The following is a 72,089-nucleotide window of genomic DNA, read 5'->3' on the forward strand; positions in this document are numbered from 1 at the left end:
TCTATAAACCTCCTCCCCCATCTTCAAATCCAGATATTACAAGTTCATTTTCTCTTTAACGCAAAAAAGTCCATAAGTTTCCAATCCTTAATAAATATCAGTAATGATTTTTCTCTAATTAAAGATGTTAACTTTGCCATCTCAGCTAAGTCCAATAATTTTATCAACCATTCTTTCATAGTAGGTTGGGCTGTATCTTTCCATCTTTGTGCATGTAACAGTCTCACCACTGTAGTCATATATTTGAACTCTAAGCAGAATATTCAATGGGTTTTGATTTTCCTTTCATAAAGAGGGATAAAGGACTAGTTTGAAAATTCCAAAAACAGTGTGGCCATAGCTTCAAGCCATAAAGTTTCAAGAGTTCCTTAGGAATAGAGCAATCATCTTTTTAAATTCACAAATATAGTGAAAACTTAGTGGCATCCATAACTCTGCAGTCCTGCTGTGTGCCAAAATATATCAATATGATGAAAAGTAAATAAGAAAGATTATTCTGAATCTTACGTTTTTAAAATACAGACAGTTTAAGAGGGATGAAATATTTGGATTTAGAATGGGTGATTCTGTTGATATCCAGTTTTGTTCCTTGCACATGTATTCACTTGTAAGTTCATTCCATTCCATTCCATTCCCATATTTAAAGTCTGCACTGAAATCCACAAATAAGTTAAATACATAATTTTAATGGATTGTCTCTCAACATGCACAACCCTCACCTGCTTTGCCCCAGCAATCATTTTAAAAACATATTTCAGTTTTGTGTTTTTAGCCAAGAACTGCATCAGAACATTCAGGAAGTGTGAAAGCCGGTTGAAAACTCCATTTCAATCTGTACATTAGGCCAGGAGGTGCAGCAGATCAAAATCATTCAGGGAGATCAAATCCCTCTAGGTTCCCTAGTTGGGTTTAAACTGATTTCATCACACAATTAAATGCTGGAGGGAAGAGTGGAGTCGGTTGTTTTGTTTTTCATTGTACAGAAGTCTCGTTAAAAAAGGGGGGAAGCTTTGTAAAGGACACCCTTTGTTGTTGTTTTGCCTCAAAGCTTAGACAAAGGTGGCTGCATAGCAGCACCTCATCAAAACTGGCTGGAATTTCCCGCTAGTGTGCTGTGCTTTCTATAGCTATTAATCTCTGTGGCAAGCCAAATACATTTGGCCTTGTAGGCTGAGCCTTAATCCACATGTGCTCATTTAAATGGGAGGGGAACCCAGCAAGAAACGAAGAAGCCAGCCTGGCTGAATTCTTTTTTTCCTCCAGTTTGACATAGTAAATCACTTTGGTAGCACAGTAGCTGGAAACAGTGAAGTGAGGACTACTCAAGTAAAGGTCAGTCCTGCTAAGCCAAGCAAAAGGCCTCTGGTACCCTACCACCACGTAAATAAAGGGAGCAGCATGTCTTGAAGTCACTTAAAGGTTAAATGAGGACTTGGCAGAGATATAAATAAACTGAAAAACAAGTAAACAGAAAGAAGACTTGTTCTGAAAGAAAATTAAGCTTGCAGCAGATAGAGAATGGATTCTAGTAAATGACTGCAGGGAGTTCTGCCAGTAAGGCCAGGAGGCATAAGATTATTTTATAATGTTGCTGCATAGGAGTAAGAAGGTCACCAAATTGCTGGGACATGTGTGGAAATTTGTCCATAAAAATCCATGGCATTTGACTGGGCGAAGAAGGGCCAGCTCAGCTTGCCTTCCCAGATGGCTTTACCATAATGATTTCCTTTAGCTCCTGCTGCTCCCTTTTTCTGGTGTGGGGTGGGGTGGCGGGAACACATCCCCCACCCCCAATGTAGTTGGCCTCTCGTGAGCCTCAATCAGCATGGCCAAAATTAAAGAATCAAAACCACATAGAATAATAGAGTCATAGAGTTGGAAGACACCCTGAGGAACATCTAGTCTCAACCCCCTGCAATGCAGGAATCTCTTCCAAAGCATCCATAACAGAAGACCATCTAACCTCTGCTTAAAATCTCCAATGAAGGAGATTCCACCACCCTCCAAGGGAGTCCATTCCACTGCTTCTCACACAGGCTTCCTCAACTTTGGCTCTCCTGATGTTTTTGGCCTACAACTCCCATGATCCCTAGCTAGCAGGACCAGTGGTCAGGGATGATGGGAATTGTAGTCTCAGAACATCTGGAGGGCTGAGGTTGAGGAAGCCTGATCTAACAAGTCTTACTATCATCTAGGTCTTCCTAATGCTTTGTTGGAATCTCCTTTTCTGTAACTTTTATTCTGTAACTGTAATTAGTTTGAGTCCTACCCTCCGTAGTAGAAGATAACAAGCTTGCTCCATTTTCCAACTTAGATGTTTGAAGATGCCTATCATATCTCATCTCAGGCTCTTCTTTTCCAGGCTAAACATACCCAGCTCCTTCAACCATTCCTCATAAGGCTTGGGTTTCATTCCCTTTATGATATTGGTTGCCGTCCTCCGTACATGTTCCAGCTTGCCATTGTCCTTTTTTAAATCATGGTCCCCAGAACTAGACATAGTACTACAGTTGTGGTATGAACAAGGCAGATAGAGTGGTCCTACTTCCCTTGATCTGGACACTATACTTCTGTTGATGCAGCCTCGTTTTTTTGCTTCTGCATCACACTGTCTACTCATGTTAAGCCAGTGGTCTACTAAGACCCCTGGATTCTTTTCACATGTACTACTAGCAAGCCAGGTGTTGCCCTTCTTATATTTGTAAAGCTGGTTATTCCTGACTGAGTGTAGAAGCTGACATTTGTCCCTACTGAAATTCCTTTTTGTTAGTTTAGGCTCAGTTCTCCAATCTGTTAAGGTCATCATGAATCCCAATTCTGTCTTCTGTGGCATTAGCTACCCGCCCCAGTTTGGTATCATTTGAAAATTTGATCGCCATCCCCTCAATGCCTTCATCTAAGTTGTTTATAAAGATGTTGAACAGCAACGGGCCCAGGACAGAACCCTGCAGCACCCCACTTGTCACTTTTTTCCAGGATGGTGAGGAACCATTAGTGAGAGTTCTTTGGGTTCAATCAATCAACCAGGTGAAAATCTACCTCACACTAACCTCATCCATTTTACATCTGAAGGACTTCAGGTTCCTCATGGCTGTTTTGCACCTATTCAGGGAGAGACAAATCATTCCAAAACACTTCTACATGTGTTCACATATAAGTTCCTCCTGTTTCCATATTAATCTGCAGAACAAAACAAAAAAGGTGGAATAATGTATGAAATCCAGGACGTAACTACATTCCAATCTGTACATCGGTGCAGGAAGTGAGAATAAAGTCAGTTTGTACTGGAATTCATAAAGATCAAATTTCTTCAGCATAGCTAGATCATTGTCTCTATCTACTATTGCATCTTCATCCTCATTTCAGCCTGCTGCCTCTTAACACCTCTCCATTTCAGTCCCATTGAGTTATTTGTAGGAAGGAACAAAATGGACTTCCAAATCATTATCCTTTGGAGACAGCAGGTATGACTTGGATGCATAAATTGCACTGCAATCCTATGTCCATTGACTTGGGACATAGCCCCATCGAAAATATGACTAATGCCTGAGAAAACAAGCATGAATTTTTGCTGTTATGCACTTAAATAAATTTGGGGGAAATGCCTAAACAGCAGGTTTTCAACTTCGTTTCAAAGCTGATGAAATACTGGTATTTCATGGCAAATCAGGAGCTGAGCTCAGGAAGGCATGTTCCGTCTCCCTTTAATGCGCCCTGTAAATCTAAAGAATTTGAGTGTGGCTTTTTAAATCATAGGTATTGAGGGAAGAATGGCTAGCATTAGCCATAGTTTGCACCAGCGCATCAGTTCAGCAGTACATGGTTAAATCATAGCTAGAAAATGGAAGATGTCATCCTGTCAAAACAACATGTCAAAACAACAAGAGTCTTCAACATTTCAGCTAGATAGCGCCATTTTTAAAAATTAGTTTTGGGAGTACATGCATGCATACTTAACTGATGGCAGCATTCCCTTTACCCTAAACTCACTGAGAAACAAGGAGGAGGAGATGGAGGAGCATCACAACTACTGTTGGAAAACCAAAGCTCTCTCCCCTTGAGCCCACCAGTCCAATTAATGGAAGGTTTAGGGGCCAGAACATGGGCCCATCATTGATACTGTGGATTCCACGCGATACTGAAGTTGGCCCAATACAATTTGTTTCAGAAAGTGGAGGAGGGAAGAAAAGGCAATGTGTTCCCCTGAGGCTGGCTCCTAATTTGCAAACCAGGGTTTGGAGCTAATGTAAGATCTGGAATTACATTTCCTTTCTCCCCTCTCCTCTCCTCTCCCCATCCCCCTTCCCTTTTGTTTCTCAATTCAATTTGTGACAAATTAATAGCTTTGCTATGACTGGTCAGGTAATAAAGTGTTTTGCAGACCTTTAAAGTGCCTTTTCACATTTCATTTTCAGACACGCTATCCAGACAGAAAGCTGGGAAGGGCATATTAAGTGCAGCATAAAAGGTGAATGGGGAGAGGGTCACTTGAACATGACAGTTTTAAAATGTAGCACTCCTATCCACAGTCAGACTGGTTATTTACTGCGTGCTCATAGCTGTGTGTGCTGACTGTTGTTTGGAAAGCATAAATTTCAGAAGCTCAGAAACATCAGAAGGGTAACGTAAAAGTCTACCTACTTCTGGCCATGAAGACAGAGCAAAGGCAGTGCCAGAAATGTTTGTCTTTCGTCTTAGAACAAATTTTGTGGCTGATGTCAGGTCAACTTTTATTTCTCTCTTGTATGTATGTTTGCTTTATAGTCCCATTTTCAAAGGTGTGTATTAAAAGGGCAATCGGAGGTCATGGACTTGGATGAATGTTATGGAATGCAATGTCTTGTGGTGGGGAGGTATATTTTTATACAGGGTTGGCACAGCTCAGTAGACAGGGCAAGTATGTGCTTGGGACAACAGAATTCAAGAGGTACTAAGCTAAAATCCTAGAGAGAGGGGCGTAGTTGTTTACTTCCCACAAACTCCAATGAATGAGAAGATATCAGGATCTAGAAGCCTGAGGGGCAGGAAGTGTGAAACACTTTTCATGCTTCCTCTGACTTTATTTGTTCATTTATTCCTTAGCGCGAGTTTACTCTGCCCTTCAAAAGTGTTCCCAGAATGGTGCATAAAGTAGAGAGGTGGAGGAACAAAAATGCAGCAAATCAATTAAATACGAAGCATATGGGAGAAAATAGGCACAGCAAAATCTAAAGATTGCATCAAAGCCTTCAGCAGAAGTACCGGTAAAAGAAGCAGAGATCTAAAGGTCTGGGAAAAATAAAAAAGGATCTGTCCAAGGTACTGAAAGATCCAACAAGAATATTCAACCAAATTGCCTATAAATTAGGTGAAATTTGCATTAAAACCCTGATGACTTTTCCTGAGAATTTTACAAATATATATTTTTTAAAAGTTTGTTTTTTTAAAAAAAGAATTCCTGTAAAATATAGAGAAATGAATTTAAGATTGGGAAAATGAAAAACTGAGAGAATTGAAACTGATAGACCCTTCCACCCCTTCCTGGAAATTAGCATGTGTGTGGGTTTTTTTGTTTCATTGGTTGGTTCTTATGTTCTGGTTATACCCTATTGAGTTAATTGAATACCTGTTTAGAAAAATAAGAGAAAATACAATAAAATAACCCCCCCATCAGAAGGTGCCAGGTGGATTTTTCTTAGGAGACCATTTCATAATTAGAAACTTCAGCTAGCACAGATGATAATAGAAGAGGGAGCTGTTTAATATTGTAGTATATAGGCAGGCACACGTCCAGATAGGATGGGGGTAAATTTATTTGGTTTGCAGTTTAATGCAGTTCAAATTAGCACTTCCCAAACTAATACTCAAACTGAAACACAGCTGTTGTTTGAAATTTGTATTTCTCTAAATGGGATGCAGTTCTCTAAACAAAACTGGTATATAAAATGCATTTATTAGGAAAAATAAATCACATATAGATTAGAGCACACATTAGTGAAAATAATCTACAAAAGGGGCAAAATATTATTATATTCGTGTAATTTGCCAGGAAAATGACATACAAGGTAAAATGAGACAATGCCCTCAGCAGAGCTGTACGGCAAATTCACGCGGGTACCAATGCATGCGCGTCTCTGCCCCTGTATGTCTAATAAGGTAGAATCTGTCACACACATCCTTCTATTTTGTGAATTTTATAGTGAAGAACATTATTTGGAATCCTCCCCCGAAATTCTACGAAAATACCTTCTGGAAGACTCCTCAAGCTCAATATCATATGAGGTGGCCAAATTTTGCACTTTAGTAATCAGGAAGCGTAAATCTCTTCTGTTGAATGGCACACTGCGAAGTTCCCTTGTGTAATCTTTTTTTCCTGATGTTGTTGTTGATTTCTTTTTGTTTGATCTTGTGGTGTTTAGTGTCACTGGCTTTTGCCACAATAAAACTTGGTTCCTTGGTTGGTAAAATTGCATAGGAAAAATGTTTATATCAGGAGAAATGTGTGTGAAAATGTGTGAGAACCTTCGTATGAAAATATGACCAATGCGGAAATTAGGCAAACTGAACTTAAAAGTGGGAAAAATGAGGAATGTTGAGAAACCAGAATATGTAGGAATAGGCAGGCTGTCAAGGACACTGGTCCCACATTATGAAGAGTTTTATTTAAAGGGCAACACAGAGGTCATGGTCCCTTGCAAATGGTATTGAATGTGATGCCTTTAGAAAGTTTTGGCAAATATTCTTATGCACTGTTCACTCATCTGAGTAACCAGTGCAGGCAATTCTCAGTTAGTACTTTGGGATTTGGCCCTGCAATGAACCAAGACCCTGTACAATTGACAAAACAGTGTAGTAATGAGGTGAAAATATGATGGAGCCAAAACAGCAGGTCCTTATCCTCATTCTAATCATTTAGGAGCAGGGGAAAGAGGCTGCAAATGGAGAAAACTGCAATGGAGAACACTCTTAGATCTAGATCTAGTATAACTAAATCCTTTCTTGCTGTCTTCTTTATGTGTTTCATATAGTTGTCGATAATGCAACCAACTCTGAAAGTGGTCTTTGATCTCATCATAATCTCTTAATCCTCACTTTCCATCATGTTCCTTTAATAAATCAACATATGTGAGCCATTTTCCTTTCGAATTGGTTCAATGTTCTCAATTGCACACATGCACACTGGGTCTGTCATCGCCTGCCCTCCTTCCCAAGGGGAGTTAATGTACTTTCAACAGCTTCTCAATGAACACAGATTCTAGATCTGAAACTTTTCTTCAACATAGGAATACAAAGAAAATGCTTACAACCATCTCCTGAATTTTGTACCGCTGCTCTAGGATCCCTGTCATACACAAAAAGATGGCAACACCGATACACATTTACATGTAGAAATTGTCAGAAATCTGGGGTTGTCCCATGAGAGCATCTCTAGCATATGAGCTAACAGGAAAGTAAGATATTATATAAAAAAATAATTATCTCAAGGTCTGCTGCCAGCTGAAATGCATCAATCTTCCCTGGGCATAAATTGGAGCAGAAATACAGCTCTACAAAGATGTCTTTAAAGGTCGCTAATCAGGTAAATCTCTTGAATGGTGTTAGACTTCATTGGGAAAGTGCAAATTCCATAATTACCTGCCTTTTCTAAAACTGATCTAGTTTTAGGGGAGATCACGCACCAAATTCTGTTTCAGCAGTGCATGAGCTAATGGATTTGATACGGCTGTAGCAGCCCTTAGAGATTATATGCAAGTGAGCATGTACGCACAGACATTCTTGTTTTTGAGAACATTTTCCAATCATTTGAGTAGTCAGGAATGGCAGTCAATAATGACTTTACAATTTCCTTGTCCATGGAAAGGGAACAGTGCCTTGAATTCTTGCCATGAGAGGATCCTTTGTTGCTAGCTACCGCCCCCACTCCCCCAGTGCATATCATTAGAGGCACTCAAAACTCATTATTCTATCAACTCAGTTGATCTTCCCACCTACACCATTAACATTTCCACCCTCTAGAATTGTATGCCTTTCAGTTCTCTTTGTTTGTTTGTTCATTTATTTGAATGAGATGCTCTTGGTGGCTGGCTAGCCGTCTAGTACTGAAGATAGAGGTAAAAACTTAACTATAGAAAATACATTTTGGAGTTTACATCAATAATCAAATAATAGATCTTATTTTAATGGCCCCCGCTAAAAACCCTGCAGTTTTTGCTGATCATCTTGATCTGCTAAAACAGCGGTTCTCAACCTGTGGGTCCCCAGATGTTGTTGGACTACCACTCCCATCATCCCTGAGCTCTGGCCTTGCTAGCTAGGGGTGATGGGAGTTGTAGTTCAACAACATCTAGGGACTCACAGGTTGAGAAAGGCTGTGCTAAAAGAAAGCACACAGTAGCAATGGTTGAGCGACCTGGCATGGACAATGACAGAGGGGCAATAATCTCACTCCTCAAATCTTTATAAAGAGTGCAAGCCAGAAGCACATGAGCCAGTGCCGGATTTACATATAAGCTAAACAAGCTGTAGCTTAGGGCCCCACTCTTGGGGCCCCCCAAAAAAATTAAAGGAAAAAACCTGGATGTACATTTCCAAAATATAAGATAAAAAACAAATCCAACTCTTCCTCTTCTTCTTCTTCTTGCTACTGCGGGGGTGGGGGGGGGACTCATAAGAAATTGTAACTGAATCAGCTTCCTAAGGAAGCTGAGGCTCTTTCATTCTCCTCCAGTGCCAGGTGAGAACAGAAGCCTTGTAATAACAGCACAGATTTATGGCAGCCGTCGGAAGTCAGGCAAGAAATGAGGTACTTGCCTTGTTATTGGGCCTTACTACTCATGATAGAAGAGTCATCAGAGCAAAGGAAGGTGTGAAGACATTTCTGTTGATCCAGAGGCAATTCTGTTTAGGATAGCTGTTCACGTTTGAGAATCCTGGAGCATCTATATCACCCATCTACTCATTCTTCTTCCTTATCTCACAATAGAATAAGACACGCTTCCTCAAAAATATAGAACCTTGTATACAACAGGTAACTTCTCCTTTGTTCCGTACTTGTTGGTTTTTATATTCTTAAGCTTGTTCTTAGCTCACTCTTCAACCCTGCTGTCATCAGCATGCATTGTAAGGGCTTGCATGGGATTTATTCTTTTTGTTTCCATGGCAGCAGGAAGTATCAGATTCTTCAGATATGGAAATCTCCATTTATTTGGGCACACGGGAGGGAGCGACGGCTGCTGAAAGAAAGTGTCTTTAGATTTGCAAATCAGAGCTTTTAACACAAACACACATATAACCTGAGCCGGTTGAATATTTCATTTATTTGCATTTGATCTGGAGCTCCTTTTGTGTTTGTCTGTCTCTATGTGTAACAAATTTGCCTCGAGTTTCAAGGCAGCTATCACTCCTACCCTAATATATACATTGTCTTTGGGGAAACAACAGGTAGACAGCAGTGATGCCACCATATTTCAGATAAACTTGACATCAGATCATCAGTGGATAGCAAAAAATAATGGACACTGGTCCCCAGCCAGGATAGCTGATTGCTTACTTGTTAAAATGACATATAGCCCAATATGAATTCATACCATTTTTTCTTCGGGGTGGTGGGGAGCAGCGGTAAGTTCCACTTGAGTTTCACTTTGACCACCATCACATGGCTGCCCCCATGCCACATCTGATAACAAAGTCAATTTCTATACATGTGGCTAAAACTAAAGCTGAGCCAAAATTTCTCAGAAGTCTCTTTTTTTTTTCATGAGCAAACGTCTAAGATTTTTGCTCTCTTTTTCTCACTCTCCAAGAAAAAGAAAACAATTTTGCATAGTTTCTACAAATCTTGCCCAGATGTAGGTGGGTGGGTGGTGTTCTGCCTTCCCAATTTCCTCCACTCCCATTCCATAGGATGATTCTAGATCGGGGGCAGTATATGGTTGGAGATGCAAAATGGCAGCCTGACTGCCAATGAAAGTGCTACTGTTATCACTCACAGTGGCAACAATAAACATTGGGGAACAAATTAAGAATCTGTGCTAATGGCACCCTCCCCCCCCCCCACATCCAAGAAGAAGTTAGAGAATGTTTCTGCCCCTGGAATAAATTCAGTAAAATCTTCCATCCCACTTTCTCTGCCTATTAATAGAGTGGATAAATTTTTGAAAGGCCATTTGCTAACAGCTCTAGCTAGGGCAGATTGCACAGCTATACACCATGCTAATGATGCTGACCCCACTAGGGGGATGTGTCCTTAGAATGACATGTAATCACACAATCTGCCTGAGCTTTCATCCTAAGGGGAAGCTGCATATGTTTCCAGGGACACCACAAGAACAGCCAAGGAACAGCCGGAATCGCAACATTCCTCAGCTTCACAGGGGTGTGGCAGGCACCTACAGTGTTAGTGCTGTAAATTTATTCAGAGATTTTTATGCTTTCCATGAAGCTCTGAATTTTTTTGGATATTTTAATTTATTGTCACTGGCTTTTTATTGCATGCTCTCTCTCTCTCTCTCTCTCTCTCAACTGCCTTTCTCATGAAAAGCAGTACAGTGGTACCTCGGGTTACAGACGTTTCAGGTTACAGACTCCGCTAACCCAGAAATAGTACCTCAGGTTAAGAACTTTGCTTCAGGGTGAGAACAGAAATTGCACAGCAGCAGCGCGGCGGTAGCGGGAGACCCCATTAGTTAAAGTGGTACCTTAGGTTAAGAACAGTTTCAGGTTAAGAACGAAACTCCAGAATGAATTAAGTTCTTAACCTGAGGTACCACTGTACATTAACGTCACAGCTTAACTGGGGGTTATGTTCCGGGGATCGTGCCTAAAAGCAAAATTGTGTATTGTCAAAACACATTGGATGCAATGATGGGTGGGCTTGCCAAACCTTCCCTCCCCTTTAATCTTTTTTTAAAAAAGTTTGCCAAGCACATAAAGCTGAATGTGCACAAGTTAAATGTGTGTAAGTTGCAGGCTTGGGATGCCAGTGGCAGTTCGAATCCCTACGACGGTGTAAAGCTCCCTTAACTCAGTCCCAGCTCCTGCCAACCTAGCAGTTTGAAAGCACACCAAAAAGTGCAAGTAGATGAATAGGTACCGCTCTGGTGGGAAGGTAAACAGCGTTTCCTTGCACTTCTCTGGTTTTGCCAGAAACAGCTTAGTCATGTTGGCCACATGACCCAGAAAAACTGTCTGCGGACAAACATTGGATCCCTCAGCCAGTAAAGTGAGATGAGCGCCACAACCCCAAAGTCGTCTGCGACTGGACTTAACTGTCAGGGGTCCTTTATATTTACCTTTTTAAAATTACAGGGTTACTATATGTAAGTCACAGCCCATCATTCCTTGGAATTCTCCAAAGCAAAAAAACCTCACTGCAATTTTGAAATCGCTGGTTAAAATCAGAGCAGTCTTGGAAGGTTCAGTTTGCCCCTAGATTCAAAATGGAAACCAGTTGTATCTAAACAAAAACAAAAATACTGTTCTTTGGTGTCAGAGACCCTGTGAGGAATATGCCGATGAAGAAGATCCCTACACTCAACTGGGCTGCATCCTCGATAGGTGGCTTATTCAGTTGGGTTACACAGGTATGAAAAGAGGGTAGGCCTTTCTTGATCAGACCAAAGGCCTTGCCTCATAACCCTGTGTAATTTTTGTTTCCATTGTAAAATCATTGCTTTCCTTCCTATGTGCACAATTCACAAAATTCACTTAACTGCATATCAAAATCTTCACTCAAAACACAGACAACAATCCGTGTAACTCTGACTGAAGTTGGTAAGATTTATTTCCATGTAAGCATGCTAGTTAGACTCATTGTAACACACTGCATGCTCAATTGGCTTGTAGATCCAGCTGCCATTTTCTTTTTCTGTGGACCAAGAAATAATATGACATCTATTTGAGGTATGCCTAGTGTCTGGTTTGTTCTTCTTCTTGTTGTTACTTCACATGGTGAGGTGGTGTTGAAATTCCACAGCACATAATCCTTTCAACAGGTAATATTTCTGGCATGTCTGATTTAGCAACAAAGTATCAAACCAGCAATATGGGAAACTCCCATACAGAAATATCTTAAGGTCTGAATCTGGATCATCTACATTGTAATCTTTCATATTTTCTGGACTCCCTGTATCAGTCCCTAAGCTCATTCACAAATTCTGGAATGAAGCTAATTAAGTACAGGAGAAAAATATTTTTGCTAAAATATTGGAAAATGCTATATTAAACAATCTCAAGATGGAAAATGCCGATATAATATAAAATAAATCTTACTAATGAAGCTCACCGTGCATCAACTCATTCTTCTGCACTTTTATGTGCAGTAGTGGTTAAATAAATGCTCTGATTAGCATCTATGTTATATTGATTTGAGAGACTGGTTTGGTAGGTGCTATTAATCACTATCTTGGCTGTATCAAACTCTGAGCTCTGAGTACCAATCTACTGTGTTCCAAGTTCTAAATATGGAAGATGTGCTTCTTATCTCTTCATATTGGAAAAAAGCAAGTTCACAGCAACAACAGATACTGGGAGTCCATCACTTTCCTGCATAAAACAGCTTTCTATCTTAAGGGGGAGAAATGTGAATTAATATTATTTTGCAGCAGTAGAATATACCTCTTTTTACAAATTTACAGATAAGGAGCTTGTGTGGACCAATAGTTCTCAAGCTATGTTCCAGGAAAGAATGGAATCCCTTGGAAGCTTATCGGTGATTTCTCAATGAGAAGCTGAGTTTATGGTAGACCCACTGCCCCGAACGGCACTTTGCCCACAATTACTCACCATCCAATGAAACTTGAAGTCTAAGAGGCAAATTAGGAGTGTTCTGCAGTGCACTTTTAAAGTAGGATGGTAGACTATAGCATTAAAACCTTTGACTGTAGCACTGCAGACTGCAGGTGGAGGAAACATCTTTGTACAAGTGCTCTAAAGTCCTCCATGCATGTGGTGACATGAACATTGGTGCAATCCCCACTGCAGGAGAGGCAAACCATAACAATAACACCCTTCTGGACCATCTAGAGGGGCTGGGAGCTGGGGGCACTGTTATACAGTGGTTCCGCTCCTTTCTCCTGGGCTGTGTTCAGAAAGTGGTGGTGGGGGGATGAGTGTTCAGACCCCTGGGCTCTCACTTGTAGGGTGACTCAAGGTTCTGTCCTCTCCCCCATGCTTTTCAACATCTACATGCAGCCGCTGGGAGAGATCATCAAGGGGTGTGGGCTGGGTGTTCATCAGTATGCGGATGATACTCAGCTCTACCTCTCTTTCAAATCAGAACCAGTGAAGGTGGTGAAGGTCCTGTGTGAGTGTCTGGAGGTGGTTGGAGGATGGATGGTGGCTAACAGATTGAGGTTGAATCCTGACAAGACTGAAGTACTGTTTTTTGGGGACAGGAGGTGGGCAGTTGTGGAGGACTCCCTGGTCCTGAATAGGGTAACTGTGCCCCTGAAGGACCAGGTGCGCAGCCTGGGAATCATTTTGGACTCGCAGCTGTCTATGGAGGCACAGGTCAATTCTGTGTCCAGGGCAGCTGTTTACCAGCTCCACCTGGTACACAGGCTAAGACCCTATCTGCCCGCGGACTGTCTCGCCAGAGTGGTGCATGCTCTAGTTATTTCTCGCTTGGACTATTGCAATGTGCTCTGCGTGGGGAGACCTTTGAAGGTGACCCGGAAACTACAACTAATCCAGAATGTGGCAGTTGGACTGGTGACTGGGAGCGGCCACCGAGACCGCATAACACCAGTCTTGAAAGACCTACATTGGCTCCCAGTACATTTCTGAACACAATTCAAAGTGTTGGTGCTGACCTTTGAAGTCCTAAATGGCCTCGGTCCAGTATACCTGAAGGAGCATCTCCACCCCCATCATTCTGCCAGGACACTGAGGCCCAGTGCCAAAGGCCTTCTGGTGGTTCCCTCACTACGAGAAGCCAAGTTACAGGGAACCAGGCAGAGGGCCTTCTCGGTAGTGGCACCCACCCTGTGGAACCCTCTCCTACCAGATGTCAAAGAGAAAAACAACTACCAGACTTTTAGAAGGCATCTGAAGACAGCCCTGTTAAGGGAAGCTTTTAATGTTGGACTATTGTTTTTTAATGTTTTGTTGGAAGCTGCCCAGAGTGGCTGGGGAAACCTAGCCAGATGGGTGGGGTATAAATAATAAGTTGTTGTTGTTATAAGCTTCACAGTGGCTTGTCTCTTCAGCAGTGCATAAAATCAGTGCCACAGATTCAGTGTTCTTGGACCACCTGTGCAAGGGCTTTTGTTCCAGCACAAAGATGCAAAAAGAGGTTGTGCAAAGAGAAATTCAGTGCGGAAGAGGCAAACTTCTTTTTTTAAGCTTGTCTCTTCAGCAGTACGTAAATTCAGTGTTCTTAGACCACCTGTGCAAAGGCTTTTGTTCTAGCACAAAGATGCAAAAAGAGGTTGGGCAAAGTGAAATTCAGTGCAACAGTTTTGCTAGCAGATTTAATTGTGCAACAGCTTGCACAACCAGAAGCATTGTTTATTGTGGCTCATCAAGGTATTCCATGTGTTTGTGTATGCATGATGTTTCTTTCCTTTCCAAACTGATGTGCTATTTTTTAAAAAACAAAACAAACCCTTGTGTCTAGTTGCACAATTAGTTGCACAACAGATACTGCTAGGGTAACTAGCTCATCACTAAGCAACATTTAATTTAGCATGCTGTTGAATTCCATCCCCAAATTTTCAAAGCAAATATGCAAATGTACCTCAAGAAAGTTGAGTTTTCAAACAGGTAGGCAGTATTCATCATGGCAGTAAAATGCTAGTTTTATAGCAGACTTTTTTCACTCCGTTCCATTTCCATAAAACAGCATACTTACAAGATGTTGCCTCACTCAATATAAGCACTCATCAAATAAAATGCCGGGCAAATGTCCATATTTGCAGGGCCTGTGGGATGAGTTTATTAGAAACCATTTTAACACACAGGCAAAGATGCTTTTCAAATCCCCTAAATCTATATGACAATGTTTCATCCACCATGTTCATTCCTGACATTCCTAAATCTCTCATATACAAATATCTTGCACTTTTTTTATACTATTTTTTCTCTTTCCCATGCTCTCTTTATGATTGCCATTTTTTAATTTGCATTAGTTACATTAGAGAAATCAGAGACAGGAGTGGAAATTAGGGTGATGTGGGGCGGGGGGAGACAGAAAAGTAGGGGTAGGGAATGTAACAGAGTACAGTGGTACCTCGGGTTACATACGCTTCAGGTTACATATGCTTCAGGTTACAGACTCCGCTAACCCAGAAATTGTACCTCGGGTTAAGAACTTTGCTTCAGGATGAGAACAGAAATCATTCTTTGGCTGTGCAGCAGCAACAGGAGGCCCCATTAGCTAAAGTGGTGCTTCAGGTTAAGAACAGTTTCAAGTTAAGAACGGACCTCCAGAACGAATTAAGTACTTAACCCGAGGTACCACTGTACTGTCGATATGTATCACTCCATATTGCTATATGTGTCTTTATTTATGATCATAAATATAGTGTCAGGAGTAATTGCCCCCCCCCAAAAAATCTCCTCCCTACCAAAGTAAGACTTCAATATCTTTTTGGAGTAAACCTAGACAGCCATGAAAATGGTCAGGGATTATATGAGACACAGTCCAACAACACGGGGAAGATCACAAGTTCCTCATCCCTGTCATATATTCAATTTCCCTGATGCTTGAGCAGCAACTGATTTTATGGCATGTGAAGCTTCCAAAAGAATGAGTACTTTTATAGAACTGGTCCAGAGAAATTCCATATACGGGGAGAGGGAATATTCCTGGATATGTATACTGGGACGTATTTAGAAAGTGTTAGTATATGTCCCTATGGACTGTCGCCTCTTTAACTTAGGTAGTAGGATAATGGATCCTTGTTTTCCCACTTCTGGAATGATGTTTTGCCTCAAAAAGAACATATGCTACACAGCCCAAGAAACAACATATTTTGCTTCTGCAACTGCTGCCAGCCAACTGCTCTATTTAAATCTAGTAGGATGGCAAGAAGATTATCTCCCCCCCCCTTCCTTCCCCTTTGGGTATCCACCATCTGCTTTTTGTTGTTGTTTTTAAATTAAAACTCTTCCTGATTAAGAAAGGAAACATGCCAGCTTTATTCTGGCTTATTTTTAAGGTCTAGCATGCTCATTCAAAAAACATTAAGTAAACCACAACAGGCTAGCTTTGGATTTACCTATAGGCACTATGCATAGTTAAATTGTGTCCTCCCTAAAGGACACGATTGCAGTGAGACCTGGAGACTGACCACCTGTGTTGTGGGTGGGTAAGATTGGTCAGCCACAACACCCGATTGGTAGGTCCCTCAATGTTGGGTTCAATCTGGCCAATGGGGCACAGTCTAAATGGGTCGAGGGACCTATATATACACATGCACGTGACCCAGAGCTTCTCTTTTGGCTCGTGCATTCGGAACACCCACCTACCTCTCCCTACTTTTAGGGCATTGTGCGCTTGACCTTGCTATGCCGTCGTATGTCGTCTTTCATTGGGACAGAGGCACGTCAGGAATTTCCCCACTTGGCTGATTGGCAGTTGCCATTTGGGTTTCGCCTGCCGCATAGAAAATCGTCACAACTTGTAAGGTTGTGGATAGGCACTGATTCAGGTGATAGGGATGGGAGAACGGTCTCGCCATCCCCATGTGAAGGATATTCCCTTAAATAAATCCAGGGACTCACCTGGTTTGGTTAACCCCCAAGAGGGGGTTGTGCCTGTGCCTGAGTCCAGGGGGTCATCTGGGAGATGAACATAGTCTTTTCCTGGCTTTTTGCCTACCCAGGTGTTCACCCTTGGCTGACCTATGATAGAGCTCTGGGTCAGCGCTGCCTGCAAGGGTGTAGGGAGCTAGTCGAACCAGAGCCTATGCAACCACTCACCTACTGTAATCAATAAAGTTGTAGCCTAAATTCTGCCAAAAGCCAATACTAAAATTTGAGTCAAGTGTGACTTTATTTAGGGGGGAAGATCTCTGGGTCTGAACACGCAAAAGCTATGCAGAAACTGAACAATACCCCTCCCCCCCAACCCCTCTAGCTGATCTTTTGCAATCTCTCCAACCCCCTTCACTGCCCTACTTGGTCATAAATCTTATTAGTCTCAATGCCTAATATGTAGAGCTGCATTCACATAGCCAGGTGTTCCAATTCCATAACATTTCCATAACTGTGAATTCCCACATTGTACCTGAGTTTTCACATGATGTAAAAGCCACTTCTGGAAACATAGCAAAATGTAGTGCAGGTTTAGTGGTCATTTTGGCATTATTTGCTTCTGGAGGGGGGCGGGGAGTTTACAAATAACATGAAAATGAGTGCTAAACCTGTGCTATTCATGTTGGCTTTTGCACTGTTTGAAAGTGCATATATACCGGTAATGCTGAAGTTAACAGTTAAGGGAATGCCAGAATAGTGGAATAAACTACTGTGCACATTGAAATGAGTTCAGTGTTTTATGAGACTTACAGACCCTCCAAGTATCCCTATTTTCCAGGGATGCCCTGGATTTTGAGAAGCCGTCCCACTTTCTGATTTGAACCCAGAATGTCCCACTTTTCCTTAGGATGTCCCTATTTTCATTGGAGAGATGTTGGAGGGTATGAGGTTTTTCGACCCCTGAGCCACCTGAAGACAATTCTGTATAAGGAAGTTTTTTAATGTTTAAGGTTTCATTATGTTTTTATATGTGTTGGAAGCTGCACCAAATGGCTGGGGCAGCCCAGTAAGATGTTGGGGGGGGGGTATAAATAGTAAAATTATCATTATGGAATGGGACGTCCCTATTTTCATCGGAGAAATGTTGGAGGGTATAGACTTGCATGTGGCTGTGCTTTGAAATACTCTTGAGATTTTATGAAATGTAAGCTTCGACTATAAGTGTCGTGACTCACAATATAAGGTGAAGGAACTTTTGTAAATTATGCTACGTTTGATTTCGACAGAGCATTCATTCTCTTACGTTTTACTCCGCTGAGAAGAGAGTGATGAATTAAACAGAATATATGCATACTCTTTAACTCTCTTTTTAATGCATACCTGAAACAGTTCATCATCCCCAATCTGAAAGAGAGATGGAAGAAGTTGGTCGGCCTAAAAGCAAAAGTTATTTCTGAAGAGTGCCGAGACGAGAAAGTAGTTGTCTTTTTGTCTTTGAATAAATGTGCCATGGATAAACTAAATTAAAAATGGAATGTGTGAGAAATCTGACTGCACCATATATTTTGACTGACCTTTTTTTGTCACCAGAGAGAGATGCTTGAAATTATATTATATCTTATAATTATAAATATAATTAGGGCATGACCAAGTATTGTTGTTGACTGATGAGTCAGTATATACCAACTGCAAAGTCACTTCGTTATCTAAAAAGCAACAAATGCATTGCATGCAAATGTAACTAAGGAAGCTCTGATGGATTTTTTAAAAGAAATAAAATGAGTTTAGAATGGAGAGGCGGTGAGGGAGGGGTGCTAAAACTGTTCTCTGCCTGATGGTTTTACATTCCAAATTGCCGTGCCAGTTTATTTTACTTTTCTAGGTAGCAACAACTGTGTTATCCAAGGAACCACTTACCTGCAAGGGGGTGGGGGATAAGGCAAGCTATAAAGTAAATTGTTGGCTGTATTTTATCCTGCCTTGTGCTAAATATCTCACAGAAGAGGCCTGCACACAATTAATGTATTTTATCCTCTCAACCACCATTGGGCCGAGAGACTGTAACTTCCCCAAAGCAAAGACATGCATGTGCATTTGATAGGAATACAACGCATCTCATCATTGTAGGGAAAACTCTGACTGGGTGACTTGTGTGCCTGTTTAATCTGATGTTCCTGGTTCTAACTGTTGATGGGCAGTGTCAGGACCTCTGCTCTCCTTCTTATAAGTCTTCTTTGTTTTTAAAACAGATTTGGATGGGTAGTTCTTCAAACTGAGGACTCATTCAAATACAGTGGTACCTCTAGTTATGAACTTAATTCGTTCTGGAGGTCCGTTCTTAACCTGAAACTGTTCTTAGCTAGAGGCGTGCTTTCACTAATGGGGCCTCTTGCTGCCGCTGTGCCGCCGGCTCACAATTTTCATTCTCATCCTCGGGCAAAGTTCTCAACTCTTCCAGGTTAGCAGAGTTTGTAACCGGAAGCATTTGTAATCTGAGGTGTTTGTAACTTGAGGTACCACTGTATGGGATTGTTCCCTGTAATGTAGGATACCTGGTCACCCTATTCTTTAGAGCAGGGGTCAGCAACCTAAGGCCCATGGGCCACAAGCAGCCCATAGGGGTCATTTAACCGGCCCACGAGCCACCGCTGAACCGAGCCGCCTGCTCAGCGAGTCCCCTCCATGCTGTACTAAACCAGCACAGCGCGGTGCAGGGACTGGCTTTCACGGCGCTGGAAATCGCAACTGCGCAGACAGAGATGGAAATCAAAAACACTAACGCGCACGTGCAATATGGCCCACAGAGGGATCTCCATTGGAATGAACTGGCCCAGGCGAGGTCAGCCTTGCCGACTCCTGCTTTAGAGACACTTGCCATGCTTTTCCTCTGGAATTTCAAAGGCAGACCCATCTAAAGTGTGTTCCAGTAGTCTAGCCTATAGATTCCTGGCACAATGAAAATGGGAAAAGGGTATTTGAATTGGCCCTTTGTTTGGATTTATGGCAGGGTTTTGTGTTTGTTTGTTTGTTTGTCAATGATGGATCTTAAAACTAATCAAACTTTAATGGTCATTTGGATGTTCAGATGATTGTTGTCATGTACTGAGTTGAATAGGATCCAAACTGCAGCAATCTGATTGGTCCTAGAACAATAGGCTCCAAAAGGCAGCAGTCTGATTGGTCCTAGAACAATAGGATTCAGAATGCAGCAGTCTGATTGGTCCTAGAACAATGCAGCAGTATGATTGGTTAGCAGGAACCACCTAATCATGCTCCAGATAGCAGGGAATCCACAACCTGATTGGCTTACAGTAGAATTCTGGAATTAGCCAATCATGTGCAGCCTATTGTGTAAATAATGTATATAAAGCAGATACTTTGAGGGGACTTCCATTCATTCCTCCTCACCACTATGAGCTGAATAAAGAGCATGAAATCACTTTGCGACTCTGAGTATATTTCAATTGTATTGTGAGTCACCCTCTGGATTTAATTTGCCATGGGGCAGGATATATATTTATTACATAAAGCGTGTTCTCCTTCATGGAGAGCATGTGTTGTGGTGGGGGCCGCCAGGACACTCCAAAGTTGGGGGCCGGGCTAATTGACCATTGGCCACTGATGCGATTGGGCTTCCCTTGTCGTTGGGAAGAAGTTAATGTTGCCATTTTTTGACTGACAGCCAGAAATGCTAAAACTCTTTGCACGAGGCTAGGGCTTCCTCTTTTCACCCGTGTATCAGTTTGCCCGTCCCCCCCCTCCCTAGAATTAGGGTTGTTTGGTTGACCTTGCTATGCCTGTCATGGGGTCATCCGCTCTTGGGGCAGGGGCCTGGTAGGAATTTTGTCCACCTGCCAGATTGGCTGGGGCCATTTGGTTTTTGCCTACTGCGTAGCAAATTGTCACAACTTGTAAGGTTGCGGTTAGGCATTGGTTTATGGTTTGGTTGGTTGAGGGGCATGGATTGGCTGTGCCTGCCCCTCTAATGCTGCTGCTGCAAGGGATTCCATTAAAGGAATCGGGGGCTAACTGTTGCTTGTCTACCCTGTCAAGGGGGCTCAGGCCACTGCAAGAGCTCCTGGCTGCATTTGGGGTGGGCTGGGGGCAGGTTCCTTGCTCCGTAGCTAGCCCCAAGTGTATTCCCCTTTTCTGACTTTTGCATGTGTGTGGAATGTCAGAATGTCCCCCACGGTGGGGGCAGCTAGTCGCAACCAATGCCTAAGCAACCACTCACATGTTTGTATTTTAATAAAGTTGTGGCCAAAATTATGCCAAAAACCTTAAACTAAAATTTTGGTGTGGTGTGTGAGTTATTTGGGGTGGCCCTGGGGACCTCGACACGCAACAACAACAGTGACAAAAACCAGCCCAAAGTCCTTTCCATTTAGAACGATCCACTCTGTTGAAGTTCTTCTGTCATCCAAATGTTAAAGTGGGCTGCATAATTCAGAATATCCAAGGAGGAAATGTAATATAAATTTCATCTGCTTTCAGCATCCCAGAAGCCTAAACAGAGCAGGAAAAAGGTATGCCGGATAGAACACCTACCAAGTATTCATTTCACATTCACGGCATCCCAGTAAATGAGAGAAAGGTGTGATAAACTGATGCATGAATATAAATTGGATGATGCTTCCACTGCAGGACATGAACAAAGTGAATTGGAAAGCAAGACGGCAATCATAGATTACATTTGGTGATTTCGCCCAGAAGGCTTTAGTTGTTCCAACCAGCAATAGGCTTAGAGAATTCAAAAGACAGAATGAGGAATTCCAAGCTTATAAGAAACGAGTCAAAGAGCAGAATGTTACTCCTGGGTACCGTACTGTATTTTAAAATGCTTTTCTCCATCATCCCCTTGTAAATATATTTAATATATTTGGATAGACTTGACCAATTTGTGAAAAATCAAGCCTGGCGGGGGGTGGAGGTGGAGTTGATTTGCAGTGGGGAAAGGGAATCAAACTTGAAAACAGAAAAGCTAAGTAAGACGGTGAAAGGTTTATAATAAGGAATCCGATGCTGTTCTCTAGACTGGATGTTTTAAAGTGGAAAATGCTCATCCTCTTTTAAGCCAGAATTGCTTGTGCAGCTAACAGAAAACCACTTAGACCTATGTAGAAAACTGCTCAGACCCATACTGTCCAGGCAAGAGACAAATGGAATTGTGGACAAGCCCTCAGTAATCTTCATGGCTGAGTCCACATTTAAAGCTGCTTCTCTCCAGTCTGAGTCATAGAATCACAGAGGTGAAATCAAGTCCAACCCCTGCATTGCAGGAATCTCAGCTAAGGTCTCCAAGTCAGATGGCCACCCATCTTCTGCTTAAAAATCTCAAAGGAAGGAGAATCCACCACCCTCTGAGGGAGTCTGTCCCACTGTTGAACAGCTCTTACCTCTTGTTGTTCTTGGGTGTTTTTTCAAAAAAAAAAAAAAATGATTTTCCAGATTTATTTTTTTAAAAAACAAACAAATGAACTAACAGACAAACATACATCTCCACCGTAATTAAATCAAACTTCATAACATTGTTAAGTGGCTTCCTCCTATCCCCCTGGTTGAATTTCAGTATATATCATTTTAACGGTTTTCCAAAACCTAAATTCTTAAAAGTTTAACTTAATGACTTAACATCTTTCTTTCTTAATAATTCAACTTTAAACATATTAATTCATCACACTATAAATTTAAATCCTAAGCCTATCTGGTATTTGCAAGCTTTCCAGTTAGGTTAATTTGGCATATTTAACTAAATAGTCTTTAAATTTCATCCATTCTTCCTGGTAGTCCTCCTCCTCCTGGTTGCGGACTCTTCCGGTCAGGTCGGCTTGCTCCGAAAAGTCCATCATCTTCATCTACCAATCTTCCACAGTTGGTACTTCTTGTGTTTTCTAATTCTTAGCTAATAAAATTTGAGCATCAAATGTAGCATACAAAAATAATTTAATATCTTTCTTGGGCAGTTCCAAACCTGTTATTCCAAGGATAAAGGCCTCTGGTTTCTTAATACATGTGTATTTCAACATTTTTTTCAGTTCATTATAAATCTTCTCCCAGAAGTCTTTCACCTTGGGCAGGTCCACCACATATGGAAAAAGGTACCTTCTTTTTCTTTTCATTTCCAGCAGAAATTATCACTATTGTGATAAATCTTTGCTAATTTTACAGGAGTTAAGTACCAACTATACATCAATCTTCTTCTTGTTGATATTTATACCCCTCCTCTTTCCCAGAGAAGAACCCAAGGTGACTTGCAGATTAAACTGAAACAACTAAAAACATTGGGGGAAAAAATCATTAAAAAGCAATTAAACATTTGTTTGTTTGTCCCATATCTGGGACAGAAATCAATCCAGCAAATGCAATTTTGTTGTTGTTGTTGTTGCTGCTGCTGCTGCTGCTATCAGTACTCAAATGATATGCAACTGACTACACCCCATTTTCATTGTCTTTGATTTGAAATGAATGGGGTGGAACGACATAATGACAACATAACTTATATAACTTTGCCCCAATAGACAGTGAGATGAATAATATAGCTTTTGGTGGAAGACAAGCTGCAACAGAATGGCAACAGTGCAAGGAATACAGGATGGAATAAGGAACAATGCCTTCTTGCATCCCTATCTGCTGCAGATAGATGACCAAAAAGGAGTCACACACAGCAGTGACTGGCCCTTGAGGGGCTTATGTTTTGATAGCTGTTGAAAGAGGCATTCAGACATTTCATCCTAAACAAGCACCACAGTTGATGAAAATACAGATATGACCATCTCAACAGCACACACATAAGGCTGTAGTTGTTTCTCTTGGGTCTAATATTATTATTATTATTATTATTATTATTATTATTATTATTATTATTATTACTATTTGTTTCAGTGGTACCTCGGGTTAAGAACTTAATTCATTCTGGAGGTCCGTTTTTAACCTGAAACTGTTCTTAACCTGAGGTACCACTTTAACTAATGGGGCCTCCCGCTGCTGCCACGCCGCCAGAGCACGATTTCTGTTCTCATCCTGAAGCAAAGTTCTTAACCTGAGGTACTATTTCTGGGTTAGCGGAGTCTGTAACTTGAAGCATCTGTAACCTGAAGCGTCTGTAACCCGAGGTACCACTATATTATTATTATTATTATTATTATTATTATTATTATTATTAAATGTATTTTTATTAAAGATTTTCTTGGTCTACAAAAGTATGTGCAATGTCTCTCTCTCTCTCTCTCTTTTCAAGCAACATTTTTACGGATCAGTTTTCTTTGTTGAGACATTAGGAAGAAAAGGAGGAGAGAGGTGGGGGGGGAGAGGTGGGGGGGTCGGGTGGTGATGTTTCCATTTTACTTAATATATGTGGGGTTTTGTGTCAGCGTCCCTTGTACAGGTTCTTTGCTATTCACTTGTGTTCCTTTGGTGGTGAGAGAGGTTGGGATTGGCCTAGGGTGTGAGTCCAATATTATTTTAAACTTTTATTTATCATCTGCTTGTAAATCCGCAGTACTCTGTTGCAGTCATCTTCGTTGTCGTCCCATTCCCCCCCCCCCCCCCGCCGTTAAGATCAAGGGCAAGAACACATGTGTTTGTTTGCAGAATATGCTTCAAAAAATTCTGACTGGTTTCAAGATGAAAAGACAGGGAAGTAACTCAGCATGTACTGTGGAATGGAATGCCTGGAGCAGTTTGACAGACCCTTTAAGATGTCATTTTTAAATAAGGAGGTGCTTCGGGTTTTTAAGCTTGCTAGAAATCACTTGGGCACCTAAGATCCTTCAATCACAGCATCCTGGTCCAGAGCAACTGAGTAGAGGTATTGTTTTGTCTTCACACACAGAATATGCTCCTGTTTTGCATTGACAATGCTTTACAAAAAAAGGAAACACACACACTACTGAAATCATCCATCATGATAACAGAAAGAAAGCAGGATAATATTCAAACATGCTATAAGTCAGCTAAACACCCATTTGTGACATGTCATAAACTTCCAAAAGTGAGTAAAACAAAACAACAACAACAAAAACAGAATAGCTCTACCCTCACAAATAGGTGTAGTAATATACCTGTTTTCTGGAATTTCATTTGAGGGCAATTTGGATGGGAAAAGCAGAAAGATGCTTTGGAAATAGGATAATAAAGGTTAGCCAAAAAGTCTGACTTAATAGGGGACTTTATAAATAGTGATATCATAAAAACTGCTCTTATTTTGGAGACATTTCTATTGTGCATTCATCAGGAAGCAGCAAGTACTCATTTGCCTTTCATTTACTTTTTAGCTACCTGCCTATTATTCTTTCTTATTTCCTCCCCATCTTCTCATTTTCTTGCATCCAACTACATAACCATCCACCCCATTCTTCTCCTCCTTTTTCAAGCTGGTTTATGATACTTACCTCTCCTTTTGTAAAGCCTCCTGTCATATCAATTGAGATGTACCTTTCCCAGAACCACCTGAAGCTTCTCAGAGAGATGGAAATGCAACATGAAGTAGGGGCTCTTTTTGAAGATCTACAAAGGAATCTAAGAAGTATGAATGATACTAATTAGAGGTAGCAACTTTAATACAGACTGAAGACTCAGGAGTTTCTAGCAGCAAGATAATTGTCCTTCTTCCTACTGTCTCTTTCTTCTTCTCCTGATTACTCTTCATTATGGAAGCAGATAAATAAATGCCAGTGAAGAGATAAAGGCCTCATGTGTAACCATTTGTTGCAGTCTTGTTGCAACGTGAGAAGATCTCCCCTATGATATAATAATAATAATAATAATAATAATAATAATAATAATAATAATAATAATATACCCCGCCCATCATGCTGGGTTTCCCCAGCCACTCCGGGTGGCTTCCAACAAAATATTAAAAATACATTAAAACATCAGTCATTAAAAACTTCCCTAAACAGGGCTGCCTTCAGATGTTTTCTAAATGTCAGATAATTGTTCATTTCTTTGACATCTGATGGGAGGGCATTACACAGGACGGGCGCCACTACCAAGAAGGCGCTCTGCCTGGTTCGCTGTAATTTCACTTCTCGCAATGAAAGAACCACCAGAAGGCCCTCGGTGCTGGACTTTAGTGTCCGGGCTGGAACAATGGGGGTGGAGATGCTCCTTCAGGTGTATTGGGCTGAGGCCATTTAGGGCTTTAAAGGTCAGCACCAACACTCTGAATTGTGCTCGGAAGCGAGATTGTTGTGGGTTGCTGGATTTGACAGCGTGGCTCTGAATACCAGTGTTGGGAGTTTCAGGTAGGCAGAGTGCTATTGGGTTAATTTCCAGCTTGCAGACATCTCACAGACATCTGGCTGGCCACTGTGAGAGCAAGATGCTAGACTGAATATGCCATTTGCCTGATCCTGCAGGATCATTTTTTGTCCTTATGTTGCTGGTGCTGAGCAATGGGTAAAGTGGATGGCCCCATGACAATGCTGACTGAAATGCATCTTGGGTTTTGAATGGACTTTCCCCCTGAGCCAATATATTTTGCTACGTATGAGGTCCAATTCATAGAGAGGTCCATGCTCTTAACCTATGTGCTGGATCATGGCAAAAGCAACCAGAGCATGTTTAACACCAGCCAGTCAAAAGGCATTTGGAGAGTATCACAATGTAGAGAAAAGGTGTCTTTCACCTTTCACTGAAAATTCACTGAAAATGACCTTATTCAGTCACCCTAACATTGCATGTCTTCAGAGTGCTCCAGGTTATCATCATGAGCACATGATAATTAGAAATCTGACACAAGGGTATGTGGACTGTCTGGCTAAAGTAATGAAATGTAAAGCAAAGGGTGCTGTAATAGGTAGAAGGCTATGCATTCATGATGCGTAAGGGATGTCAGAAAATTCTGACAGAAACAAGAGTGGAAATTGCCATGTCTGGAACAAAAACCAATCCAACAGGTACATTTCCTTTGCACTGAAATGAATGGAGTGGAATAACAATAATAATGTATTTTACGCAATGAATTACATGTTACATAATTTGGCACAGCAGAGAGCAAGTTTAGTATCTAGTTGATGGGGTTTTTTTATAGAAGATGAACTGCAGCAGAAAAGAAACGGCTTCATGCCACAATTGCAAGGTGGAATGGAAGATGTTGCCTTCTTACATCCTTAAATGTAGCTCTAACTTCTTCCACATTGACTTCAAATAGTTACTGAGATCAAAGAAAGATCTTGCTATTTGTTCAGCCTCTTGCATGAGGAAATACTGTTTCTTTGCTCTTTCTGTGGGCAAACATCTAGTTAACTATCATAATATACCTGAGATAAGGAGAAAGGTTTGGATGGACTTAGATCTTTACTTAGGTTCTATACCACGGGGAGAAAATACTGTGCTCAGCTTACATGTTCACATCAGAAGCATCTACAAACATAGATAAAAATAACTGCAAAGGGATCTAGGTAGGCTGAAATATTTCCGAACATCATTTTGATGGTCCAGAATCTGTAAACCTGTGACATGCTTCACTGTTCTTTTTCATTTGTCTCTATAGTTTAAACTAGATGTCAAGTTGCTCGTACTCCCAAAGAGAAAGCTGGGCCAATTCAAATTATTCCTTTGGAGATAGTCTAAGAAATTCACTTGACAAGCTAGCCCATTCCCTCCAAATAATCTCAATGTTGCAATGGTTCCCAACCCCATTGTGTGGGGAATGTTATTTATATAGTTTAATTTTTGAAAGTAACTGTGGCGATCACACAGGGCCCCCAGACGTTTCACGGTCTATTGTCCCTGTGCCACCACTGTGATAGCTTTCTTCGCTGCCACCACCCCGCTTCTCACAGGGACACACGGAGTCCAGACAGCTGTTAACATTAACAAATAATCAGTTTATTTTTAAATGCAGGAACAAACATATGGTTACAGTTTGTTTTTCTCTTATCAGTTTCTTAATCTTAGTTCCTAACAACTCCAAACTGATTATTCCAACTATCTATCTGACTCAACCTAACAATTCCTCTCACTCTCTCACAATACGACTCGACCAACCCACTGCCTATTCCACCCTCTTCCTTCTCTAACACCCAAGCCTCAACTCCCAACTGACAAACCTCAACTTCCAACTCTCAAACCTCAACTGACTTTCAAAACCTCCCACTCTATCTTTTACTCCCCCTTTGCATTCTCACTGGCCAATCACATCACACCCATTTTAACCCTTTCCTTGACCCATCCTAGGAGGCAAGCGCCACATTAACTAATGGTGGGCACAATAATTTCACAAATAAGGAGCCCACATGGGTAATTACCATGGGCAATGCTCATGAAAGGAGATCTCCATACAACTCTATATTTTATTCCTTCTCCTCTCCTAGGCACAAACTCCTTCCTTCCTTCCTTCCTTCCTTCCTTCCTTCCTTCCTTCCTTCCTTCCTTCTTCTTAATTTTGTATACTGCCCTTCATCTGAAAATCACTGAGCAGTTCACAACATAAAAATACAAAACACAAAATACATAACGAAAAACAAAGATAAATCAATAACCCCTCTCCCTCAAACACATTTAATAGGCCATAGATTATTTAATCAACCCAAAGGCCTGGTTATAAACTAATGTTTCTGCCTGACACTTAAAGATAATGTTATGAGTTTGGGATGTTAAGCTAGGTACCAGACCCATCTGATCCCTCTATCCAACAAGTTTTAGAAGGCTTTTAATTATTGGTATAGTCAGGCTAGCCTTCTGGTGAGATGGTAGCCTGGGTGACAACGCTTTAAAGAGGATTAATGGGCTCCGTGAGAGACAGTAAATATGTGGGTCCCTTTCCCTCCATGGAAAAGGCCAGAGTTTGGAGCAGAGTTTGTGATATGACCTAAAGGTAAAGCTACAAACTGGAGAGAGAGCCAGGGCAATGTTTGAGAGCATTGTTTGAGTTGAGGCTGTGGCTATGGAAGAAACTTTAGAATACCCAGCCTATTGTCAGAATTCTCCCCCTCCCCTCCCGATGGTTTCAAGGAGCCGGGAGGAAACAAGAAAGCTTTAACTTATGATTTATTCAGTCACTGTGGTAACAGACAAAGAATCCCAGTCTTTCCTCCATAATGAAGTTGCTCACTCTGGCTCCTCCTCCTTTCCCCTTCCCTAACAGCATCGGCCCCTATGGAAGCCTCCTGTCGACAAACCCCTCTGCGTACGTTGCTCTTGTACCCTTTAAGACGGTCGTGTTTTAGGGGATGGGGATCCTCTATGCTGTCTAATGAAGTGTTCCATGGCTAATCTGTCTCCCCCTTCACTTCTCCTAACTCTGCATAGCTTGGCTGTTTGCCCATCTCTGCCTCATTATCTCCCTCTTGGCTTGGCTGCAATTCAATGCTGTTTCTCTCTCCCTGTCAGATACAGGAGAATGGGGAGGTATTCTCCACCATTAAGCCTGCCTCTTCATTCCAGTCCTTGACACTTATTGGCATCAAGCAGGCACCTGCTAATTTTTCCTTTTGTTTATGGAAGCCTATCCAGACATACAGAAGTTGATGTGTGCTTTAATCTGTTCTTATCTTAACTGTTGATTTTAATTAAATTGCAACTTTGACTTTCATGGACAATTTGAACATTGGTTTGTTGACTTTGCAACCCACTTAGCAGTTGTATTTAACAATCAGGGGCTATATAAAATTTGCTAAATAAATAATCTATTAGAACTCACCCAGTGAGACAGTGCCACCATGCAATGACTTTTGAATTTTTATTTATTTACCGTATTGGCCCGAATATAAGCCACGCCCGAATATAAGCCATAACTTTAAAAAATCAAGGGGGGGGAAAGGAGGGGAGACAATACCCGAATATAAGCCGCTCCCTTAAAATTCCCCAGGCACTCACGCTCCCGGGCTGCTTCCTAGGGGGGAGCCACACTGCTTTGCTGGCAGCCTCCCCCCCTTCTTCTCACGGCTCTGGGGAGGCTTGGGAGCAACAGGCAAGATGGGCACTGTTGTCCCGCCCCCCCTACAGCCCTGTGGTGGCATCCTGGGCAGGAGGGATGGCACTCTCCATTCTGGCCTTGGAAGGCAAGGCAGGGCCACAGACCTAGAGCAGCTGTTTCAGCAGTGATGTCGTAAGATCGTGAATATAAGCCACACTTTAACTTTTCACGGTCGGAATTTGAAAAAAAAGTGTGGCTTATATTCAGGCCTATACGGTATTTATTTATTAAGTTTGTATACAACCCTTCAACCAAAGTTCTCAGGGCAGTTCACAGCATAAAAATACAAAACTAAAAACACAAAATACATAACAAAAGCAACAAGGAGAAAGCAGTAGTACCAGTAGTTTCTGCTGGCAGAGGCAGGGAAACTGTTCCAATAGACCATGGGTCAGTAAACTAAGGTCCATGGGCCAGATCAGGCCCAATTGCCTTCTAGATCCGGCCTGTGGAGGGTCAAGGAATCGCCATGTGGATCAACAGCGCATGGATCACCAGTGCACACATTCTTTTCCTCTCTCTCCCTCTCCCTCACACGGTGGCACTTTTCTCCTCAGGGACGGAGCAATCTTGTCTCATGCCGGGCGCCGTCAACGGCAGGAGTCGGCTTACCCGCCTGCTCACCTCAGCAGGGTGTGATGCTGGCTGCAGGCTGCTGCGTTTTCCTCCTGCTCCTCCTCCTCTCCCTCAGTCCTTCTTTCTCCACACCCCTTTTCCACGCCGCTTCCTCGCACGCTTCCTTCATTACCACCTGCCTGCCTGCCTGCCTCTCTCCTTCATTCCACCCATGACGTTCAGGTGGGTTGTTGCGGTGGCCGTGGCTGCCACTTGTGGGTTGGCAGATGGCTCTGTCTTCTTCGTGGTGCCTCTCGGGAAGCAGCAGCAGCAGGTGGTGGGTAAAAGTTCTGTCGACGCCCCGGTTCCCCTACCTCTGTCCGTGGCTCCTTCACTAGGGCTGCTGCTTCTTTCTTCACTGGTCAACACAGCCTCCTATCCCGCCAGGGTACCTGGCTAGCTGGAGCAACCCAACTGTGGCTATTGGGATGACAACTAGGACAGGTAAAGCGAAGAATCTTCAGGCCTCTTTGGGGTAGGTGAAAATCGTTACTCCCCCCCAAAATATATATATATATATATATGCAGGTTTTGGTGTCCTCGGGTGTCTTCCCGTGTAAAAGTTGGGGTGTCTAGGCGACGTTTCGACGAGGTCTCACTCGTCATCTTCAGGCTGGTGCTTTCGGCTTCTTGTTACTGGAACAGAGCGGGATCTCAATGTTTGAGTTCCTATAAATACTGTAGAGGGGGTGTGGTGTCTAGCCTCCAATGTTCTGGGCAGAGAGGAAGTTCCCAGGCTAGTGTGCCTTTTCTTCTTTTGTTCCTTAATTACTTGAGAGATACCTTGAGTGATTTCTTGAGTGATATCCTGAGTACCACTTAGGTGGGTCATTAGGTGTGGATTAGTTGCTAAAGTCTTTGTGTCTTGACCTCTTGAACTTTGTGAAGAGTTTTCCTGAGAAGATGGCTGTATTGCACTTAGTTGTGCTTTGGCTTGGCTTCGTGTATAGGGGCGAGCTGTGGTTTTGTGGCTTGTGTCAGCCAGATCTGTGTAGGGATTGCAGGGGGGTGCAGCATCCGGAGGTGCCACCATGGATTGGCTACTGGATGGTGTCAGTAATTCATCTGTGGAGAGGGTCTGGGTTTGGGTCTGGTATATATATATATTCCGGCGCCCTGCAAGGTCTGAGGGACAGTGGCCCGGCCCCTGCTGAAAAAGGTTGCTGACCCCTGCAATTGACAGTGGTGGCGGTGAACTTTTTTTTCAGGATGCTGAAAATGGTACCTTCTATGGGGAAATCAAAGGATGATAGGAGATTTTGGAAAGTCAAAAGAAAGTTCTTTTCCATACAGCACATGTCAGTATATGGAAACATCACCGCTGCAGACAGACAGTTTGTTGACATCACATGATGCGCCTATCTGTGGGAAAGAAGAATTTCCCAGGACTATCACAGGCTGGATAAGTCTTTGTGAAGAGTGTAACTTGAAACCTTCTGTGTGCACATGCTCAGGAAGTTTGTCAGATGTGCTGGAAGAACTGAACTGAAAGGACATGTTTTTCTCTAGTGCTGTAATGTCAGAAATAAACATCATGTAAATAGATTTCTGACTTATTTTCTTTCCCCTGCGGAAGCAGGAGGGAGGGGTTGTGCATTTTACCCACGCTTGGGAAAATGTCGCCTATCAAAATCTCCCTGGTCTGTCTGGATATCAGCCAGAGGAGGTTACCGGTAAGCAAGCTCCGAGGACAGTGAGAGGGGCCAGCCGCTATGGAGGGGGGGGGGTTATAAACCAACAGCACATAGTTAAAATGTGGAATTTACTATCTCAAGACAAGATGATAGACACCAACCCAGATGTTTTTAAAAGGGGGTTAGACAGATTTGTGGAGGATAAGGTTATTTTTTTAAAAAATGAATGGTGCTTTTAAAAGCAAAATATGGACCGCAGGTTTCCGTGTATGTTGTTTACAATGTTTTTTCACATCTTCATAGCTCGCAACCATTCTCCAGAAATCAGAAAATAAGCCTACCAAGAGCTGACCAGAGAAGAAAGAGATGTGTGTTTTTTTAAGTGTGGTGACACAAACTTATTTGTCAGAGATCAAATCTCCTGTGTGCAGACTGATGCAGCTTTTATTTTGAGACTTTGATAATAACATCAGATTGGTGCACTGGGGTGCACCAAAACAGCAAAGACACTTTTAAAAGTACAGCACAAGAGGAGGGATAAAGGCCTTGAGAAACTTGCTGCTTTCACAGTTAGCTTAAAGAGAAAATGTGGAACATTTTTTTCCAAGACATATTGCTGAGTCTGGACTCTATCCAACATAATGCAGTAAGAGAGGTAAATTGTAGTAGGAGCAATACTGCTGACATTCTCTTTCTCTCTCTCTCTCTTCTATTTCCCCTGCAAACTTCTAAAGCTATTTTGTTCTTCTGTGTACTTCTCACAGTGCTTGGAGGATTAATATTATCCTGTAAACTCATCACATACCTTGTATAAATAAAGGAAATGCCTTAGTCTAGTTAAAGCTAAGAAAGGTAAAGGACCCCTGGACAGTTAAGTCCAGTCAAAGGTGACTATGGGGTGCAGAATTCATCTTGCTTCAGGGCGAGGGAGTCAGCATTTGTCCACAGCTTTCCAGGTCATGTGGCCAGCAGGACTAATCTGCTTCTGGTGCAATGGGACACCGTGATGAGTGTCAGAGTGCATGGAAACTCTGTTTACCTTCCCACTGCAGAGATACCTGTTTATCTACTTGCACTGGTATGCTTTTGAACTGCTAGGTTGGCAGGAGCTGGGACAGAGCAATGGTAGCTTACCCCAGCATGGGGATTTCAACTGCCAACCTTCCAATTGGCAAGCCCAAGAGGCTCAGTGGTTTACACCACAGTGCCACCTGCTCCCACCTTAGCCTAAGGCCCCATCAGCACTATACTTCGAAAGCAATGTCATACCATGTTAAACAGCCATGGTTTCCTCCAGATCATCTTGGGAACTGTGGTTTGTTGAGAGTACTGCAAGTTGTTAGGAAACCTCTATTGCCCTCACAGACTTACAACTGCCAGAATTCCATGGGGAGAATGATTTATTCTTAAACTAAACTGGAAACGGTAGCTCTGTAGGCATCTCAGCCACATAATGATGGGAATCAACGCTCCTATCTTCTGCATATAACTAAAAAAATGTGCAGGGTAGGGTCACTGTCCTATTTCTTGATCCAAGGACGTATGTCTGAAGGATAGAATCATTTGAAACAAACAGATCCCATATATATTATTCTGTGAAGTGCCACAAAAATCAATGGAATCATCATCAACAAAAAAGGGAACTTTCTCAAATATGTGTAAACCAGTGGAATTGAACTCTGATTAATCAATCTGTGAGCTAAATGTTCCTTAAATCTTTTAGGGATTTTGAGATTTTTTTCTCTCTCTAATATATTTCAGAGAAGTCTCAATCACCAAGAAGACAGTCTGAAGGACATAATTATACTAGGTTGGAGTTGTAGTTAATCACTTTTTAAAGAGTGAAGAGGGCTTGATGGATTTCTTTTAATTAAGCTTTGCAAATGACTTGGAGGAAAATATAAATAGCTCTTGCAACTTTCTTTATATTTTGCTGTAGTTTTCTACAGGGGGCTGAACATTCCTGAAATACAGCATTACGATTACAGAAATGGCATACTATATACAAGTTTTTAATGTCAGAGTCTTTCAAAAACTCAAAGTGCACATTGCACCATCCCTACCAAGATGATCTCTGTATCAACCACTTTCTCATAAATATGTTCAATGGAAAAATATACCATGCTGAACAAAATATCACAAGCAATAGTGCACATCCACTTGCAGCTCATCTTATCTAGTATTTGGTGCCCTACAATCATCATCATCATCATTATCTAGAGATGACCCAGCAAATGTCCATGTTTGTCTCTCACAACTAAGTAGATAGCTGTAAACAGATTGGTTATTAGGTAAGATCAGAAATGCACACAACTGATTTGTTGTTGTTGTTGTTTAGTCGATTAGTCGTGTCCGACTCTTCATGTGGTTGTATGAATCCGTCCCAAAGCTACACATAAAGTTGATTGTTTGATGTGTACAGAGTTGTGAATGCATATTTATTGGCCTCAACTTGATGGGTTACAAACTGGCAAACCAATCTAAAACTTTTTCCCAATAGTAAAAGTTAATATATCCCCCAAATAAAACTATTCATCACCTGCTATGGAGATCCATCTTGACAGGGCTGAGATGCAGTCTGACTGTTAACTGTTTCTGGCTTTACCAAGACTTAAAGCATATCCTAACTGTGACATCACACATAACATCAGAATGGCATGTTTGCATTCAACCTAAACTTATCTCCATGCCAACAGCAATGGCCAGTAAACTTCTGCAGCCAAGTAACCATCAGCCTGACTACCCAGATGTTTCTATCTAGACTATTGGATGTTTACTTTTTGCTCACATAATGAAAGCCTGGAGAAGAGCTGTGTATATTCTGAAAACCTGCTTCCACTGTTAAAGAAAACTAATTGTCAGGGACCGGGCAGAGGAGGAATGGTGGAGACCTCCTCCCCATCCTGACACTTCCAGGGAGGAAGAGGAAGATAGTATAGATTTACAATAGGGGGTTGAGGGAGGTAGCAGCTCAGAGGCAGATGAGGGGGAAAGTTGGGAAATCATGGAAGAGCCAGAACAACACCCAGCTGACACGTTGTCATTAGAAAGCATTCCAGACCCTCCATCTCTCAGAACCTGGCCTTAAAAGTAGGAGAGCAAAGAGCTCAAAGACAGAGAGCTCCCGTAGAAGAGACGAATGAAGAAGTGGGAGAGATAGGGGGTGAAGATTCACTTGGGACACCACCATTATCCAAGAGGCTGGGTTCTATAGCCTCTCTCTGTAAAGATTGAAATAAAAAAAGAAACTTTTCCTTGCCTTTATACTTTCCTGGGCAACCAGCCGGGAGCTGCTGACAGCATCCTGACATGGAGTTCAGTAGCATCTGAAAGGCCAAAGACTTCCTCATCCTTGGTGTAGGGAGAGAATGATTGAACTGGACTCTAGATGGTTTGAGGTATATAACATCAAAGGGGTTTGGGTTCAATGGGGCAATTAAAATGGGCACAAGCCCCCAATCTAAAGTGTTTTGTGTATCTCCAAACACTTTAGTGAAACATTTACACACATCCCGCGCAAATAAAACTCACACAGAGTGGAATACTATGGGGGGGGGGGGAATTAATACATTTTTTTAAATGACCTCTTGGTATTAATGGTATTTCCATGCTCTCCCATAAGCAACAATTATCTACTAGAATGTGAAATGGACTATTTTGCACTATTGGTTTTGTTGTTGTTTAGTCGTTTAGTCGTGTCCAACTCTTCGTGGCCCCATGGACCAGAGCATGGCAGGCACTCCTGTCTTCCATTGCCTCCCACAGCTTGGTCAAACTCATGCTGGTAGCTTCGAGAACACTGTCCAACCATCTCATCCTCTGTCGTCCCCTTCTCCTTGTGCCCTCCATCTTTCCCAACATCAGGGTCTTTTCCAGGGAGTCTTCTCTTCTTATGAGATGGCCAAAGTATTGGATCCTCAGCTTCAGGATCTGTCCTTCCAATGAGCACTCAGGGCTGATTTCCTTCTGAATGGAGAGGTTTGATCTTCTTGCAGTCCATGGGACTCTCAAGAGTCTCCTCCAGCACCATAATTCAAAAGCATCAATTCTTTGGTGATTAGCCTTCTTTATGGTCCAGCTCTCATTTCCATACATCACTACTGGGAAAAACATAGCATTAACTATACGGACCTTTGTCAGCAAGGTGATGTCTCTGCTTTTTAAGATGCTGTCTAACTGATTAAAATCACTCAAATTTGATTTACAAAAATATTGGCTATCTTAGATTATTAAATAATCTCCTAACCATGATGGCTATGATGATGGCCTCCCACAGGCATTTGGTTGGCCACTGTAAGAACATGATGCTGGACTATATGGGCCATTGGGTTGATCCAGCAGGTTCATATTTATGTAGGCTTTTGTACTTAATACTTTTGCTTCACGTGCACTGAAAAATATATTACATGGTGAAATGTTGGTCCTCATGAATGCCGTCAAGAGGTACCACAGCTCAGTGGTATGCAAGAATTCCCAGGTTCTGTCCCTGGCATCTGCATTTACATGAGACCCAGAGAGTAGGTGATATAAAAAGCTCCTATCTGAAGCGCCAAAGAGGTCCTGCCACTCAGAGTGGACAGGGCTAAATGAAAAATATAGCTTGAGCTATGACTGCTTCCTATAACCAGACTGACCTAACAGATACCCTCCAACATTCCTCTGATGAAAATAGGGACGTCCTATTCTATGCTAGTAGTAATAATAATAATAATAATAATAATAATAATAATAATTTTATTCATACCCCACCCATCTAACTGGGTTGCCCCAGCCACTCTGGGCAGCTTCCAACATATATAAAAACATAATAAAGCATTAAACATTTTTTTAAAAAAACTTCTTATTCAGGGCTGCCTTCAGATGTCTTCTAAAGGTTGCATAGTTACGTATCTCATTGGCTCAGGAGTCACATAACTATATACCCTCAGATGAAAATAGAGATATCCAAAACAAAAGCAGGACATTCTGGGATCAAATCAGAAACCAATATGGCTTCTGTAATTATTGGACTGTCCCTGAAAAATGGGACACTTGTAGGATCTGCTAACAAGTCCCTTTAACAGTAGCAATGCAAGGCCTTCCACTTGTGTGACGGGTTATCCTTCCCTCTTCTTCCCACACTCCTTTCCCTCCAAATTGGCTTGATAGGAGACTCCCCACCCCACCCCAGAACAGTGCAGTAGGGAGAGGCAGGATTGATTGTTCACCATTTTATTCCTATTTTGCTCTCCATTTGTCTTCATGGCATGCACTGCAAATGTGATTTAATTTGAAGATAATTTTACTGGACCAAGAGAGAAAGTCATCGTTCTATTTTGCCAGCGTATTATACCGCTGATCCATTTTGGCATGAAGTGGGAATCCTCCCAGGGTGGCAGCAAGCAGGGACTCAAGTGTTCCTGGGAGTGACCTGTAAAGTAGGAAAGGGGATCCAAAAATAGTGATTTACATTGGAATGGGAAGGACTTGGAGTAAGCTAATGGCAATAATTTGAAGAGCTAATGGAAGCTAACAGCTCATTATCAGCTAATGATAGCCATTATAAAATATGCAAATGGAGATAAAGGTCTTAACATGGTCTTAACCTTTGGACTATGGATAGACTTGGCATTGTAAATTCATCCAGGCATGTTAGCTGTACAATAAGTGAGAATTTGCACTCTTCTGGCATTTCAAAGTCGCTTCTTACCAGGAAACAAGTGTAAGAACGTAAGAAGTGAGCCCTATTGGATCATATCTAAGCCTCATCTTATCCAACATCCTGTTCTCACAGTGGCCAACCCAGTGCTCATGGGAAACCCACAAGCAACAGAATCATCTCCATTTGTGATTCCCAGCAGCAGGTGTTCAGAGGCAAAGGTTAAGGCAAAGGACCTGTGGATGGTTAAGTCCAGTCAAAGGTGACTATGGGGTTGCGACGCTCATCTTGTTTTCAGGCCGAGGGAGCTGGCGTTTCTCCACTGACAGCTTTCTGGGTCATGTGGCCAGCAGGACTAAACCGCTTCTGGCACAATGGAACACAGTGACGGAAGTCAGAGCGCAAGCAAACACCGTTTACCTTCCTGCCGCAGCAGTGCCTATTTATCTACTTGCACTGGCGTGCTTTCGAACTACTAGGTTGGCAGGAGCTGGGACAGAGCATCGGGAGCTCACCCCGTCATGGGGATTTGAACTACCCCGTCATGGGGATTTGAACTGCTGATCTTCCGATTGGCAATCCCGAGAGGCTCAGTAGTTTAGACCACAGCGCCACCTGCAGCCCCTATTCAGAGGCATACTGCCTCCAACAGTAGATAGAGTTATAACATGGCTGTCTTGGCTAGCAGCCATTGATAAGATTGTCCTCCATCAGAGGTGGATTTAGAGAAGTGTGATTGGTTCAATCTCACTGGGCACAGGCGGATCCCTAGGGGCTCCACAGGGGATGCCACAGCTATGATTTAGAATGGAGAGTGAGAGTCCGGGGTGCCAAATTCTGGCACTGCACAGGGTGCCACTGGAAACTGAGGCCCTGCCTCCATGAATTTGTATAATCCTCTTTCAAGCCAAGCTGTTGGTCATCACAACCTCTTGGGGGAGCAGATTCTAAAGTTTTAACTATGCACTACATGGAGTACTTTGTCTGTCCTGAATCTTCCATTATATAGTTTCAGTGGATGGTGCCAAGTTCCAGTATTATGATAAAGCCTCCTGTGGATGTAAAAGATAATGATTCTGGCATCTACATATTGCTCCCACTTTCCTTATAATGCCCTTAAATGGGATTTCCTTATAAAATGTAGTATAAACACTGACAACTGGGAAACACTGGCCTGCGAGAGCTCCAGTTGGAGAACAGCCTTTACCAAAGGTGTCATGGGCTTTGAAGTCATTCGCACTCAGGATGCAAGGGAGAAACGTGCTATGAGGAAGGCATGCTTGGCAAATCCACACCAAGATCAACTCCTGCCCAGGAACCAATGTCCCCACTGTGGAAGGATGTGTGGGTCCAGAATTGGCCTCCACAGTCTCTTATGGAATCATTGTTAAAACCGTGTTTTATGGAAGGCAATCTTACTTGGCTACGAGTGATCGCCAAAGAAGAAGAAGATTGCATTGTATTATTTTCTTCTTAGGACCACGGGGCACCTGCTGAAAGCAGCAGCCCAGCATCCAGTTCTCCTTTCTCCTCCCAGAACATTTAGTTAGGTAAACTCACAGTGTGATGGGATTGGATTGTGTGCTCCTCTGCCCCAGCAGCAATGCATAATAGAAACTGAAGGGGGACACAAAATGCTATGCAATCACATCACACATGGTATTATTAGGAGAAAAGGGGGGGGGGACTGGTAAGTACCTTGAACAACGTTTCTCAGATCAAAACCTAGTACTCTATCCACACACAAAATCTTGTAGCAACTAATAGATATACTGGCCTAGCTGCATGGCTAAATGTGGTAGAATGAAAAAGGAAAAATATGACTCGAGGATGCCAAAACCATGATCGGTGTTATTGTTCAGTACAACTGACACATTTTGGCACAATTGCCTTTATGTAGGCCTTATTCTCGTATGTGATTGCAAACTTGCAGAGCAAAAGTTCTCATTTTGGCCTTGCCGGCACTTGATCATAGGTCCATCCTGTCCTGTTGTGTGCTGTTCCATCCCACTGTACACATTTTCCACTCACACTTTTTACATTAATATTTTTAAGCAAATAATATGCTGTTTATTTTTTTATATACCGACCCCTCTCGCTCTCCAGGCTTCAGGAAGCTATCCGCAAGCCTTGGGAGCCTGCGGGAGTTCCCGCCGGGCTCCCAAGGTTTGCGGACAGCAGCCTGCAACCTGAAACCCGGGGAGCGCAGCAGAGCTCACCCCGGGCTTCGGACAGATATCCACAAGCCTGGGGAGCTGGGCGGGAGTTCCTGCTGGGCTCCCCAGGCTTGCGGATAGCAGCCTGTTCTGGGGGCTGGGGTCGGAGCAAGCTCGGGCTTCCCCCACCCCAGCCCTGCGCCTGGGGGGAAAATATATATATTTTTTCTTTATTCCCCCCCAAAAAACTAGGTGCGCCCTATGGGCCCTATAGGGCGAAAAATACGGTATTTGCCAAATATCATTCAGATGAAGTTCTGAACTAAACCGTGAACTAAAGTGAACCAAACTCAGGGTAAACATGAACTTGAATTAGTTCCTTTTTGGATGTGTCAAACTTGAAATAGTTGCTTTTGAAAACAGACTTTTGAAGCTCTGAACAGGACTACCTTTAATATTGTGGTTGTGTGATTTGAGGATCACTGCTACTAGGTATTTCTATTCCACTATTTGTTCAGGTCAATTTATTGGCTGGTCATCTGCAGCATCCAATAGATGGGAATTCTAATAAAGAGCATCAGATCCAAGGCTTGGTTAATTAGGGCATCCTGGTTATGTTTTGACATTAGCAGAGTTTTCCGAAAATTAGAAATCCAAGTAATCTATATGAATGCTAACCGAATGAACCAGATTCCCCTCCCCAGCCCTTAGGCCACAAAGAAAGTAACTGAAAATGACTTCACTGAATAAGAACCCTTTTTGTCATTACTTTCATGTGTTGCTTGCAAAAGATAGTTGAGAGGATGCAGCTATGACCAAAAGACACATTTGTATTGAATGTGATTATGGCATTGTCAAAAATATGGTCTCAGTGATTAATTTGTCAGACTGCTAAAAACACATTAAATAAGAACCTGGGACCATAATGAGCAGAGATTGCCAACATCCAAGCTAGCGCATTATGGATTTTTTTTTTTTTTGGGGGGGGGGGGGTTAGGATTTTCTTCCAATAAATTATTGATTGCCTGCTAACCGATTGCTTCTTGTTTTGCTGGAGACAAAATCCTTCAATATTTCTTAATAGCTTGTTGTTGTTTTTATAAATCTGATGAACATATTTTCTTATTAGCATGGGATGAAAGACTGCCAGGAAATATACAGGGGTCATTATTAAACTGTGTAATCCTGATTGATTGGAAGGTTTCAGCCTTTCTGGGAAGCATAGCATCAGAGAGATTCATCTCGTATTAGATCTTGTCTGCTCCATTAGACTGAGGAACCATTTTTAGCCTTGGCTTTAGCAGTACAGAATTAGCCGAATGGCAGCTTCTTTCTCTGCTACCTGGTAATGTTGTAAGTCTGTGATCTTGGGAGAGGAGCCTATTGTGTGTGTAGGTCCCCAGGCCACCCCTCAAATAACTTCACACATAACACGTAATTTTAGTTTTGGTTTTTGGGCACTATTTTGGCCACAACTTTATTAAAATACAAAATCAGTGAGTGGTTGTTTAGACATTGGTTATGACTATCTGTCCCCCCGCCTGGGACAGAACTGACATCCCGAGGTCCGATCGGTAGCCAGTAGAAGAGAAAGTCAAACTGGGGGTCATTTGAGCTAAGCGTCGGACCCACGCCGCTCACCCCAGCAGCTCCCCGAAAGCTTGCCTGCCCGGTCCTATAACAAGGATTCCCATAACAGGGATTGGGCGGCCCTGGTCCCATAACAGGGATTGGACGAAATCATGGCAAGCCCCAGGATTCCTTTAACGGAATTCCCTTCAGTGCAATAGGAGGGGCAGGCACCGCCTGAACCCCTCCACCACCAGCATATTATAACCAATGCCTAACCGCAACCTTACAAGTTGTGACGAATTGCTGAGTAGTAGGCAAAACCAAATGGCACAGCCAATCACCAAATGGCAAAATTCCTACTAGGCCCCTGCGCCAAGGCAGACGACCCCATGACAGGCAAAGCAAGGTCAACCGGAAAGAGGGCGGGCGGGCGGGTGATCCGATGCACTCTGCAAAGAGAAAGAGAAACCAGAGTGCACCAATATTTAAAGACTATGGTCCCTCCCACCCAATTTGCAACATACAATTTGCCCCAGCAACCCGGTTACCCAATCATGATGCCAGGCAACAATTATAACCTGCCTGGCAACAAGAGGTCTGGCCCGGTGGCCCACACCGCAACATGTGCTCTCATTTATTGGAGAACACGCTTTACAGTGTGACTCCAGTTTCTGACAGGAGGAATACTGTGGAGAACATAGGGATGGACAGATTGCCAATTTATTCTCTCTGTCAGTTCATTCATAAGTCTGTCCCATGCCCACATTAAACGTTTGTATTTAAATATGTATTTTTTTATATCTCAGTCTATGAATTTCCAAATGTACTTTATGTGGCTAAATATTTTATGTACTTAAATATGTTAAATCTGCGTTTCTAAATGTATTATTTCCCAAAGGCTGCACTTTGGACACAGTGTGGTTCCTAGCTCAGAGAAGTGCAAGAGCAGGTTGATAGTTAAGTTTCTAGTCTGTGTATTTGTCCAGGACAGAGCCTCATCTGTCCTGGACAAATACATAGAGCTAGCAGTGTATTTGTCCAGGACAGATGAGGTGGGGTAAAAACTCACCTCAGGTGGTGGAAGTGCAAGAGGTGGGAACCCACCTGCCCCACCATTTCCACACCTTGCCAAATGCTTCCCCCATCTCACTGAGTTCAGCAAGACGGGGAACTTTCCAGTGGAATTGTGTGATGGCAGAGGGCACAGAGAGGGCAGAGGGCACCATGTTCCCACTTTACAAATTGGGATGGGCCACTTCTGGTCAAGGATTTATGAATTAAGTTTCTTCATTTTAATATGCAGCCTAGATGGAATTCTCTTAGAAGAAACCAATGTGGGGGCTTCCGTCATGTGAATTCCACCATTACTGGGCAGCTTGAGAAAAGGCCATGGCTAGGAATGGAGAAGAAACTGGATTCCGTTTGCATTTAAAACATACCTAATTCACACTTCTCTGATTTTTGCATTGCAGTTCTGCAGCTAAGTAACGTGGACAATAATGCGTATACTAGGCTAAAGTGGGCACAAAGACTCACGCATCATAAATAAATGACATTAAAATACATTATATCAGGGGAAGTTACTTTGGGAAAATGTGTGTGTTAGGAGAAATTCACAACTAAAATGTGGAAGAATTTTCATGGGGGCGTCTTTTTAAAAAAGGGAAACTCTTGTTTGAAACATGGAGAACTGAATTTAGGATTGGGGAAAAAATGAGAAGCTGAGATAAACCAAAGTTGACCAATTCCTTGCCATAGTATAGCAGCACTTACACCAAAATCTGAATTCCACTAAAAGAAAGATAAATTTTCAACAGAAGTAAAAAAGAAATATACAGTGGTGCCTTGGGTTACATACACTTCAGTTACAGATGCTTCAGGTTACAGACCTCGCTAACCCAGAAATAGTACCTCGGGTTAAGAACTTTGCTTCAGGATGAGAACAGAAATTGTGCTCCAGCGGCACGGCAGCAGCAGGAGGCCCCACTAGCTAAAGTGGTGCTTCAGGTTAAGAACAGACCTCCAGAACGAATTAAGTACTTAACCCGAAGAACACACACACACACACACACACGCATATATATATATATATATATGCAGGTTTTGGTGTCCTCGGGTGTCTTCCCGTGTAAAAGTTGGGGTGTCTAGGCGACGTTTCGACGAGGTCTCACTCGTCATCTTCAGGCTGGTGCTTTCGGCTTCTTGTTACTGGAACAGAGCGGGATCTCAATGTTTGAGTTCCTATAAATACTGTAGAGGGGGTGTGGTGTCTAGCCTCCAATGTTCTGGGCAGAGAGGAAGTTCCCAGGCTAGTGTGCCTTTTCTTCTTTTGTTCCTTAATTACTTGAGAGATACCTTGAGTGATTTCTTGAGTGATATCCTGAGTACCACTTAGGTGGGTCATTAGGTGTGTCTGCCCAGCCACGTACATTGGACAAACAAACAGACGAATAAATGCACGTATCGCAGAACACAAGAATGCCGTCAAAAAAGAAGAAAAAACTTCCTCTCTTTTCCAACACATGAAAGAAACAGGACACGAAATTAATTTTGCAGATTCCAAATTGCTCTTTAACACGGAACATCACCACAAGAGAATAATCATGGAAGCCATCGAGATAGAGAAACACCCTCACAACATGAACAAGCGTGACGACACATCCCGCTTGCCAGACATCTGGAAATTAGCCCTCCCCACAAAAACTGACACCAGATCCAGAGGCACACAGAACGCCAACACCAATCAACCACACCAGACCCAAACCCAGACCCTCTCCACAGATGAATTACTGACACCATCCAGTAGCCAATCCATGGTGGCACCTCCGGATGCTGCACCCCCCTGCAATCCCTACACAGATCTGGCTGACACAAGCCACAAAACCACAGCTCGCCCCTATACACGAAGCCAAGCCAAAGCACAACTAAGTGCAATACAGCCATCTTCTCAGGAAAACTCTTCACAAAGTTCAAGAGGTCAAGACACAAAGACTTTAGCAACTAATCCACACCTAATGACCCACCTAAGTGGTACTCAGGATATCACTCAAGAAATCACTCAAGGTATCTCTCAAGTAATTAAGGAACAAAAGAAGAAAAGGCACACTAGCCTGGGAACTTCCTCTCTGCCCAGAACATTGGAGGCTAGACACCACACCCCCTCTACAGTATTTATAGGAACTCAAACATTGAGATCCCGCTCTGTTCCAGTAACAAGAAGCCGAAAGCACCAGCCTGAAGATGACGAGTGAGACCTCGTCGAAACGTCGCCTAGACACCCCAACTTTTACACGGGAAGACACCCGAGGACACCAAAACCTGCATTCCTGTACCCGTGAAAATCTACGAAAGCAAATATATATATATATATATATATATATATATATATATATATATATATATATATCTCAATCACTGGAAGGACAGATTGTGAAGCTGAGGCTCCAGTACTTTGGCCACCTCATGAGAAGAGAAGACTCCCTGGAGAAGACCCTGATGTTGGGAAAGATGGAGGGCACAAGGAGAAGGGGACGGCAGAGGACGAGATGGTTGGATAGTGTTTTCGAGGTTACCAGCATGAGTTTGACCAAACTGCGGGAGGCAGTGGAGGACAGAGGTGCCTGGCGTTCTCTGGTCCATGGGGTCACGAAGAGTCGGACACGACTAAACGACTAAACAACAACAACAGCAATATATATATATGACTGTACAACCTTAGTCCAAAATCATGCTACAGTCATATGCACACTTTCCTGAGAGTAAGCCCTAGTCCCCACACTGCATAAACACACACAGAATTGCAGTATTTGCATTAGGTAGCTATGACTGCATACAGAAGGACCGTGAACCTTTAATAACTTCTTTCACAGTAGTGTGGATTTTATTACTTTTTGTTTGGTTTTTGCAAGGTGCCCTGGGACTCTTTTAATATTTAAACATCCATATAGTCCAAATACAACATTTCTGTGATCCACAACGGAGTGTGAGTGTGTTTTGGAAGAAACTATGCAGAGAGCCAAAAATGGCTTGGTGTTTTTCTTTGCAGTATTTTCGGATGCCAAAGAAACAAGCGGCTTTTAAGACAGATCGGCAGCTTGGCTTTTTGGCAACGGGAAAAGATTTTGAAGGAAATGAATAACAGTGTTCTGCATTTATGTCCAGGAAGGTAGTTTCATACAGAGGGAACAGTAAGGATGAGTGGACAGAGTAACCTAAGACAGCAGGGAACCCAGTGCTTGAAGGGCTGTTTGGGATGGGATCGGAAATTATCATACTTAGAAGTATAGAATCATAGAACTGAAGAGTTGGAAGAGGCTTCAAGGGTTCCAATGAAGGAATCTCAACTAAAGCATCCATGACAGATGGCCACCAAACCTCTACTTAAAAACCTCCAATGAAGGAGAGTTCACTACCTTCTGAGGGAGTCTGTCCCACTGTTGAACAGCTCTTACCATCAGAAATGTCTTCCTCATGTTTAGTTGGAATTTCCTTTGCGTGTTAAAATCCCCAGGAGCTTCCCAATAAATAAAGACACAATTGACATGGAATTTAGTTTTAGGTTATTGGCATAATTTTGGCCGCAACTTTATTGATTAGTGGTTTGTTTAGGCATTGGTTCCTGACTAGCTGCACCTGCAAGGCAGCACTGACGACTGGACCCCACCATATCATCAGTACAGGTAAACACCGTGAAGGAGCAATGGTCCAGAATCAGACTCAAGCTCACCCCAAATGCTCCCAGGGACTCTTGTGTGGCCCTACCCTCCGAAAGGGGTCGAGAAAAGCATGGTGAATCCCTGGATTCCTTTAACAGAATACTTTTGCGCATTGGAGGCTCCAGACCACCTTGAACCAATGCCTAAACACCAAAGCTTACAAAGTTGTGACGATTTGCTATGTGGCAGGTGAAACCCAAGTGGCATCGGCCAATCAGCCAAATGGGAAAATTCCTACCGGGACCCTGCCCCAACAGCAGATGACCCACGATGGCATATCAAGGTAATAAGGTAAAGGTACCCCTGCCTGTGGGGATGCAGGTGGCGCTGTGGGTTAAAGCCTCAGCGCCTAGGACTTGCCGATCGAAAGGTCGGCGGTTCGAATCCCTGCGGCGGGGTGCGCTCCCGCTGCTCGGTCCCAGCGCCTGCCAACCTAGCAGTTCGAAAGCACCTCCGGGTGCAAATAGATAAATAGGGACCGCTTACTGGCGGGAAGGTAAACGGCGTTCCGTGTGCGGCTCTGGCTCGCCAGATGCAGCTTTGTCACGCTGGCCACGTGACCCGGAAGTGTCTCCGGACAGCGCTGGCCCCTGGCCTCTTGAGTGAGATGGGCGCACAACCCCAGAGTCTGGCAAGACTGGCCCGTACGGGCAGGGGTACCTTTACCTTTACCTTTTACCCCTGCCTGTATGGGCCAGTCTTGACAGACTCTAGGGTTGTGCGCTCATCTCACTTAAGAGACCGGGAGCCAGCACTGTCCGCAGGCACTTCCGGGTCACGTGGCTAGCGTGACGAAGCTGCTCTGGCGAACCAGCACCAGAGCAGCACACGGAAATGCCATTTACCTTCCCGCTATATAAAGTGGTACCTATTTATCTACTTGCACTTAAGGGTGCTTTCGAACTGCTAGGTGGGCAGGAGCTGGGACCGAACGACGGGAGCTCACCCCGCCGCGGGGATTCGAACCACCGACCATGCGATCGGCAAGTCCTAGACGCTGAGGTTTTACCCACAGCGCCACCTGCGTCCCATAGCAAGGTAATAGCAAGACCCTAAGTATAGGGAGGATGGGTGGGTGATCCAATGCACAAGGTGAAAAGAGGAAGCTCAATGCATCATGCAGCAGAATATAAAGGTCCCTCGGTTAACACACAAAATTCCTCATTGGCCAGATCTGCCCAGCAACTGAGGGACCACCAATTGGGTTGTTGTGGCTATCCAATCACTCCCACCCACTCAAACAGTGGGGTCAGTCCTAATGAGCTCACAGCAATGCGTGCCCTCTGTGAGGAGGACTCGATTTCTTGTGACTTGAAGCCATTGGCTCAGGTCCTACTTGAAGCCATTGGCTTGGCATGCTACATGTCAGTGGCATTGTCCAGGCTGGGATGAATCCACACCATATACAGTGGTACTGTGGGTTAAGTACTTAATTCGTTCCGGAGGTCTGTTCTTAACCTGAAACTGTTCTTAACCTGAAACACCACTTTAGCTAATGGGGCCTCCTGCTGCTGCCGCGCCGCCAGAGCACGATTTCTGTTCTCATCCTGAAGCAAAGTTCTTAACCTGAAGCACTATTTCTGGGTTAGCGGAGTCTGTAACCTGAAGCATATGTAACCTGAAGCGTATCTAACCTGAGGCACCACTGTATTGAATGCATATTCAAAGCACATGACTTCCTTTAAACTTCCTGTAAAGCACATGCCTTCCTGGAAACTGTACTTTCTTCCTCAACACCCTTAAAATATAGACATGTGCTTGAAATATGTGTTGGATATGTTTTTAATGTTTCATGTGGATCTTGTTTTTGGTGTCTAAAACTTTTTTGCTTAAGAAAAATGACATTTTATCATGTCTGTTTGTTTTTAAAAATCTTTATTTTATCTATATTTAAATAATCAGGGCAACTGAATCCTAGTTTAGATATTTTTCTCTCGTGTGAAAAGGACGAAAGCAGAACCACTCTCACTAGCTACACTTCCTCCCTTAAATCTATGCTGCTCCACACATCAGCAAGCAAACATCTATATCAAGGAGTACAGCTCCTTGTGCAATTAGAACCCTGCACATTGTCATGACCAGAAATTCTGAGATGCAAAGTAGATCCAGGGAGGAGTAGATCTTCCCTATGTGGATCCACTGGCACCAGCACCTGCCTCTCATCCCCTGGACTCCAAAGAGACAACTCTGTCATCAGTCTCCAATGACTAGACCACAGACTCCTCAGAAGGTCAAGAAAGACCTCACCACAAGAGGAGTAATCACAGCCAGAACTTCAAATGTCTGTGATAAGTGGGAAAGAAAGATTCCAGGAAGAGGCTTGCATTTTGTATGTCCTTCAAACCAGAGTTATCTCCTGTTAGTCTGTGGGTTAGTCTACACATGCATGCTCCTCAGCTGATGAGGGTGACTGATGAGGACGACCTCAGGTGACTTTCATATATCCATGAACTAACACAGATCAAATACCATGGGGGGATCATATGTACCATTTCACAGCACTACACTTTTCTGTGGAAACTGGGGTCAAAGGTCCGAGTAGGGGAGCCAATGGGGAAGTAGATGAGAAAACAGGCAGTTGTCTGTTGCTTCCTTTCCCCACACCACCCTCTCTACTCTAAAATGTGCTGTGAGATCTGACAGAGGCTTAGATCTACTGCCAATAAGAGTGACAGAGGTGATTGATTGGTAACATCAAAGAAAGACCCTGAAGAGGAAATGTGGGAGGTAAACAGATGAAGGATGGTGACCTTGGAAATTATATTTTGAACTGGAAAGAAACAGGCATGGCTTACGACTGGCCCAACAAGATTCCCATTATTCTGCCTCCTTGAGGGGGCAAAAGGGTGGAGGTAGAGTCAGGCAAGTCAACAATACTCGACCAGCAGGCTACATTTGTGTTGGTGTGTCACAAGTCTGGCAAGAATGATTTGAACCCATCGGTTTGTTTTTTATTTGATTGTGATAATGTCTGGAACCAGTCTGGCCGTTCCTCTGCTGAAACATCTAGCAATTCATAAGCTCAATGAAAATCCCTTTAGCACTACTTAGTTGAGTCAATCTGTGACTAGTACCGGAGTAAAGCTATTGATTCGACTTTAAAGCTCAGAGGGGGAAAGTCTTGTTAGAATGCTAATGGTATTTCAATAGGTCAGCAAATGGAGGGAAACCGTGGAAGGGAGACGTGTAATCCTCACAGCTTCTCCACCAATGGTTTGCCCATTAGCTTCAACCAGAGCATTCCTTTGGTGCTCTTTGATGATTGGACATGCATGTCAATAACTTTTAACAATGGCAATTTGTTTCTAGGTTGAAAACTTCAAATCAATCAAATGTGCATGCAAATAGCTCTATTAAATCTAATCTGGATTGCAGAAAGAGGATGCTTAAGGAGATAATGAAAATTGAAGCTTCTCTTTAATTATCTCTATAAAGTCTTTTGCCATCAGCATAAAAATGCAGTTAATGCTTTTTGAGTAACAATCAACTATTTAAACAAAGACAGTAATTCTACAGTTCTTGTCCAATTTATGGCCACAGATCACAAAGGTACTTAAGCACACACCTCACTATGAGCACAAGAATAGCTACATTGACGGCCCTTGGAATGACTGCTTCCTTTAACTCTGGGCTTCTATGTTTCAATGTGATGTGCAGTCTCCTGCAGTAGTAATTGCTTTCCCCTTTCCATCCTCATCACAGAAAGCATTTTTTCCCCAGCTATTAGCGTGATGGACAATCTTCACAATTTGGAATGATGCAGTCATGGCTTATTTAGCTTGCAATCTCAGTAGGGACAGAGTGCCAGTTTGACAAAAAGCAATGCAGAATCACCTGATCTGCACCATCTCAACCAGTTCACGGATCAGATTATGTTCTACTTTTGAATCTGCACTTTGATTGATCTCCATCTTATCATATTCATCTCATAAAATGTGTCTCCTCTGCATTGCTTTTTTAAAAAGTAATGAGCACGTGATCTGGGAACTTAAGTTTTAGGAGAAGCCAGCAACAGGAGTGATGTAAGTCAAACTATATTTTAAAGGCTTGCATTCCCTCAGACAGGCGTGGGCCAGATCAGCTAGCAGCACCCTTTCTCTGCAATGGAATTTGGATCTGTTGTAACTTTGTGTTGGCTTAATTTATGCCTGCTTTCTGCATGTGGGGACCCAGAGACCACCCACCCCCTTGTTGATGAATAAGACACAAGGACACAGATATTAGGTTAATGTTATTGGACAAATTTAGGCCACAACTTTATTGGTTACAGAATGTGAGCGGTATTGGCTTAGGCAAACAAGGAAGTGAGCCAAAAGGAAGCTATCCAGCTCTATTTACATGGGGCCCGGCCATGCCCCCCCCCCAGCCAGCGGGTTGGCTGGCAGGTGAATGACATGGTTGGAAACCTCCGGGGTACATGGGACTTCGTCCCAGCACCCTCGGAGGGAAGTGCATGGCCACGTGGTCCACCACAACTCCTCCCCACTGGGAAGTGGAGTGAATTTCCAAGCCAGGTTCTTGTGTTCAGGATTGCTGCCTTAGAGCATAACAGATACCTAGGAAAGGTAAGGTAGAATCACTCTGGGTTCACCCTTGCTGTTGAGCTGCCTTTACAGCATCAACAATACATTGTCACCAATACATATCATTGCTGCCTGTTCTGTTATAGAGAGAACTATTAGTGTACAGAAACAATTATTCTCCCTGCTCTTTCTGTGGTTTGTACCTTCCACAGTTCTGTCGGCACCAGGTCCGCTACGTTTTTGGGTGGGCGGTGTTGCAGCCAGGCGTCAGGGCCCCTGCAGTGATCCGGTGCGGGGTGGGTGGAGATTGATGAGACTGCATCACTGTCCAGGCCACGTCGCCATCACCCTGCCCAGGGGTAGCCCTGCTGCCCAATCAGCGCCGGTGGGAGGTGTGGCCACAGGAATCTTAAACCGCAGTGTGCTTGTGGAGCCTTCATCTTGCACCCTTTGCTGGATCTCCCAACCCACCCACCCACCCTCTTTTCATACTTTGCTCTGATATGACCTTGCTATGGACAATTGACGGCTGCCATATTGTTGGGTTTTTTCCCACTTGGCAAATTGACACCAGCCATTGGGTTTTCGCCTACCTTGTAGCAATTTTCACAACTTGAGTGAGGTTAGGCATGGGGTAAGCCTTTGTTTGGATGGAGGGGAGGTTGTAGTCTCTGCCTGCCCTTCCTCAATAAGGGTATCCTATTAAAGGGATCTAGGGGTGTGGATTCTGTCTGATGCCCAGACATGGGCTAGGGCCATGCCACAACCCCAACAGGGTAACCCTATTTGATGTAAGTCATAGGGATCCCCCTACTGGTGGTTTACGCTTAGATGGACTCCCTGCAAATGGGTGGGAGTCGAGATATAGCCTGGCTTCACCCAATGCCTAAGCCAAACCACACACATCTGTAACCAATAAAGTTGTGGCCTATTTGAACCTATAAACCTAAATACTTGTGTCTGTGTGTTTATTATCCACTAGGGAACTGCAGGTCACGGGGCTTTGGCGCACAATGGATATCATCTGCCAAATTGGATTTTTGTGCTGGGCAGCTTTAAAATTTGAGACCCTCCCCCATACCCCCAAAAGGATCTCTCTCTCTCTCTCTCTCTCTCTCTCTCTCTCTCTCTCTCTCTCTCTCTTTTAAAAAAGACAGGATTTGATTAAATTTCAGGCTTGAGAACCAAGGGGTTATGGATCCTGCTCACTTACAGACTTTTTGCTATAGTTTTCTTGCGAGGGCAAACTTTACTGTTGGGTTTAGTTAAAATTCACTTATTCCCTCACTTGTTTTATAAGCAATTTGTATGAAAATGGCATATATGAGAGAGGTGACCCTAGGTAAGAGGAATGTTAACTATATTTCTGTGCTGGAAAACTACTGTGATTTTGTAGGTTGTGGCAATGTGATATTACTATTCATATAGCTAATTTTCCTTATGCTGCTGCAAAAATGAGATTTTGTAATATGAACCAATTTTAGAGTAAGATTTAGAATAAAATTACCTCTTTTCTAATTGGGAAGTGGAACAGAGATTTTAAGCATATAAGCTCTTGATTACTTGGCGAGGAGTGGCTATAAAGATCTTATTGGACCAATTCCTAATTTGTGTTCACTCTCCTGCAGTTGAAATCAGCCAGACCTTCAGTTTTTCAACCTCCTTTCAGCTTTGTTCTTTAAACATAGCTGTGATATTGGAGCCTATGTGTTTCATGTAATCCGATTGATATTGATTCATCATTAGTATAATTCAGCTGCCCAGATTTGGAAAGATGTGATGGGGCTTCTCCTCTTTATACCAAGGTTAGATTGTGGAGACCTGTTTCCTCCATAGGGTGAATCACCTTCTTATTGGTATCTGTGAAACCCAATAATAATAATAATTTTATTATTTATACCCTGCCCATCTTGACACTTCTTGAAAATATTGATTGGTTACATTTATATCCCCCCTTTTTCTCCAAGGAGCTCAAGGCAACATACATGGTTTCCCCCCTCATTTAATGCCCACAACAACTGTGAGGTAGTTTAGGCTAAGTGGCCGTGGTTGGCCTAAGGCAGGCATAGGCAAACTCAGCCCTCCAGATGTTTTGGCACTACAACTCCCATCATCCCTGACCACTGGTCCTGTTAGCTAGGAATGATGGGAGTTGTAGTCCCAAAACATCTGGAGGGCCAGGTTTGCCTATGCCTGGCCAATGGTCACCCAGTGTCAGGAGTCCAGGTTCCCAGCTTGATAACACAGTAAGCATAGCTAGTTAAAAGGATGGCTTAATTGCAAAAAACAAACAGATAGCTCCGGACGGCTCTAACAAAGCCTCTGGCACCATTACTCAAGATGAGCCTTCTGAAGACTCCTTATGATGTTGACAGAAGATACTGAACTTATGAACCGTACGTCTTTTGTTTTGCTTCCTATCTTGCAACCCTTCCATTCGCCGACTCTGAATTCTTTCGTGCCTATTTGTGCTTCTGGTGAGCTTTGACTGCGTTCTAGCCTGCTCTCAGCTACTGTCTTATCAGCTGGAATATCAAGGTCAGGAAGAGCTGAAGTCTGCAGCTGCCGGCTCTCCCCTGCCTGACTAATATCAAAGACTCTCTGTTCCTGGCTGCTTTCTGCAGTTGGCTGCAAACCTTCGCTCGGAGCTGGCTCATTCCTGACACCCAGTGAGCTTCACAGCCAAGTGGATATTTGAACCATGGTCTCCCAGGTCCTAGTCCAACACTCTGTCTGCTATGTCATGACTCTCCATGTAGCAGCTCCTGATGGATCACACTGGACTGATGGTGTTCATAGCTGGAACACCATCATAGCCATTTAGGCAAAATGCCCCAAGTACTGGTGAGCAAAACCTTTATTTAAGACTATCTTGATACCGCTCTCTCGCGCTATCTATCTATCTATCTATCTATCTATCTATCTATCTATCTGTCTGTCTAATTATATAAGATGTGTATAGCACATTTTAAAAGCACAAATATCACAAAATAGACAATAAAACCATTGATACCAACTACCAAGAACAGCAATGAAAGGTACAGAAATGCAGCAAAGCATTATAATGTAAACAAGACAGTGTCTATTCTTAATAATCAATGAAAGACTGGGGGAAAGGTGTACCTTCAGAAAGTTGACTGAAGCAGGTAACAAATGGGAATGGCAGAGACAGCATCATACTATGTAACATTAAACACCACGAGGTGCTCAGGTGATCAGACCCAAAGAATGGCAAGGATTGTAAACCTTAAATAGTTGGGCACAAAATTAAGCAAAATCAGCTGGCTCCTGCCAGAGCTTGGGACAACCCCCCCCCCCAAGTGTCCCAATTTTGATCAGCAGGATGTTGGAGGGTATGGGGGCAAATGAGAAATGGAAATGAACCAAAATGAACTGATGTACCCATCCCAAGCAGTGGGTTCCAAAAAGATGGCAGTGGTACATCTCACTAGGCCCAAGCCCAGTCCACATTTATGCATGCTAATGACATCATCAACTGCACTGCTGCATCAGCAGAGGCTTAATGAAGAGGATCCAGGGAGGGGGATATAAAAGCCTGGTACAAAGGCAAGAGAGAGAAATAAACCCTTGTCCTTCATTAATTAAGCATAGCCCTTAATTAAGAGGAATGGAAGAAACTGCAGCATTAGCAATATTAGCAAGTAAGCCTCCACATGCTTTCAAAGGTTTTACTATATAAAGTTCTGCATGATATTTCTATGTTATGACCTCTCCAATAAGGCAAAGGATCCCTAGATGGTTAAGTCCAGTCAAACTTGACTATGGGGTGTGGCGCTCACCTCGCTTCAGGCTGAGGGAGCCGGTGTTTGTCCACAGATAGCTTTCTGGGTCATGTGGCCAGCAGGACTAAACTGCTTCTGGCACAACAAAACAAAAAAAATTCCAGTAGCACCTTAAAGACCAACTGAGTTAGTTCTTGGTATGAGCTTTCGTGTGCATGCACACTTCTTCAGATACACACTTCTTCAGATACTTCTTCTGGCACAACAGTACACCATGATGAATGTCAGAATGCACGGAAATGCCATTTAACTTCCTGCCGCAGCGGCACCTATTTATCTATGCGTGCTGGCATGCTTTCGAACTGCAGGAGCTGGGACAAGGCAACGGGAGCTCACCCCAGTTTCGAACTGCCAACCTTCCGATCGGCAAGCCCAAGAGGCTTGGTGGCTTAGACCACAGTGCTGCCCGCGTCCCTCTCCAATAATGTGAGTCTGACACACCATACATTTTACAATGCCCTAATAATAAAGTCCCCTGCCCTCTTTTAATGGAGAACACAGCATGGCTACAGCATTATTGGATAGAAAGAGAATCATGAGGATGTCCTATGCACCTTGGTCAAAAGAAATATTAATGGAGATGTGATTTTCCAGAGTTTATTCTTATTGAATGTTCTGTGATCTTCTATCCTTTAAAAGACTGGTCATAGGGTATTCCCTTATACTGGAATTTATTGCCAGTTGTTCACCTGTTCTTTTCTTTGACAGGGAATATATTGCTTGCCACAGTCAGCAAATGTGTTAATGGCATAGTAAGACCTGGAATTGCACCAATGTTCCTGTCAATCAAGCAAACTGTTTGGGTTCTAGCTTAGTACCTTCAAGTCCTCCCTGCAGCATCCTGACTTACCCTTCATAGTCAGCATCCTGACTTACCCTTCATAGTACTTATATCAATTTGAATAATAAATCATAGTTGCTTTATGGTGATAGAACTGAAAGCTACTTTCTCATTTAAAAGCTTTCATCTTTATGATGTTCTATATAATGAATATCACAGCACACTAATGAGACTGCCGGCAACTCCAGAAGATGTATGGCTGTCTAACGTGGCTCCTTTTCGTCCCTGATAAAAGACAGCATGAATTTATCAGTTTCATAATTTCCCTTTACTGATATGGATATATAGATTAAAATTCATGGCTCTTTAAGAGAACTGCAAAGAATCCTTCTTGTTTAGTAATGTTCTTAGCATTCCAGGTACCTTTTATGTTTTCTCATTTAGAATGATATACTGCATTTTCCCTGCGGTTGGTATTTGTGTAAGTGCAGAAGAACCACATGTGCAAAAGTTATTTAATTTTTAAAAACAGCATTAAGTACTGAACTAGAGAATAAGGGACTTCATTTATTTTATTCACAGGATATTAATGTTCACCCCCGAAAAGCAATATTGAAAGTAATGGACTGAATTGCTAATGCATGTGCGCTTTAGATTCACCAGATCTTCCCAGAGGGATGGAGAAGAGGTCATTTTTTATGTTTCAGAGAGAGAGAGAGAGAGAGAGAGAGAGAGAGAGAGAGAGAGAGACATGTAGCAAGTCAATCAAGTCAGATAAAATACTTGGACAGTAAAAGTGCTGGTGGACAACTAGGCTTTCACACAGGGAAATAGTGTCTTAGTTTTACGGAAAATGAAGAATGATGCTATGGATGTAAGATGCATAACTGCAAGTCCAAGTCCAAACACAATGAACTAGTTTTGAAAGGTATGAAAAGAATAACGGGCTTCACTCAAAGCAATGTTTGATGGTAAAACAGCCTATGTGTGCAACTACTTAAGCAGGAAGTATTTTATTTTATTTCACAAGACAAGACAGTATTGTAGATGATATTTTTTTTTTAAAAAATAATAATTCATTACCTGCTCTGATGATAGTTATTGTTTAGATGAAGGGAGTTTTATCCATTTCTGCAGTCAAACAAACAAACAAACAAACAAACAAACAAACAAACAAACAAACAGTAGCTGAACAGGGTTCCACACAGTCACAAAAACAAATTAACCGAAAAAGCCTCAAAAACAAAAACGCAAGATAAATAGCAAAAACAAAAGCGCCAAATTTAATCTGTTCTGGAAGTCTGTTTGACTTCTGAAATGTTCGAAAAACAAGGCTCAGCTTCTGATTGGTGCAGACGCCCCAGAAACAATAGCCGACAGCCACATTGGATGTTTGGCTTCTGAAAAACGTTTGAAAACCAGAACACTTACTTCCGGGTTTTCAGTGTTTTGGAACCAAGGCGTTTGAGTACCAAGGCATTTGAGAATCAAGATACCACTGTACTCTTTTAGATAGAGACTTGGCACCTTCCTGTCCTGCACAGCAAAACTCACAGCAAAGTCCACATCTAGGCTGCAGGTTCAAATGTAGTTCCATGCACAACACATAGTCCAGCAGTAACCAGGAGGTAGGAATCACACAGCAGAAATTTTGAGCAGCAGACAGACGTTGCTGGTGTAGCCCTCCTTATATAGCCAAGACAATCACATCCTGGCCAGATACCAGTTACAGGTTCAGCAGCTACCATGGAGATCTGGCCAGGTGGAAGCAATCGGCACTTACATTTTTCCTGGGCAAGAATAAACCTTCTTCAACATGGTGAACCTGCAAGCAACCAAGGAACAGATTCACAATGGTGTTGTGACGTTGAGCCAAAGGATGTTGACCTTAGTCTAGTCAATTAACTCTTGCACTTCCACCTGTACGTCAAACAAGCTCACCTGAAAAAGAAAATTTCAGCCCCCAAGGTGTGTAACAAATAAAATTCCAGGAGAATTATTTTTTTTTGGGGGGGGACCCAGATTGCTCCTGTGTTTAATGGTTACAAACTGTACTGGCAAGATATCAATTTCCAGAGTAACAATTTCCAAGATTGGTTGTCTGCACTAAGCATTCTCTGCACAGAAAATGATAACCTGTGACTTAACTGATTTTAATGATATAATTGATAGTTTTGCATCCATAAGTGCTTGAAAGAAATTGTTCCGACTTCGTACATGACATAATGTCATAACAAAGACATGATTCCCCTATATGTGTCTTCAATAATTCCATACTTTTGCAAATATAGTAAAGGTTATAAATTTATAAACAATTTTTTATCAGTCCTAAAATTTCAGCAATGTTCTACTTTTGTTGAGTAGATAAAGAAAAGAAGAAAGTTTTGTTTCTCGCGGTCAGATGCTATTAAGTTTGGGCCTCCCATTGTCTCCCAGCCCAGAGCCTCCAGTTGTTTTAATCTGGTCCTGCATGTACATTCCCCCCTCTTTCCGTTTTATTTAACGTATATGTGACTCTCGCCTAAATTATAAGCTAAGAACAACAGCTTTAGAATGCAATTTATCCTTCATACACCAATGGATTCTAAAATGCCACAGGCTATGCACGCTAAATGTAAAGGCTAAGCTATAATTGCCACTCTCCCCCTCTCTTTAAGATTAACATTATTATTTATTTATAGTGCAATATACCAGCACTGTCATTCACCTTCTGACTGAGCTACTGCAGTCGGGGCGGGAAACCGGATTGTATAGCTTCCAATAAAATTGACTAACTAGTTTCAGGCTGAAGTCCTATTACTCATGAGTAAATCTCACTGCAATCAAAAGAACCTGCTGCACAGATGCACTTAGGGTTGTTATTTATATGGAATAATTCCCCATATGCAAATTGTCTTATATACACGTCTCATGTTTCTACAGTCTAACCAAGGGGGATTTGCAATAAGAAATTTCTTTTTCTCTCAGCTGCACAGTTTATATATATCAAGGGTGATGATATTTGAGTGTCAGGGACTAGGCAGAGGAGGAATGGTGGAGACCGCCTTCCCATTCTGACCACTTCCAGGGAGGAGGGAGACAGTATTGATTTACAACAGGGGGTTGAGGAAGGTTGCAGCTTGGAGGCAGATGAGAGGGGAAGTTGGGAAATCATGGGAAAGGCAGACAACACCTGACTGAGACATTATCATTAGAAATCATTCCAGACCCTCCATCTCCCAGAACCAGGTGAGCCTTAAAAGTAGGAGAGCAAAGAGCTCAAAGACAGAGGGCATGCATAGAAGTGACAAATGAGGAAGTGGGAGAGATGGGGAGTGAAGATTTACTTGGGACACCACCGTTATCCAAGAGGTTGGGTTCTATAGTCACTCTCTGTAAAGATTGAAATTAAAAAGGACTATGAAACTTTTCCTTGTCTTTATACTTTCCTGGGCAATTAGCCAGGATCTGCTGACAGCACCCTGACAGCAGGGAGCAGAGAGTAATTGCCATTCAAATTACACACCTTCCAAACTTTCTAGAGAAAGGAAATGTGGTTGTATGAATCCGTCCCAAAGTCAAACATACAGTTGATTATTTGATGTGTACAGAGTTGTGAATGTATATTTATTGGCCTCAACTTGATGGGTTACAAACTGGCAAACCAATCTAAATCTTTCCCCCAATAGTAAAAGTTAATATATCCCCCAAATAAAACTATTCATCACCTGCTATGGAGATCCATCTTGACAGGGCTGAGATGCAGTCTGACTGTTAACTGTTTCTGGCTTTACCAAGACTTAAAGCATATCCTCTTTGTGACATCACACATGACATCAGAATGGCATGTTTGCATTCAACCTAGACTATCTCCATGCCAACAGCAATGGCCAGTAAACTTCAGCAGCCAAGTAACCATCAGCCTGACTACCCAGTTGTTTCTATCTAGACTATTGGATGCTTAATTTTTGCTCTCATAATCAAAGCCTGGAGAAGAGCTGTGTATATTCTGAAAACCCGCTTCCACTGTTAAAGAAAACTAATTGTTAAGGATTGAGCAGAGGAGAAATGGTGGAGACCCCCTCCCCATCCTGACCCTTCCAGGGAGGAGGAAGAGGAAGACAGTATAGATTTACAACAGGGGTTGAGGAAGGTAGCAGCTCAGAGGCAGATGAGGGGGAAAGTTGGGAAATCATGGAAGAGCCAGAACAACACCCAGCTGACACGCTGTCATTAGAAAGCATTCCAGACCCTCCATCGCTCAGAACCTGGCCTTAAAAGTAGGAGAGCAAAGAGCTCAAAGATAGAGGGCACCCGTAGAAGAGACGAATGAAGAAGTGGGAGAGATAGGGGGTGAAGATTCACTTGGGACACCACCATTATCCAAGAGGCTGGGTTCTATAGCCTCTCTCTGTAAAGATTGAAATAAAAAAAGAAACTTTTCCTTGCCTTTATACTTTCCTGGGCAACCAGCCGGGAGCTGCTGACAGCATCCTGACATGGAGTTCAGTAGCATCTGAAAGGCCAAAGGCTTCCTCATCCTTGGTGTAGGGAGAGAATGATTGAACTGGACTCTAGATGGTTTGAGGTATATAACATCAAAGGGGTTTGGGTTCAATGGGGCAATTAAAATGGGCACAAACCCCCAATCTAAAGTGTTTTGTGTATCTCCAAACACTTTAGTGAAACATTTACACACATCCCACCCAAAATAAAACTCACACAGATTGGAATACTATAGGGGGGAAAGTTTAATACGTTTTTTAAAATGACATTTTGGTATTAATGGTATTTCCATGCTCTCCCATTCTATCTACTAGAATGTGAAATGGACTATTTTGTACAATTGGTTTTAGTAGCATTAATATAATAGCAATGCATATCTGCCCCCTTGAACCTTAATAACATTCATATCTAGCGATATATATCTGCACCCTTGATCCTTTACCAGCAGGCTCATAAATGGGGAAGAAAAAGTGACCCAAATAAGGTATCCAAGAAATCTACAATGAATGTGAAGGACATAAAACCAATGCTGTGAAAGAGCGCAATCACTTTTACCAACGCTTTAGAATCTACAGAGGGGGAAAGAGTGTGTTTCTTCCTGAATTGGTGTTAGCTATTTTTACATCTTACTGTTATTGTGCAATTGAGTTGATTGCAGGTCATACCCTTATAAGCTGTAATTTGACTTCAGTGTTCTCCTGACAATTAATGGATGTGCAGAAATAGCCCCGGTCCTCTAAAGATGATACCAATTCTCTCTACTTGCATGGAAAATCTACCCACGCCAGGTTGGAAGAGCATCCCTTGGTCTACAGAGATGACCAGATCAAACCTCCTTCTATGTGCACTCGGAGCCCATAAGGCAGGAATCGGAAAACTTGTGCCCTCCAGATATTGCTGGAATTCAACTGCCATCATCACTGGCCATTGGCTATTCTGGTTGTGGTTGATGGGAAAGAATTCCTTTAACAATTTAAGGTTCACAAGTTCCCCATCTTTACCTTAGGAAAACCATTTAACTCTCATGTCAAATGTCTTGCACTATTTTAAACCCCCCATTAACCTCCACTTGGATTCAATTTCATTCATTTATTTTAATCCTGGTTTTCAATCCCAACAGTTCTCAAAACAAGGAAAATTTACATTTATACAGTACAGGTAAAATCATAGGACTCTGAAGAAGAAAACGGATGATGGACACACAAGCTGAAATCTGAGCCGACTTTAAAAAAAAGAACACATCGTAAAAATACAATCTGCAAAGGAAGACACTGCCTATGTAAAAAGGGGCAAGCTTCTGTTAGGAAGCTCATTCTAAAACTGAAGGGGGAACCCCCCAAAAAGTCATCTTGGGGCAGCATTCTAATGGATGGTGGGATTTCCAAACAGTTTTCATTCCCATTTGGGAAGTTATGTAAGGAAGGAGACACTGTCCCTGGTATCTTCTGCCCAGACCATTAAGAGCTTTAGAATTGAGCACCAACACCTTGAATTTAGAAACCAATCAGCAGCCACCAGAACTCATGAAGAACAGGTGGCATGTGTTTTATCTGCAGCTAATGTGAGATATTAAATCAGTCTGCCTTGTTTTTTTACTAGCTGCAGTTTCCAAAATGCCTTCGAAAAGAGTGCATTAGAAAGACTCGAAACTTGAGCAGTGTGGGACATGTGGTCCACCAGATCTTGCTGGACTCCAACTTCCATGTCCAATTTTCCAGAATAAACAGAGTTGAAGTCCAGTAACATCTGGAGGGATGCAAGTTCTCCATCACTGCTCTAGCATGCACTTTTGTGTTTAGGGCCTTCTTTTACAGCAGGAGTGGGAAACCTGTGGCATTTAAACAATGACTTCCTCAATGCTTTTTTTCTAAAAAAAAAAATGTTGAGGGGTACTCTCATTTTCCTACGCCTATTGAAATACTGCTCCTCAGTATTAAATCCACAAAATGTTTAGGGGTATGTGTCTCCCTGCATCCCCCCCAGAAAAAGCACTGGACTTACTTATAAATGCTGTTTCCAGCCTCTAGCTCCCTGTTTCTGGCTCCTTGCTTGTGGAATGCTCTCCCCAATGAGGTTTGCCTGGTGCCTTCATTACCTATCTTTAGGCACGAGGCAAAAACATTCCTCTTCTCCCAAGCCTTCAGGTAGTTAAACAGTCTATGGCCTTTTAAGCTGTGTGTGGGGAGGGTTTATTGCTTTTGTTTGTTGTTGTTGTTGTTTAGTCGTTTAGTCGTGTCCGACTCTTCGTGACCCCATGGACCAGAGCATGCCAGGCACTCCTGTCTTCCACTGCCTCCCGCAGTTTGGTCAAACTCATGCTGGTAGCTTCGAGAACACTATCCAACCATCTCGTCCTCTATCGTCCCCTTCTCCTTGTGCCCTCCATCTTTCCCAACATCAGGGTCTTTTCCAGGGAATCTTCTCTTCTCATGAGGTGGCCAAAGTATTGGAGTCTCAGCTTCAGGATCTGTCCTTCCAGTGAGCACTCAGGGCTGATTTCCTTAAGAATGGAGAGGTTTGATCTTCTTGCAGTCCATGGGACTCTCAAGAGTCTCCTCCAGCAGCAATTTGTTTGTTACCATGTGTATTTTTGTGCTTTTATACTGTGAATCTGTGCACCAGTAGCAATTTATTCATGCTTGCCACATGACTCAGAAAGCTGTCTGTGGACAAACGCTGGCTCCCTTGGCCTGAAAACCAAGATGAGCATTGCACCCCACAGTCGCCTTTGACTGGGCTTAACTGTCCATGGGTCCTTTACCTTTTTACCTTTACTGTAAATCTCCCTGTGATCCTTGGGTGAAGGGTAGTAGAGAAATTTAATAGATAACCATGATTTTGCAAATGTTGCTGAATGACAACACATGGCCAATGGCATTTCCCTTTATATGCATTTCACCTTCTAGAAAACTATGAGAAAACCTCAGCATGTGCAGAGCTCTTGTGCATGGCCAGCGTACTGAAAAAAATTGAACTACCATCCCCATTCTATCATCTTGCAAATCTCGTTTTTCGTAAGATTGTTATTAAATTTCAAGTTAAGCTGAGTTCTTTAAATAACAGCAACCCACCTCTCTCTGTCTCTGTCTCCCACCCCTGTATTAGTCTCCCAGGCCCTCATGAATAAAGCTTCCTAATTTGTAACTTACCATTTGATTGCTTTCCTCTCTACTGCATAACTATTACATTTCCAACCAAAGCCTCTATATCCAGAGTCATTAGTGATTGCTGGGTATTATCTGTGAAATTCTCAAGGAAGTCATCAATCTTTATTGTGCAACTCTTTATAATCAGTCCACTTGTTTTCTAACAAGAAAGAAACAAAAACGCTAGTTCAGTATAATGACCAATCTTATGCACTGCCCCCTTTCCTGTAGCCACCACGCCTGCTTTTAAGTTACACTTCTTAAGCCATATGGGTTTGGGGGTTTTTTTGTGCTACTTAATGAGAACTATGGTACCGTATTTTGCTCTTTATGCTTGTGGGAGCGGATGGCACAGATGTGTGAATTGACTCACATGCCTTCTTTACCATCATAAGTTTATTATTATAATTTCTAGATTATGAAGTACGATTTATGAATTGCCTTTTACATGTGTCTCAAGGTGATTCAAAAGCCTAGCATGAAAACTGTACAAAAAATAATAGCTTTAAAAACAATAGAAAATGACCACTTAAGGCTGAGACCCTTTCATCTAGCTGGAAAACCTTTGTGCCACATAGTACAATGCGTAAAAGGAAACGTCCACACCTTGGGCAGTTATGTGAGCTGCAAATGAGGGCCAAAGCTCATTCATCATTACACACAGGAAACAGGTAAGTTTTCTTTTAAGTAGCAGAGAAGGGTGAAGCACAAACATTCTGTATTGTTAAGTAGTTCTGAATTTGAGCAGTGTCAATCCTGTGTTTATAGAACACCAACAGAAATGCAGTGGGGCAAGAATGTGTGCTCCTAATTCTTTCACCAGATATTCTATGGCTTCCTATGGGCTTCAGTTCTTCCCTTCTTCCTTTCCCTTAGATTTCTAGTACAGTGGTACCTCGGGTCCCAAACACTTCAGGTTACAGACTCCGCTAACCCAGAAATAGTACCTCAGGTTAAAAACTTTACCTCAGGATGAGAACAGAAATTGAATGGCGGTGACAGCGGGAAGCCCCACTAGCTAAAGTGGTACCTCAGATTAAGTTACAGATAGGTAGGCGTGTTGGTCTGCCATAGTCAAAACAAAAAAAAATTCCTTCCAGTAGCACCTTAAAGACCAACTAAGTCAGTTCTTGGTATGAGCTTTCGTGTGCATGCACACTTCTTCAGATACACTGTATCTGAAGAAGTGTGCATGCACACGAAAGCTCATACCATACCAAGAACTGACTTAGTTGGTCTTTAAGGTGCTACTGGAAGGAATTTTTTTTTGTTTTGACCTCAGATTAAGAACGGTTTCAGGTTTTCAGGTACGAATTAAGTACGTAACCAGAGGTACCACTGTACATTTTTCTTAAATGTAACACAACACTACTGCAAGTCAATGTAAATCACACCTTGATTTAAATTGTTTGCGTAGGCAGTCCGGAATAAAAAGGAGGGAACTTTAATGTAGAGAGAGTATTCCACCATATTGGTTGCTTTTTAGTTCCTTACCATTCTCATGGTCCTCACAAAGCATCCTGTAAGGCAGGGGTAGCTAATTGTTTTGTTTTTGACTCACAGGGCACATTTACACTCATGCATCCCTCTGATGGCCACATGCCACCAGTGGGAAAGACCAAGATCGGTACATACACAGATACAAGCACACAAACATTACACATGCAGGCCACACACATATACGCAATTCACATGCACCTTCACCATTTGTACGCACACAAAAACAAACACATACAACACACACATTCACCAGACATGCAGTCTCATGTTGGTCTCTAGTCCTGGTAGGGGGGCTAGAAATGATGTCTTTTATTCTGCAAATATCACACTCCAAAGCAAAGCTAGTCAATGCTGTTACCTCCAGATATTGTTGAACTACTTCCATCAGCCCAGACCAGTGGTCATGCTGACTGGGACTGATGGAAATTGTAGACCAGCCACATGTGGAGACAACCACATTGGCAACTCCTGCTCTGAAGGGTATCTAAAGAACAGACAGAGACATCTTCTATCTCTAATCTCACAGAGTGAGTTAGGGCAGGGTGAATACTGCCTTTTACTTTAAAAGAGCAGACAGAGAAGGCTTATATCGGATCTCAGCTCTGTGGTGTTTAGCACCCGAGATTGGAGATAAACGATCTCTCTAACTGATCTTCAGAGGGGATTTTTGTGAGATAAAATGTCCTGCCTTTTAGAGAGTGCTCACTAAAGACCAGGGAGTGTGCTTTATTTCCCAATCAGATAGGGATCTTGGAGGGCCAGATCTCTCCTATGGTCCATAAATTAGCCACCCCTCTTGTACGGGGATCTCAGCTCCTCTAATGGTTTCTCCTTAAGGATCAAGTTAGACGTAACATGGGTTTTTGTTTAAAACATTTGCACCCCTGCCTTTTCTCAAGACAGCTCAATGGAGCTCAAGACAAGGATAAAACCATAAATTAACACTTTAAAACAACTCTTACAATGGAGCACTAAAACAGCAATAGGAAATAATAGAGTGCAGCAGTAATAAAAATGCTTCGACAACCAGAGGCAGTTTAAAAAACCCATTTGGTAAGACAGCAATTCACATCCCAAATGCCTTTCTAAAATGGTCTTTACCAGCTTGTGGGAGGCCATTAAAGAGGAGGTGAGAGGGGGCTCCCTTGGCTATCTGTACCTTGCCCCCCATGGAGTTAAGAGCTGTTTCAGAGAGTGGCAATTTGGGGAAATGGTATGGGAATGGCACATTAAGAACCTCTGCCCTAAAGCAGTCGAGTGAGGCTGCAGCAACAATGCATAAGATCCTGATCAGATTATGACCAGTTTGGCTCCAAGACACTGGACCTTTGATTGCATTCATTTCAGTAAGAGCAGTAGAACCTGTCTAATGTTGAGTCAGACCATTGCTCTGTCTAGCTCCATATTGTCTATGGTGGTGCCCAAACTTTTTTCAAAGAGGGCCAGATTTGATGAAGTGAAGGTCCATGAGGGCAGACCAAAGTTGCTAAGCTTTTTTTTAGGACTGAAGTTGTTGAGGGTTTTTTAAGGATTTTACCCCAGGAAGCAAGCTGCCACAGGGACCGGATTAAGCCCCTGAAACAGACTTTGGACATGCCTGGGACTGTCAATGGACAGGGAATACTTCTAGCCCTACCCAGAAGAACCAGGGATTGAGTCATTGGGAAAGCAGAAGTCTAAGACACAGGAACATCTTTAAAATAATTCATAATTTTGTTATCTGGGCAGGGACTCCAGTTGGTTTTAGTAGTGGAGAACCACACCGAAGACAGAAGTCTTGAACAGTTCTAGACGTGACACAGAGCTGTTATGGCTTAATGCAGAGAGTGAGTCTTCATTTATGACAGGGATGGGAAATCTGTGGCACTTCAGATGTGGTTGGACTTGTGCTCCCAGCATCCCTGACCGTTGGCCAGACTGGCTGGGTCTAATGGAAGTTGGAGTTCAACAACATCTAGAGGACCATTCCTAGTTTATGGAACTACATAAAGTTTGTCATGGCACCAGTTTTCATCTGGGGCAGCCAGCAATTTGTGGCACCAAAGTTACAGTTCTTCAAGTGCAATAAAATGGTTTGTACTGGGTGACAGGTGGGGTGGGGGTGGGTGTGGGATGCATTTTCCCTCTCTAACTCACGTGTCTCTAATTTACTTAATTATTTCTGCCCATCTTTTTAGGCTAAGGCTTCCCAGAGAACTTTCAATAAAGATGGTAATAAAAACAAAACAAACTAACCTTTTTTCCTATGCATAAACCTATAAAAGCAACATCAGATCACAAAACATAATAGAGATCCAGGAATAAGATAAATAAAAAGCTTGGTGGAATGGGGGGGTATTTAGGGCCCATATAAAGGTTACATAAAAGTGGATCCAAAGCAAGGACTCAGGGGAGGAAATTCCACAAATGTGGGGCCACTGTTAGTTTCTGTTTGCCACTGAGCAGCTGCTTGGAGTCACAGGACTCTATTTACATTCCAGATACCTTCCAGGCTGTTGGAAGTCTCACGAAGGCAGGAGACAGATGTGATGTTTTCTGGTTTCCTGTTTCCTTTGTTCCTTTGTTTCGGTTGTTCTCTGCTTTCATAGAGAGAGGATGTGTTTTTTGTCTGCGTAGTTAGGATAATAAAACTCTTTGCAATATAGCCCAAACCTCTCGTCTCTTCCCTGTGCTGGATTCTCTGCTGAATGGGGGAACGTGCCTTGGAGCCTCATCAAAGGCTCAAGGTTGCTAAGTATTCGATTCCGGAGGACTCGGCTGTAAGATGAGCTTTATCAGCTTGGCCGAGTGGAGATTCTGACAGCCACCACTGAAGAGGCCCTGTCATTTTTCTTAGGCTGGCATCACCTTGTAGAAAAGCATTTGAGGGCTTATCTACACTTACCTTTCCTCCACTCCTTCCAAGAATGGTCTGTGATTTAAACCTCTGTATCTGAGTGCCCCTTTCCAGTTGTTGGGGGGTTTTTTGTATCTTTTTTCCTCCAGAGCGTTCACTATGAAAATCCTCTGTTTGAATCTCAGTCAGATCAGAGAAAAGGTCAATCCATGGAAAACCTGAATTGGTGTTTGCACCAATTCAGCTTTAAAGTGTGGAATTCCCCCCCCCCCCACACACACACCTCAGGAAAAGCCTGGGAGAATGAATGAATGAATGAATGAATGAATGAATGAATGAATGAACAAACTGCTTGGACATGGAGCATGAAACCTCTGCATGGAGCAGGGGGAAAGGTAAGATAGTACCAAGTTCCTAGAAGAAAATCTGCATCATCCTGAAGGAAACCAATAACTCTGCAAAACTGACACCATCATGGAAGATGTTTCTACAGAAGAGCAGGAGAAGTGATGTAGTGTTGCTGGTAGGCAATGTAAGAAGTAGCAGAGGCTGATGGCGAGCTGGGTGGTGGCCCCAAATTTGCCACCTGAGTCATGATCCTTTGTCCCTAAAGTGTGTCTCTTAATATCCTAATATGGGAATGCTATGTCTGCCTTACCAAATTTGGTCCATGGAAGAAACAAAGCACTGTCTCCCACCTGATAAAATGATGTTTCTCATATTGCTTATTGATGACACCATTGTGAAAAACCTCATGTTATCTCGTGGGAGGCATCAAATTGTTTCCTCCTGTGACAAAAGTTAACCTTTAGAAAGACTGGAATATATGTACCCTTTCAAGACCTCTGGTCCCGTCCCCCCCCCCCCTATCCTTGTTAGATAGAGAACCTGCCACTGCCATTCTTTTTTCATACAGTGGTACCTCAGGTTACATACGCTTCAGGTTACAGACTCTGCTAACCCAGAAATATTGCTTCAGGTTAAGACCTTTGCTTCAGGATGAACGATAACAACAAGAAGATCGAAAGATGGGACTTGTGAACACCAAAAGCAGCAGAAATATGAGATGATCCGACCCTTACTGAACTCAAAGCATGGCAACCCCCAACAAAAATTTAAAATTTGGCAAAATATTTGGACTTTATGATATGTATTGGTATAATTTGGAAATCTAATGTGATATGATTGGATTGTTAAATGGAAAACTTAATAAAAATTATCTTCTTTTTTTTTAAAAAAGAACTTTGCTTCAGGATGAGAACAGAAATCGTGCTCCGGCGGCGCGGCGGCAGTGGGAGGCCCCATTAGCTAAAGTGGTGCTTCAGGTTAAGAACAGTTTCAGGTTAAGTACAGATCTCCAGAACAAATTAATTACTTAACCTGAGGTACCACTGTACTGTAAAGCATTCTGATTGTTTTCAGTGGCAAAAGTGGTTTCTATTTATTTATTTTTAATGCATGTTGCAGCAAATGTTCCCTTGCAAAGGGTTGGAGAAGGCCAATTCATTTTTCATAGGCCACAACGCAAGAAACCCGTGTTTTACAACTGTTATCTGTCACCCACATAAATTATTGGTGTCTCGGTACTGAAAAGAGCCCTCCTCCGCCACTTTAATTTCATTAAAACCAAATCTCTACACAGGCGTAGGAGGCAACACTCTAATGATATTAGCTAAAGAAATTGTATCCGCTCCTTTGTGCTAATGCTACATGACATCTGTGAAGCACAAATAGTTGACATCCAGGATGTTAATCTCATTAATGTTTCACATGAAGCTCAGAGTAGGGAAGATATGATCCTTGAATATTGCCTTCTTAACTTGGAAGCAATAATATTGATCACTGTTCCGCGAGGCTGGAGACAGACATTAGTTTGCAAGAACAGTGAGAGTGGCAAAGAGTGCGGTTCTGTATGGTGTTCACACATCGTACTAGTGTTCTCTGGCTAAATATGGATTTCAGGTTTTTAAAACAATACTAAAAAGGTCAGTTTATCATGGACTAATGATGGTTAAACAAGCTTACAGACAATGAACAGACATTCCTTAAAATACCGTATTTTTCGCCCCATAGGACGTACCGGCCCATAGGACGCACCTAGTTTTTTGGGAGAGAAATAAAGGGGAAAAAATTATTTCCCCCCCAGGTGCCCTGCGCTAAGCCTGAAGCTTAGGGCGCGCTGAGCTCAGCGCGCCCCAAGCTTCTGGGTGCCGGCAAGGTCTCCGCTAGCTCTGGGAGAGCCGCACGGCTCTCCCAAGGCTAGCAGAGCGCTGCGCTAATCCCGAAGCTTGGGGTGCGTGGAGCTCAGTGCGCCCCAAGCTTCTGGGTGCCGGCAAGGTCTCCGCTAGCTGTGGGAGAGCCGCGCAGCTCTCCCAAGGCTAGCAGAGCGCTGCGCTAATCCCGAAGCTTGGGGCGAGCGGAGCTCAGCGCGCCCCAAGCTTCTGGGTGCTGGCAAGGTCTCCGCTAGCCCTGGGAGAGCCGCACGGCTCTCCCAGGGCTAGCGGAGTGCTGCGCTAATCCCAAAGTTTGGGGCGCACGGAGCTCAGCGCGCCCCAAGCTTCTGGGTGCTGGCAAGGTCTCCGCTAGCTGTGGGAGAGCCGCGCAGCACTCCCAAGGCTAGCAGAGCGCTGCGCTAATCCCGAAGCTTGGGGCGAGCGGAGCTCAGTGCGCCCCAAGCTTCTGGGTGCCGGCAAGGTCTCCGCTAGCTGTGGGAGAGCCGCGCGGCTCTCCCAAGGCTAGCAGAGTGCTGCACTAATCCCGAAGCTTGGGGCGAGCGGAGCTCAGCGCGCCCCAAGCTTCTGGGTGCCGGCAAGGTCTCCGCTAGCTGTGGGAGAGCTGGGTCTCCCACGGCTAGTGGATAGCTTCCTGAAGCCTGGAGAGCGAGAGCGGTCGGTGCGCACTGACCCCCCTCGCTCTCCAGGCTTCAGGGAAAGCCTGCATTCGGTCCATAGGACGCACACACATTTCCCCTTCATTTTTGGAGGGGGAAAAGTGCGTCTTATAGGGCGAAAAATACGGTACCTTAATCTTTCTGGAGAAAAGCCTACCTGTGTACTTCTTTGAGCTAGGGATGGTGGAGATATGGGCAAACCTATGAAATTTGTGGGTGGTGCTGTGGTCTAAACCACTCAGCCTCTTGGGCTTGCCAATCAAATGGTCGGCAGTTCAAATCCCTGTGGTGGGGTGAGCTCCTGTTGCTCGGTCCCAGCTCCTGCCAACCTAGCAGTTCAAAAGCACCCCAATAAGGGCATGTAGATAAATAGGTACCACTCCAGCGGGAAGGTAAACGGCGTTTCCATGCGCTGCTCTGGTGTTGGTGTTCCATTGCACCAGAAGCGGCTTAGTCATGCTGGCCACATAACCCGGAAGAACTGTCTGCGGAGCGGACAGACGCTGGCTCCCTCGGCCTGTAAAGCGAGATGAGTGCCACAACCCCAAAGTCATTCACAACTGGACTTAACTGTCAGGGGTCCCTTTACCTTTACCTATGTAATTTGCACTTCCTGAAACATAAGCAAATATCTTTCAAAATCTGCAGTTCTCTGAATTTTGCAACCCATTTCTCCAGCCTCTGAAAGTGTATAAATATGCATATATTAGGAGGAAATATGCATAAAATTGATACGCTGGTGAAAATAATAAAAATGCATTCTGTTAGGAGGATTTGCTTGCAATTCTGCACCTGTTCAGTTTGGTCATGTGACCTGGCAATCCAGCACACACTATTTTAAAGGCTCCTTTTCTCTCTGCAAAGTCTTAGGCAAAGCAGCAACCCCAATGCTGAACAGTGTTTGACGATGGTGTAACTGTACAGAGGTTTAACTTACACTGGCTTGCTTAATGTCACCTTTTTGTGCACAAGAAAGATTATTCTCTATGCCTTTCCATTGTGTATTAGCAGTTGTGTTTCCAGCTGTCCTGCACCAGGAAGTATGTTTAAAAATGATCTCAAAGAACTCTGGTCATTCAGCAATACTGCAAAAGGCAGTATTATTATTTTTTAAATAATTATGTGAAATCAAGTTGCATTAAAAATATTTAAGCTATTGCAAAGACTGAAAAATGGCAGCATCTGGCGAAAGAAAGAGGGGGATTTGCCCTGCCAGACTTGAGGATATATTATGAATCTGCAGCCTTCTGCTGGTTGAAAGATTGGATTTTATTGGAGAACACTGATGTCCTGGATCTGGAAGGGTTTGACAATGCGTTTGGGTGGCATGCATATTTGTGGTATGACAAGGTTAAAGTGCACAAATTGTTTAAAAACCATATTGTCAGAAGAGCAATTTGGAGGGTCTGGATAAAATACAAAGACTTATTGGAGAGTAAAACTCCGAGGTGGCTCTCACCGGTGGAGGCCAAGGCTCGTAAGAGACCCAACATGGAGGCCCATTGGCCTAAATACTGGGAAATAATTGAAAAAACTGGAGACAATTGGAGGTTGCTAAGTTTGGAGAAATTGAAAACTAAGGTACGAGATTGGTTGCACTATGCGCAAATTCAAGAGGTATTTAAAATAGATAAAAAAGTTGGATTCCAGGTGGAAAAATCGAAACTAGAGACTGAATTGTTAGAGCCAAAAAGTAAACTACTTTCGAGAATGTATAACTTGCTGCTTAAGTGGAATACACAGGATGAGACAGTCAAATCCGCTATGATAAAATGGGCTCAGGATGTGGGGCATAACATTATGTTTGCAGACTGGGAAAGGTTATGGAACACCGGTTTGAAATTCACGGCATGTACTGCCTTGAAGGAAAATATTATGAAAATGGTATACCGGTGGTACATGACCCCAGTCAAGTTAGCCAAGATATATCATCTGTCTGACAACAAATGTTGGAAATGTGGAGAGGCGGAAGGGACATTCTTCCATCTCTGGTGGACCTGCCCGAAAGTGAAGGCCTTCTGGGAAGTGATCCATAATGAACTAAAAAAGGTATTGAGATTTACCTTACCTAAAAAACCAGAGGCCTTCCTTCTGGGCATGGTGGACCAGAGAGTGCTTAAGAAGGACAGAACCTTTTTTATGTATGCTACCACAGCAGCAAGGATCCTGATTGCAAAATACTGGAAGATACAAGAT

General features: G+C 42.9%; 2 long non-coding RNA genes across 2 annotated transcripts; both read right to left on the reverse strand.

Moving 5' to 3' along the window:
* Positions 1 to 14,639: 14,639 nt before the first annotated feature.
* On the reverse strand, positions 14,640 to 27,332 carry LOC310848450. The gene is made up of 3 exons (XR_014566408.1): positions 26,940 to 27,332; positions 25,068 to 25,416; positions 14,640 to 14,900 (listed from the first exon to the last, which is right to left on the reverse strand). It is a non-coding gene; the product is annotated as an uncharacterized lncRNA (long non-coding RNA).
* Positions 27,333 to 37,043: 9,711 nt separating this feature from the next.
* On the reverse strand, positions 37,044 to 59,313 carry LOC310848428. The gene is made up of 3 exons (XR_014566364.1): positions 58,744 to 59,313; positions 56,820 to 56,861; positions 37,044 to 37,258 (listed from the first exon to the last, which is right to left on the reverse strand). It is a non-coding gene; the product is annotated as an uncharacterized lncRNA (long non-coding RNA).
* Between the last annotated feature and the right edge of the window lie 12,776 nt (positions 59,314 to 72,089).

The sequence above is a fragment of the Podarcis gaigeae genome (assembly GCF_964106915.1).
Source record: "Podarcis gaigeae genome assembly, chromosome: 7".
NCBI classification, from domain to species: Eukaryota; Metazoa; Chordata; class Lepidosauria; order Squamata; family Lacertidae; genus Podarcis; species Podarcis gaigeae.